The 72,089-nt window shown below is 36.8% G+C and overlaps 1 protein-coding gene and 1 long non-coding RNA gene across 2 annotated transcripts; both read right to left on the reverse strand.

The window, feature by feature from the left end:
* Nucleotides 1-28,816: 28,816 nt before the first annotated feature.
* On the reverse strand, nt 28,817-39,853 carry LOC149188446 (uncharacterized). The gene is made up of 2 exons (XR_016256270.1): nt 39,798-39,853; nt 28,817-28,986 (listed from the first exon to the last, which is right to left on the reverse strand). It is a non-coding gene; the product is annotated as an uncharacterized LOC149188446 (long non-coding RNA).
* Nucleotides 30,218-39,735, reverse strand: LOC149188447 (uncharacterized). The gene is made up of 5 exons (XM_089412383.1): nt 39,610-39,735; nt 31,749-31,920; nt 31,043-31,586; nt 30,765-30,929; nt 30,218-30,586 (listed from the first exon to the last, which is right to left on the reverse strand). Exons 2-5 carry the CDS (start codon nt 31,829-31,831, stop codon nt 30,218-30,220), a joined length of 1,161 nt encoding a protein of 386 aa, XP_089268509.1. The 5' UTR covers nt 31,832-31,920; nt 39,610-39,735.
* Nucleotides 39,854-72,089: the final 32,236 nt, after the last annotated feature.

A 72,089-nucleotide genomic window follows, 5' to 3' on the forward strand; every position in this document is an offset into this window, starting at 1 on the left:
TGCGCTGCATCCCACCTAAATACACACGGGAGGTGATATGCATCTTGAAAAGCCCTTCTATGTGGTGTGATGGGCGAGAGTGGACAAATGGCGGGGTCAATCTACAAGGTGGAGGATCATGGAATCTTCCAGAAACTTCTCCTATGACACTTGCCTCTCTCCATTCGCCCAGGGATGAGTAAGAGATCATCAATCTCCAAGTGGAATCAAGAACTATCAGAGAGAGGACACTAGTCAAATCTCAAAAGCTGACTCACCCCCCTTGCAAACATCTATATATGGATCCCTCATCCCAGAGATCCAGAGGCTGGAATTTTGTATCTTGTAAGGAAGTGCTGCTGGTTTCTTGGTGCAAAATCAGTGTTGGGTGATCTAAGCTTTTCATGAGGTGAAGAAGGGCTTTCTTGCTGAGAGGATGATGCTGGGTCAGAACAATTGGTTGTAATCCTCTTTGCTATTCTTGATTATTAATAAAGCTATTCAAGTTTTCCTCCACATTCTTGTATGATTGATGATATATGCATTTGTGTGGTCAATATATATCTGGTCCTATATTATTTATGATAACAGATCTATGTTCTTGGATAGTGCTATGCTGCTTTGATTCTACAGGTGCTCTTTGAAGCTGGGTAGACAAGGAAGCGAGTGGTAAAGATCTATCAGAAGGGAGAGGAATCAAGCGAGGAACCAAGCGCAAGACAGAGGTTGGTCTCCTTTATTCCCCTCTTATCTATTTCTCATAAAGGAAAACGAAAGTAGTTTTAGTTTGTTTGTTTCTAAGGTAGCTACCAGCCTTAGTGGGATTAGCAGCTCTGCATAGACATTAGATTTCCCGATAACAAAATGGCGACTCCACTAGGGAGCGAATAGATTGTTTGTTTATCTACATTTGTTTACTTTATAAATTTACAGACGGATCCTGAGGTCAAGCCAGCTAGCCTTCGAACTGCATTTTCTATGCAAGTGCAAAGTAGATCAATGTTGCTTCAGTCTATCTCTGGGTTTTGTTTATGAACTGAACAATAGATTTACAAGCTCTCTAATTTCCCTTGCGGTTTCTCTAGTAACCTTTTTAGATCTACCCCTATGATTGATTTACTGATTACCACTTGCTCGGCCTAAATCCCTAAACTAAGCTACAAACTGTGACCCAGAACCCAATTGAAGTCTCGTCCCTGGACCGTCGCACTGTCTCTTCATTAGATTTTGGATGCATCGCACTTCCCAAGTGTAGTAGCTGCGCTGCATCTTTTTTTCCCTGTGTTACAGGTGCGCTGATAAGACAAGGCCTCTTTTGCTCTTAGATTTTGGTTTCTGTGTTCACTCTTTTCAGCTCTATTCAAGAGTTTTGCTGTTTGTAGTCAGTACACCTCTATTGAAACCCTCTTCCTTTCCATTATTCCACCTCCATTGTGCAAAGAACTGTAAATGCTTTTATGTATTTTGAGTCATTTTCATTTCTCTTTTACAAAGAAGTAGCGTAATTGAACTGTCGTTTCTTGATTTGAAAGTGTCACAAGTGTCGTTTTCAGTCATAGAAGAGAATCCGATTGTTCTTGATAGTCGATTACACTGTTACTCTTGTATTTGATTTGAATTAGTAGTTTTTCAAGTGTCGAAAGCAAGTGTTCAATTCCAAATCACAAAGTGTCGTCATTGTCCTCATTTTGTCTTGAAAAAAAACTTGCTAGTAATGTCCCTTTGAAAAATAATTCAGATTTGCGCTTAGCTTTCTTTTTATCATTCCCACATTAAGAAGGCTGAAAACAAATACATGCATTTTCATTTAGACTTTTTGTTGGTTTGATTTAGGACAGTGAATATAGTGTGTGCTCTCTACTCTATGTTGAAAGAATATCATCTCTCTTTCCTTAGTAGCTAGGATTTTCATTGCAAAAAGAAGATTAAACGATTTTTTATCATCTTAGATTTCATTTTAGGAATTGTACATCTACATCATGCGGTGAACCTGAAAGGCAAATTTCTTAAGCAAGATCAACTGTAAAATAAATTTAATGAATCTAAAAACGGTTTGGAACCTAACGCACAACATTTAGAAGTCTAGGCTAGAGACGTATTCCGGCGTCGTAAAGCCTGGTAACTGTTGTTTTCATTGATGGTTGGGTGATTCCTCCACTTTGAGACAATAAGTGCAAGTACGGACTTGTGCTCCCACGTACCGTCGAGTATATATTGGGAGACCACAATAGGCTTTATCCTTTATCCATAGGAAACCGTGTCTGCCGCCCTATTGATTGCAATGCACTGAACACAGCATTCAGGAAGATTGACTGTCGTACCGTAAAAGGTATTCTGCAGTTTTGCAATTGGTTTGGTAATCCCTCTGTCTAGATTTCGAGAGCAGTCTCTTTCGTTCCTTTTCAGACTCCTTAAAGGAAAAGGTCCATCTGAGCACTTGTCACTTCACGCTCATTAAAAATCGAAGGCAACTAGAGTCATCTTTTGTTTTTTCTCGACTCTTAAAAATTGAAAAAACAAGTTGTGTCAAAGTGTCTAAAATTCATCTAATTCGGAAACATACTTCCCCTTGATTTTCAGTTGATAGAGTAATCTGCAATCGTGGAAGAAAGTCAATTGAAACCCCGTCGTTCGCGGAGGCTTACGAGTCAACCATCTTTGTCTCCAGAATCGAAACTGTTACGGACAAAGTGAACTCATTTAACCGGTTCCAAATCCCTTGGTAAAGTTAGAACAAGTGTTCCAACACCATCGGAGACTCCGGTTACTCCAAACATTTCTAGTATCCCTGCCTTTACAAAAGAAGTTCATCAGCCACCAAAGGACAGTAGAACTGATCCTAGTGTGAAGGTAAACACTTGTATTACTAAACCAACTCCATCTACAGTTGATTCGGAAGGTTTTATTCCCCAAACATCTGTCGCTGTAGAGTTTATACCTTCTTCGGCACCAAAAATATTTTACGGACCTGACGGTCTACCTCTTCCACCTGGTCTGATTGCTATAGAAGAGATTGTGGAGGATCCTCCATCTAGTACTCCATTGCGATTTGAAGTCATGATCACTCTATATCCTTCTTCATCAAAAATTAGTCTACCGTCATCAGAAGCTCCTGTAGAATCGCTAGGCAATCTTTTGGATAGACTAGAAATGTCTGAACAACCGTCGAAATCTAGGACTGTGTCATCCGACACAGCGACATCAGAACTTCCTGCTGTCACTCCAACAATGTTCGCCGGCATACCATTTGTCCCAGCTAGCTCTCAATCGCTAGAAGGGACCCACATAGGGGCTCTTTCGACAGTATGGTCTGTTCCTATTTGTTCATCCAGAATAGTATCCGGGAACTCTTATGTTGAGTCTCAGCAAATTGATCCTTCAGGGTGTCAATTTTGGCAGTCTGGTTCTCAAGGACAAACAATTCCTTTGAGTACCAGATTACCGCCATATGGGGGGCAATATACCCTTTCATTATCTCCTGTGGGAGGACAACCATACGAGAGTTCACAACAAAATTTAGGTTATGCTGGAATTACATCTAGCAGTTGGGCGCCAATACTGCCTCAACAACCAAGAGTTGTATATTTGATTCAACAATGTTTACCTATGTCAAATATACCAACTACGCCGGCTATTGTGATGGTGTCATAAGTATAAGTGTTACCTGTTGTATGCCAACCTCAGGTTTCTCAGGTTATAATGCAACAGCCTCTTGTCCCTGCAACTCAACCGTAATTGCCAACTACTGGAATGACAGAGGCCCAGACGGGTACAATTACCCCTCATCTTGGTCAAACGACCAATATTGGACAACAACACATGGCTTCAAAACCATGGCTGGTGCAATACCAACAACCACAATTCCAACAAGTATACCAAGGATCTGAGCAACAAATATTTGCAAATAATGGGCAGCTGTATATTCAAAACGGTCAAAATCAACCATTCTACAATGGTTACGCCCATCAACCTTACCAAAGTTACTAGCATCAAATGCATTATGCTGGTATGCAAAGACCAACTGCTCAGGCAATTCCGTCTTATCCTGGGTATGCTTCGCCAAACCTGAATCAATAGCTACCCTTTGTGGCAACTCTAGAGTTACCAGATCTAAATCGGCTAACAAATGATCCAATTGCTTACGCCCCTTCGTGGCCAGCGATTCCGCATAAACTTTCGTCAAATATTCCTAAATTTAATCGAAATCCGGGTGAAGACCCATTGAATCATGTGATGAAATTTCATCTGTGGTGTTCATCAAACACCCTAAACAATGATTCAATTAGGCTTCACCTTATTCAGAGGACGTTAACTGGTCCGGCAGCAAAGTGGTATATTGAGTTACCAAGAGCTTCATTTGACAACTTCAGTGCCCTAGCCACAACCTTTTTAACCCATTTTCAGTTACCGATAAGGTACGAAATGGGAACAGAACTTCTTATCAATTTCAAGCAAACAACGACCACTCACATATCCGATCATATTCATGAGTGGCGATGTCGTCGTAGAATGGTAAAAACGTATGTTCCTGATCATCTTTTAGCTGAATGGTTTATTAAGTCATTATTACCTTCCATTACAGAAGATGTGGCAAAAGGAGGAGTCATCACTGAAGAGCAAGTTATTGCCCATGCGCAATATTTAGACTTGATTTATACTCAGTCTGGAACGCTCTACAATAAAATCCCTGACGCTCCCAGATCAGAATTTTCCATCCCTCCTCCTCCTAAATCAAACAATGACTCTCATGCCGACGATGGCGTGATTGGTACGACAGACATGAAATCGACAAAGGCTACATCTAAAAAGGTCCGTAATATTTCTAGTCAAAATGCAAAAGAGGAACTTCTTGCCTCGGAAGTAAATGCCGTCTCGACTGATAAAGGCAAAGAAACCAAGCAACCAGGAGGCAAGAAGAAAAACAAAGGGAAGAAGAAGAAACAGGAGGAATCATCACCTGAAAATTCTTCTGCAAACCCTCCTGGACATACGCAACCAAAAATTCCATGCTTCATATGTGATGAGGATCATTGGACAGGACATTGTCCATATAAATCTGAGCCTAGAAAATTCTTCAAGAATTCAAAAACCTCGGCGGCATTGACGGATCTGTTTCCAAATCCAGGAACAAATCTGGTTGCTAGTGAAAATGCTTCCCTATCCCAAGTGCTGATGTTGTCGGTTTCGAAACAGCAAAATGATGCTTTGATATAGAAAAGGAATAAAGATTACGGGAATCCACCACTGTCAAACAACAAGGATAAAGATCAACCTAGTAGTTCGACAACAACTTCGACAGAAATTGCGCCGCCTATCATTCCAAAGGTAACGATAAAACCGCCAAAGGGAGTAGTACACAAGTGGACATTTAATCCTCGTGCTAGAGCAGCACAACATTATAACATAGTGGAAGATCTGGCCCAATCGCCATCTGCTATGTCGACACTTGAGGTACTGCAAAATTGCCCATCCCAAAAGCAGGTTTTATTATCAGCTATAGGTGGGATAGACCCAAAGGATTCTAATCTTGTGTCCTTTAATCACAAAGGATATGATCCTCAGTTACCAGCTCAACTAGCTTTCCTCATTCAGGTGAAAGCCCTCAACAAAACTATTCATCGAAAATTTATTGGTGAAGAGGCAACTACATGTATTATGTCGATGAGTTGCTGGAAAACTTTAGGATCTCCAACCTTGTCACGATCTTCGACAACATTAAAAGCATTTGACGGACGAACATATACCCCATATGGTATTCTAAGTAACTTGCAAGTTGAACTAGGGGGGAAAATAGTAGAAATAGATGTCAAAGTAATCGACGGAAACCTCGATTACAACATCCTACTGGGAAGACCATGGATATATGCTATGGCTGCGGTTGTGTCGACCTACTTTAGGAAGATTGCATTTCCTTTTCAAGGAGGAATTACAATCGTCGACCAACATACATTTCTCCCCAATAGTTCCCAAGTTACGGGAAGCATTCCGATGATCCATGGAAACCCCCATTCTCTTCAAAATATCAAAGTAGGCCTACTAAAAGACCCTATATTAATGGGGACTTTTCCCTCCCGCCTCCAATAAATCTGGTGGAAGCGGCGACGGTAGGAACCTGCAATATGATATATTCGATTCAAAAGATCTCAAAAAATGATATTAACATGGATCATCCGCAACTATTACCTCCAAGCCCAATAGAAATATTGTAGCAATCAATGTTTTCGGCATGGGAGGCGGACCCAAATCAACGCTCATCAAGCATTTGGATAGATAGGTCTAAGGAATATGGCACCCCTTCAGATCCTTGGTCGCAAGTGCATTACACCGACGAAGGAATTGTTCAGTCAATGATAATTGAAGGGGCGCCATGGGAAGATTACCACCATCATTCCCATCTTCCGGATTGTCAAGAAGATAGTCCTCATGACCTTCATCATCCTTCAGTTTTTTATTTCCTATCAAATATTGTAAACACGGTGGATTCCGAGCGAAACTTGTCCAATATTGAAGAGACTATCGCCATAAATATCTCGACCAAAACGGATGTTGTAGAGAATATTTATGTTGGCAAATGTTGTTCTCCTTCAGAACTGGAAATATATAACGCTCTTTTTCGCGAATTCAGAGATGCCTTTGCTTGGTCATATGACGAAATGCCAGGAATTGACTCGAGTATAGTTGAACACGAAATCAACATTTATCCAGATGTCAAACCGGTACAACAATGGCTACGGCAGGTGCACCCCAAGAAAGCCGTTGCCATCAAGGCAGAAGTTGAGAAACTTCTCCATGCTGGTTTTATTTACCCAGTTTCTCTAACCGATTGGGTATCGAACATTGTTCCTGTGATGAAAAAACAAGGAACGATTAGAGTGTGCATCGATTATAGGGATGTAAATCAAGCTTGTCCGAAAGACAACTACCCTACACCCTTTATTGACCAGATAATTGATGAATGCACTAGATGTGAAATCTTTTCATTTATGGATGGATTCTCCGGGTATAATCTAATAAATATCTGCCCACAGGACCAGTGAAAGACTGCATTTATTTGTCTATGGGGCACATTTTCATATCACAAATTACCCTTTGGTTTAAAGAACGCAGGGGCAACATTTCAGAGGGCAATGAATTATGCCTTCCATGATATCAAAAACATCGTTCAACCATATCTCGACGACCTTCCGGCTCATTCGCGAAAGCAGACCGAGCATCCATAGCATTTGAGAGCGATATTTCTACGTTGCAGACACTACAAGATAAGACTCAATCCACACAAATGTGTGTTCTGTGTCAGTTCTAGTCGTTTGCTTGGCTTTGTAGTCTCAAAGGACGGGATTGGTCTCGACCCATGTAAGGTTCAGGCAATCATAAATTTTCCTCAACCTTCAAATTTGCTTCAGATTCAGAAACTCCAAGGGAAAGCAAACTTTCTAAGGAGGTTCATTCCAAATTACGCTGAACTTGATAAAGGTTATACACGTCTATTGAAAAAGGAAGTACCCTTTGTCTGGGATCAAGTCGTGCGAGCTTCCTTTGATGTTTTAAAAGAATCACTAATGAAAGCATCATTAATGTACACTCCTGATTATCAAAAAGACTTTAACCTGTATCTAGCTGCAGCGGATACAACCATCGCAATGGTTTTAGTTCAAGAAGACAACGGAATTGAACATCCTATATATTATTTGAGTAGGAACTTAAATGACACAGAAAGAAAGTATTCCTACGTTGAAAATCTGGCTCTCACAGCTATTCAAGTGATACAGAGATTTCGACACTATGTTCTCTTTCGAAAAACTACCATTTTGTCAGATTGCAACCCCATGACTTATATATTGTCGCGACAGTTGCTGGGGGGAAAATATTCAAAATGGATAGCAATTCTTCAAGAGTTTGATCTGCAATTCGTGAAATCCAAATCAAAGAAATCCCTGGTTTTCAGGGATTTAATATGCGATCTCCCATCATCGTCCAACGATGAAACATTCGAAGAAACCATCATGGATGAATCCTTGTTTCTGATATCTTCAAGCAATCCGTGGTATGGAGATATAATCATCTATCTCCAAACCCAAAAATATAGGTCTAATACCTCTCGCTCGAAACAAAAACGTATTTGATACCAATCAAAAGACTACATGATCGTCGGTGATACACTTTACCGTCGTGGTGTCGATACAGTTCTGAGGAGGTGCCTCACCCACGAGGAGGCCGAAAAAGTCCTGAATGATTTCCATTCAGGCGCGTGTGGGGGGCATCAATCTGGTTACGCTACAGTGCAAAAATTTTTACGAGCAGGATACTTCTGGCCAACAATGTTCAAAGATTGCATAACCACAGTCAGAAGTTGCCATGCATGACAAATTTTCAATAGCAAAACCAGAAAACCACCCGCACCTCTGCAACCGATAGTTGCTGTTGGGTCATTCGCCAAATGGGGCATTGATTTCATGACATGTAACCCGAACTCGACCGGGGGGCATCGGTATATCATATTCACAGTAGGCTATTTTACCAAATGGGCCGAGGCGATGCCTACATTAGATAACACTGGTGAAGTAGTTGCCCTTTTCTTTTTCAATCATGTAGTCACCAGATTCGGCGTTCCACATGATATAGTCACAGATCATGGATCGCATTTTCTTAATCACATGATGGTCAAATTGGCTACCAAATTAGGGTTGTCCCACGATAGCTCTACTCCATATTTCCCGCAGGCCAATGGACAAGTTGAAGCAATCAACAAAGTCCTGAAGTGGATGCTGCAAAGGATGATTGGAGTCCACAAAAGGAGTTGGCACCTAATCCTGTACTGAGCCTTGTGGGCATACCGAACATCGGTAAGAAATGTGATCGGGTTTACACCTTTTCAACTAGTGTATGGCCTAGAAGCAATCATACCAATTCAGTGTGGAATCTCGTCCCTCAAACTCGTAGTCGACCTTCTCCCTGGAAATTCAGAAGAGGATGCTCGTTTCTTGGAACTAATCCAATTGGATGAAACCCGTTGTGATGCCACTTTGGCTAATGAAGCCCATAAGAAATGAGTCAAGGCGCAGTTCAACAAAAATGTCAAACCCCGTGTCTTCTCGAAGGTGACTTGGTCTTACTTTATGACCAGGAATTCGATAAATTGGGAGCAGGGAAGTTCAAGTCTTTGTCGATGGGCCCCTATATTGTTAAGCGTGTATTAGCAAAAGGAGCCTACGAGTTAATGGATTATGACGGGATTCCACTGGCGCAACCCCATAACGGGTTGTACCTTAAGCGTTACTACGCATAATTCAGTGTGGTAACCCATATGCTTTTGTTACATTTTTGTTTTCACTAAGAGTAATTGTTTTGGTCAAATAATCCACTTTTTACATTTGTCACAGATGTCGAACCTATTGGAATCTTTTGTTGGATATGCTGACGGGGCGAGTCGTAGTTCACAGAACCTATCTTCTGTGGCCTAGGCCATTTTTGATCCAAGCGGCGAGTTAGTAAGTTTTATAGGGGTATGTATTCGTCGATCAACAAATAACATCACTAAATATAGCGCGTTAATAGAACTTCTCTCTGATGCCATCACACATGGCATAAGCCGACTTGTCGTCAGGCTAGACTCACAGCTCGTCATACTACAACTCACTGGTATCTACTCCTTCCAAAATCCAACTATCTATCGCATGTTCCTAAGGATCAAGATTTTGGAAAGACAATTTGATTTTATTCAATATCAACGTATTTCCAGAAACTTAAACACATTAACAGACTCATTGGAAAATTATGTGTTAGATAGACACTTGCAACATTTATAAAAAGAAGCATTTCATCAGTATTTGCATCAGGATCATGTAACTTAACCAAAATAAAACTCCGAAAATCAAAAAAAAAAAAAAATATATATATATATATATATATATATATATATAACTGTTTATGGTTTACACATAATGTTCTGTAACCAAGACAAAATTGGTCAAATGACCCAAAACTCAAAACACTAGGGGGCACCCTAGTCTAATGATGTTGGTGATAACAAGTCACCGCCTATGCAATCATGCGTAAAAGCCTAGTCCACTGACTCGGCACACCAACAGTATGTCGATGCAGCCTCAGGGGGATCTCGTCGGTCCTCACGTCCGGGATACCAAGAGTAAGGCCTTCGACCTGATCCTGCAATGCTAAAAGAGTCTCGACCACATCAAGGTCGCGAAGGATAGCCCTTCCCGCACCCTCTCCCGCTGGAGTGGCAGCTGGCACTCTCAGGCGTACTACTGGTCGAACTGGTCCAAAATATGCATGAGCACATGAGTTTTGATTAGTCCTAATAGAATGAAGCATAAGAACTTTATAAAAGAAACGATAAACGAAGATATGGTCAGAGAATTTACCGATGACACCCCACTGCTCGCCAGCAGGCAGTTTCAAATCCGGATCACCCCAGAAATCCAAACCAGCATATGGATACTCGGGAAAAACCATCTCCTGATGGTTGAACCACTCGAAAAAGATATCAAAAAAGGAAACTTGGGACTAACCATCATGTCTGGCCATAAGGTCGACCCGTCTCTGCATCCATGGCTAAGTCAGTGGAGGTAAACCAAGTGAAACATACTGCAGTTGCATCAGCGGGATCTTTTCCAAGGCGAAATCTGTCAAGATAGAACCATATCTGAAGTTCTTCAATCTTCCATTTTTGACCTTGGTCAGTTGTTCTTTCATCACAGAGAGTACTGCATCACACCAGTTGAACACCTTTGGTTCAAGGCATTCCAAGGCTTACTGCATATAAGACCTGTTGGCCACGTGAAGTGTCGCACTACCAGCTAGTCTAGAAAAAGTGAACAGAATGGTCCTCAAGGACCTGTTAGTGACATCTCAGATAATGATATTGCCATCCTTACTCGGCTGAGATCCCTCTCTGCAATACCTGCGAATGTAATCTCTCACAAGTTGACCCCCACAGGCCGAACCTGATAATGAGATAGGGGCACCCCGCCGCGATAAGCCGGTCAAAAAATAGATGTCCATGACAGTCAAGGGGATGGACTTGCCCCTAATCTGGAGCTCCTAGGTGGTAGGATCCCATGCATCGAGAAAATATTGCAACAAGTTGATTTGTTGCCTCATGCAAGAGATGCGGAAAAACTTGAACAGGGCACAGTTCCGCAGTGCATTTACCGTAACAATATCATGTAACGCAAGCATGTCCTCTTCTTCATGCTCACGTTCTCGCCATGTAACAGGCATTTTGCTCCAATGAATCTCTGAAACAAACAAGAGAAGAGTCAAGATCTTGATTTTGTGAAAAATAGGCAAAAATTTCCATGAGAAGCTATGCATAAATTTCCCTCTTTGTGCCCATCGCACCCCCAGCAGTGTTCTAGGTGCGATGCATGCTATCTGGCTAATGGCCAAGCCAGCATGCATCGCACCTTTCGATGTAGAAGAGGTGCGATGGAGGCAAGGCGAGTTTTTCAAACCCCAGAGGCTTAGAAAAACCAGAAAACGTGCTTAGAATTCAAAAAGGAAAGGATGAAATTAAAGAGCTCAGGTTTAGCTCCTACCTGGCCTAGACGGTGTCGAGAATCGTACATAGAATCTCTCGGAATCAGCTGGTGAAAATCAAGGGGGAAAGCACCTCCAAAGCTCCAACAAACCAAAGTTCAAATGAAATGGTAAAATGAGAGGTAAAAAGCACTTTTAAATTACTTTTCACATAATTCAAGTAAAATATTAGTGTTTTAACTCATTTTTCAAACATGTATTGTTCGTTTCTAACTAGTTTGATGAAGAAATTGAGCAGGCAGTACAACCTTTGAAAGAACAAAGTTGTCAATGGTAAAATCAAGATAATCAATGACCATTATATCGAGCAGTTTTAACGCGAAATTCAAGTTGGTTAAAAAATAAACATAAGCAATGAGCAAATGTTCCCCTAGAGTTTAAGCTCATTAAAAAATGAACCATTTTCCGGTAAATAACCATCATGAATGTATTATCATCAGCCTTTGAATCCTTGGTCGTGTTCTCATCATCACCTCCACTCTGTATTGGCCGATCATTCACTCCTGTTTGATTGTTTACCCTTTTTGAAGAACAACTGCGAATAGTGATCTTGTTAGCCATCCTTGTGACACTGTCGTGATTGGAAAATTCCAAACCTTACCTGGAATCAGCTGCTACCCAAATTTATCACTCGTTCCTCAAAAAACGAGTCTCCTTTAAGCTCTTTTCAACTGACTCGTAAAATATGAAAAGATTGCCGAGTCATTGGCCTCTCCAGCTCGTTAAGGGGACCGGAAGTGCTATCCCTCCTTTAGATTTTAATCCTTTTGGGCTTGAGGGATCATTACACAAAAAGATCGAGCGCTTGTTTTGTTCGGCTCATTAAAAGTACCGAAAATTAATCCCTTTTGTATTGTTTTATGCTTTTTCCGACTCAAGGGATTATATGACGAAAAAGGATTATTGGAGTTTTCTTTACATCCCTTTTTCAAACTCTCTAAAATTGAAAAGGACCGAGTTATCCTTGTCGTTAAACTCGTTAAAACCGAATAGTGACAAACTTGTCCATACAGACAAGAATGAGTTTCACTATCGCTAGGCTCGTTAAAACATAGCGATGGGTTTGCCCGAAGGGAAAATTATAGAACAAGCATATGTTATCCTCCTCAAGCTTGACAAAAATAAAGAGGTATTGGTCAGTAATGACTGAGGAAAAATTGGGAAGAAAACTTGAAGAAACTTTATTGGTAGCAAGTCGCTCTTGAACATGACACTTTCACTTCGCATCCGAGTCGGGTTGGGTTGTTCCGTTCACTGGTCATATCACCATGGGTCCATCACACCATCCATATTTGGGGTTAACGCGACCAATCCATCATGTCAGTTTCGCCGATATGTTCAAGAGAAGTCGCTCAGAGAATTCACCTGTGTCTCACCCACTGTAATACATTTACACTCCATTATTTCATGACCGCCACCCTCAACCTTATATCACCAGATCGTTTTCACCTCCATCAAAATCATTTGCTCCGTTCCATGTCATTGATGTGGGATTCACTAGGGCCCTCCTATGACGGATCGCTTCTTGTCGACATCAGCTCGTTATCCAAGAAGTCGATCTAGGAACAACCCTTTCAGTACTTTGAAGCTTGCATGCCTCAATGCCAAGTTTCTCACCTCCTGCGACAGGTTTACATCAATGGCCTTTGACCGAAAGATTTTGCGTGGTGTTCAACGCCAAGTCCCTTATTCACACCACGTGAATTGTACTGTAGTACCTCGAGGGTCATCATCATTATCGGTGATTCCTCTCGTGCCTGTTAACAGCTTACATAATTGGCTGGTAATCAGGCAATGTCTTTCCATGTTCGAATCCAGAACATCTCTCACATGGATCGACTTGTACTCTGAGTGAAGATCAAACGAGATTGAAGACCCCGGATCTAGTTTCATCCATCCAGGCTGCGATATATATTCAAGAAAATAAATACATAAAATGTACATCATTACTGCACAGATAATCATCCAACCTAATGGATGATGGCTCTACCAAAATCATTAGTCTACACTCAGATGATTGTTTTTCTTATGTACATGAAAATGAATTTATAAACTTGAGCATGGGAATGCTCGCCTCAGCTAGATCATGAAGATATTATGAAGATAATGTATTGTATTGTATCTTATTACAAGTCGCCTTCCAACTTGAAAAAACTTCAGATCCTCATGATAAAGCATTTCACCCGACATCAAAAGATTAACAACCTCATGCTTTAGGGGGCAACTGTTACAGACATTTTTGGGCACTGCAACCCAAATCATAAATATCCATAAACCAAGGGCTCTTAAGTCCCTAAAAGTGTTGTTCCAACCTCTATTAGAACAAGGTCAACTGATTATATCTTCTCCTAGAAGTTCTCCATGAAAAACTGCTCAGAACTGGTAAAAACTGGACCATCTCACCTACTCCATGGTCAAAGTGCACTGCATCCCACCCAAATACACATGGGAGGTGTGATGCATCTTGAAAAGCCCTTCTATGGGGTGCGATGGGTGAGAGTGGACAAATGGCAGGGTCAATCTGCAAGGTGGAGGATCATGGAATCTTCCAGAAACTTCTCCTGTGACACTTGCCTCTCTACATTCGCACAGGGATGAGTAAGAGATCATCAATCTCCAAGTGGAATCAAGAACTATCAGAGAGAGGACACTAGTCAAATCTCAAAAGCTGACTCACCCCCCTTGCAAATATCTATATATGGATCCCTAATCCCAGAGATCCAGAGGCTAGAATTTTGTATCTTGTAAGGAAGTGCTGCTGGTTTCTTGGTGCAACATCATAGTGTTGGGTAATCTAAGCTTTTCATGAGGTGAAGAAGGGATTTCTTGCTGGGAGGATGATGCTGGGTCAAAACAATTGGTTGTAATCCTCTTTGCTATTCTTGATTATTAATAAAGCTATTCAATTTTTCCTCCACATTCTTGTATGATTGATGATATATGCATTTGTGTGGTCAATATATATCTGGTCCTATATTGTTTATGATAATATATCTATGTTCTTGGATAGTGTTATGCTGCTTTGATTCTACAGGTGCTCTTTGAAGCTGGGTAGACAAGGAAGCGAGTGGCAAAGATCTATCAGAAGGGAGAGGAATCAAGCAAGGAACCAAGCGCAAGACAGAGGTTGGTCTCCTTTATTCCCCTCTTATCTATTTCTCATAAAGGAAAACGAAAGTAGTTTTAGTTTTTTTGTATCTAAGGTAGCTACCAGCCTTAGTGGGACTAGTAGCTCTGCATAGACACTAGATTTCCCGATAACACATTGAATGATGTAAATTTTTACGTCATGCAAGGTAGAAATATATCAAAATAACATAATAGGGAAACACATAAATGGACATTGATGCACCCTAGAAATCCTGAGGGAAAAATTAACAAACATTTATTTTATTAAACATTTTGTTAGGGAGTTCACTCCTCACTTAATGGAGTGAACTGTCTAACTGTATGGTAGTTAAAAATTTCCTTTTTGTTATTTTTCTAGTGAATTCATGGACTCACCAAGTTTCCTTTGAAACAAAATAATTAAATAACTTTGAGACTTTGCAAAGTTCACTTAGGCTTTACACTAAACCCATAAGTTTTTAGGTCTCGAGTAGTAAAAGTAAATAACAATAATAAATAGAAATTTTATAGTAACTGAAGGTGTTACATCTTCCCACTAGAAAAACATTGTCCTCAGTGTTTCTTAGCCCTTAAAATAGACTACAATATGCCTTCATGCATATAATATTTATTCTCATCTCCTGAAGTAACTTCTCCAGGCTGAAGTGTTTCCACTGCACTTAACATGGGTAACCACTTTCTTTTGTAGCATCAATTTTCTCTGATTGAGAATGTATGGATGTTCGACCATGATCCTTCTGTCCAGTTCGACCTATATCCATAATCATTATGGTCATTAGCATTCCATTATTTAAGAAAATATATATTTAATCTTTATGACAAAATCCATGGTTATTGTTTATATACCCAAAATAGGTCATCAACATTCATGACAACCCCACAAGAGTTAGTAACTTGTGCTCACTAAGAGTTAGCAACATTATGATAAGCTCATGATTGTAAATTATTTTTCTTATCCAATGGCTATATCAATGGGTGAAGACCCCACCATGTGGTTACAATATAACTTTCATATTACAAAAGTAATATGCTCATAAATCATTTATAGTTCTTGTCCTCTATAAGATATGGCAACCACTTTATTTTGTACTAAGTAGCATTATTACACCTTTATCTTCGTTCAGTCGTTATATTCATATTAACCATGCATAACTAGAGTTTGAGCTAATTCCCCTTTCTCTTTCCATATTATAGATGGCCATATTTTTGTCTTACTGATGCCTACTGTGGGATTCTTTTGCAATTCTATTTAGTGCCAACAAAGGGTCCATTTTGTAGTATTCTCAATTTTGGTCCTCTTGTCATCATATATTAGAAGTTATTGATGTAAAATCATTCACAATTTTGCTTCCATGTACAGTCATATGGTTTCTCCTTCTGGTGCTCCTATGCATATGGACTCTTCATATTCACCTAATTACCCTTGTTTTATAAATCGAAACACGCACTACTATCCACTGCTATCCAAACCTTATATTATATATAAGATGTGGTGGTATATTAATAGATAATAGCTCCATCCCAATTTGGTAATAATTTTTTATCTTATTATACTCTCACACAAGAATTCATATTTGTTGTCATCTCAAGAAAGGGTTTCTTACCTTGTTCCAATGATAGCTTGCAATTAATGGTTTATTCTTTAGGTATCACCATACTTCTATGACATCACACATGTCACAACGAAACATTACCAAATTCCAGAGCAATCACTTCAAGTCACTACTTTCATGGTAAATATTATCTCGTCCTTGTGCAAGGGAAACTAATTATGTCCATGTTATTTTTGTGCGTTGTTTCATACAAATATTAGGGTTTTTATCCAAACATGGGAATTAGCTAATTATCATATCAAACTACTCCCATAGTAATGATATTTATTATCATCATTATTCTTATTTAAATTTGAGGAATAATTTTTTATTATTTAATTCCTTTCCTCCTTTTTGTTCTGTAAGTCTTCCAATAGACCATCAAAACTTAAAGTTCAAGGTAATATTAAAATAAACAACTATGACAATTCAAGGGCACAACAAAGAGTATTACTTGCATGCTTACATTCTTGACAAATAAAAAATTACATTATCAAATCTATCTCTGCACTACTCCGGCACACTTTACTTACAGGTTTTCACAACCCACAACTTGAGTTTACACCACTTCCAGTACTACAATTCACTGGTTAAGATATCTAGGGTCAGATATGCCACGACTACAGGGCCTTTCCCCTTACATAGTCCATGCCTGCCAACTCCCTCAATACATCATGTTAGTGTGTTTGTCTAGACATATTTATTTTTTCTTTGTAAACATAGGTTCATTATGATCAATCACTCGACTAACTCCACTTATGTCTATAAAATTCATAGTAAAGTTCCTAAAGATACTTATTTCGGTAACATGGGCGGGTGGCATGCTGCACCTTTCATGTCAGCACATCACATGACAACAAGCATAGGCTACGGTTGCCTAATGTGCTACCAAAATCCTAGCTTAATTTTCGCATGATTAGGTGTCATGCATCCATTTTATTTACCTTACATGGCTGCCTGCCAATTACTGTCCACACCGTGTCTGTACCTACTTTAAGACAACATATTCTTAGAATTATTTAATATCCATGTTCGTTGTCATGGGTATCATTTCATTTTAAAGAATCATATGATTAAGAATTTTCTTATTACAGTTTGTAACTGTATCATTTGGCGTTATCATATATATATATATATATATATATATATATATATATATTTGGCAATTCTACTAAATTGTTAATAGAATTTAGCACGGATCTGTTCTTGTTCATCATATTGTAACCATTTATATCAAATATTTATATATTGGACTTACAATTAATAGTCATTTCAATCAACCACAATTCACTTGTTGTCTTGTGTTTATCCTATTTAACTTTCCATTAGCGAGGTGATTATACAATAAACCATTTAGCGAATCATTGTGTGATTAAACATTGTGAGTGTGTAACTCACAAATTCTCGAGCCCCTTGCATCCGCAACTTGCAGGAATTTCAAAAACTACCCACATCTATATTTCAAGGTCATGGTAATCCTCTAGAAGTTCCATAGTTCGGAAAATGGCTCTAATCTTGCTCTCTTTATACTTACTAATTTTTATGTAAAGTAGATATCCTTGTGGTTCCCACAACACTCTTCTGATATGCCCTATATTTATTTGTTATCTTGGAGTAGATCATGTTACTCTCAACTCAAAAACCTCAATTATGTTCCTTTATTGTCTCAGTCAAATCTTCTTGTCATCACAAATTATCATAGATGTCTTATCGCAACTTACCTCCACTTCGCTGGTTTTTTTAGACAAGAATGTTATCAAAGAATCTTGCTACATGAATATTTTTTTTTGGTGATTGTTTGAAAAGAACTTATTGACCTTGTTCTGGGCCACATTTTTCATCCCTTTCTAATTCAATTCTTATTATTTTTTTTGACTTGAAAAAGTGAGGAATATTTCTCTTTGAAAATATAATAACCATAATACCTTACTTACACGAGAAACATTGAAACATTATAAATGATATAAATTTATTTAGAATCCACCATGTTGATGGTGTGTGCGAAACATTCTACCGTTGTAACCAAGCCTTCAATGGCTCCCTTTAAAAAAAAATTCATGTGAAATCGCATTAAATCCCTTATTAGTTTAGACTTTATTTTCATCCCTCATGAATCCTATAAAAGACAGTTATTATTGCGTATCCTTTATTTATACTTTATTTATACTTTAATTATATTGTTGGCATATAGATTTGTATTTTTTTTATCATTATTATCTATAATTACCATTTTACTTTCTAATATTTAACTTGGTAAAAGGAATCCTCCCCTTCCTATAAATCACCCAAAATCCCTCAACCGCTCATAATTATATTTATGCTTTATATATATATGAATCATAAGATTCCTTAGTGAACATCCAACATGGGTACCAAGAGTTGGTTATACCAATCAAATGATTATTTTTACTATTGTATCTAATGTAACAATTAGGCATTGCTAACTTTAGAACCAATAGAACCCTTCACCTCTTTTGTACCACCCTTCACCTCTTTTGTCCCAGTCTCCAATCGGTTATACCAATCAAATGATTATTTTTACTATTGTATCTAATGTAACAATTAGGCATTGCTAACTTTGGAACCAATAGAACCCTTCACCTCTTTTGTACCACCCTTCACCTCTTTTGTACCAGTCTCCAATATTATATCAAAAATTTAATTCTAAAATATCTTTAGTATTGATCCTATAATTTGTAATAAACAAAAAGGTCTTGCAAATAAAAAAACAGATAATCATTATATAAATATCCCTGAACCTTTTAGGGTGCAAAACCCTACCGTCCCAGTTAAAATAACCATTCGATATTTTTGATTTATTGTTTAACAATATAGGACTTGATACTTTATTTTATTTATGAACATATATGTCTCATTGTTTCACCTGTATACTTCTTTATGGTGAACCATGACTTAAGTCATTTTTTTCTTCTTCTTTTTCTTTTTTTTTCTTCAGGTATGTTCAAGACAATATTGTTCACTCTTCATTGTCATAAATTTTGACACAAAATTTATTTGGTTTCTTATTATGGTTCATTTTTAGCTCTTAATCATTAATTTTTAGCTCCAATTCTCTATTTCTTTAAATAGTAAGGGTTTAAAGGTTTTTCATATCTTACATTATTTATCTTTATGAAAACAAATTAGTATGTTAACATTTTCCCTTAATCAGACCACAGTGTTACAACCCTTTAGCTCGTATACCACTTGTAACTTTTACACCTACACTACTCATAAAAATTTGGAAAAGTAATTTACTCTGTGGCTAAATAAATCTATAAACATTAATCAACCCTTTAATTTAAAATTACTTAAACTGTCACGCATATAAATTTGAAGTACAACTAGATACATTTATTGTTAAATGCCATACTATGGTTTTAATCGCATACAAAGAATTGACAATAGTCATTGATAGTTTCATTGTTTTGATATTGATGATGTACATGCAGTACGAAACTTGTCCCTTAGACATTTATATAGGTTTACATTGCATATTCAATTTCTTAATTAAATTTATGTGGATTTCTCGCATCTCCACCGTACATGTGTTTCTTAATCCGATGGTCAAAATAGGGTGCATTTCCATTGTGCTAACTACCCTCGCCTAAATGTGTGAAGCTTCTCATCATTCTCTCGCTTCAAGCTAGGGTTTTCGGTCTACAAGAAGTTCGTACATGTGCGGGTTTTCCCTCTAGTGGGCTACCATGATATTCTATAGGATTCCTTCCCTTACTTACATAGCCAGTTTTACGGGACGATGGGTTCTAGAGGGTTTTATACTTAATCCTTTTCTCACTTATGAGAGTAAGGCTCGTAGTCCAAAGACGACACTAGCGTTTCTAGCAGGATACACGACCATGGACCCTTCGTTAGTTGTAGGTATCGTCCCTCTACTCGAGAACTAGAATTATCCAGGTGTGTTTTTATATAGTCTATAGAAACAAATTGCTCTTTCCACTGTTTACGCTACAACAACAGAGAGTCTGCATGCCGATTTCAGGTAACTGTCTCGCTTTTTTTTCATTCTGAAAGAAATACTGCCTAGTTATGTTTTCATCATGAAAGATATATTGTACTTTTATATAAATTCACATTTCTCTTCCACCACAACCACATATGTGAAAAATCATTATTCATTTCTATAATAACATAATACATCACACATTTCTACAGAATATTTTTCCTTTATGTAACAACAAGATACATTACCCTACTTTGGAAAGTCAGAACATAATCATTTACTTATCTTTCACAAAAATGTGTGGTGGACATTCACTAGGAAAATAGACTGAACATCCCAACAGTGAGAATGAAAATTACGTCCAATCCTCTCTCCTGAGCTTCCAATTCCCAAATAGTTTTTTTTACAGTGGCCTAGAATAATCAGTTCATGGACATCGAGACCTGTCCTGTCAAGCTAAGAACTCTTAAACTCACATGCATATACCTAAGGAATTCCACTCGCTCCCTACCCAGCTAAAAAATCTCCTTTGTTGGTAGCACTCTACCACCCTTCACAACATCCTACCACCCTTCACAACATCCTATATAAGGCTTCCACACTTCTTTCTCTCCTCTCGTCAAATGCCTCTGCCTATTCATATTCTCTTTTATTTCTTTTTGGCTTTTCCCATGCAAATGTTTTATCTCTAGAGTGAGAGTAGAGAGAGTAATTGTCTAACTCTCTACTATTTAAAAATTTCATTTTTGGTATTTTTGCCCTTAATTCTCGGACTAACCAAGTTTCCTTTAAAACAAAATAATTAAAACAAGGGAAGCTGCGAGGCAGCGAGTCCCTGCATGAAGTTAATATTTAAGGTCTAAGCCAGTTCAAATACCAGTCGTAACAGTTTAGCTTGTTTACTCCGAAGGATTCTAGTTAGCATTCAAGCAAGCAGCACTAGGAACAGAGGCCATATATATATGCTTCGATTGCAGTTGCAAATATCCCTTATCATGCAAATCATCTAGTCTACCGAGATCTAGCAGTAGCAGTTACGGAAGGCAGAGGAATTAGTTGGGTCGAGTGCTCCCAGGGTTGACCTGGGCAACTCACATACTATGGTGAATTTCTATAGAACACAACTGCAATAGAAATAGTGACATGAGCACTATATACCAAAGATCTGAATATTATTGAATAACTAACTTGCAGAGAATCATCATCAATTCAAGACACGAGTAACATGAAAACCGCCGTGAAGCTTACATTTGACCTTGAAAATAAGCATTTCTTATGACAGACTGTAACATGTGAAGAATACAAGACAAGCACGAATGCTAACAATTAGGACATTAGTGCCGCAGTCGAGCAGAGACGATAGAAGCATAAAAAATGCGAGTTGCAACACCATGGCGGACCCAAATGCATATTTGAAGCATCCGCTCGTCAAATGCCTCCGCCTATTCATATTCTCTTTTATTTCTTTTTGGCTTTTCCCATGCAAATGTTTTATCTCTAGAGTGAGAGTAGAGAGAGTAATTGTCTAACTCTCTACTATTTAAAAATTTCATTTTTGGTATTTTTCCCCTTAATTCTCGGACTAACCAAGTTTCCTTTAAAACAAAATAATTAAAACAAGGGAAGCTGCGAGGCAGCGAGTCCCTGCATGAAGTTAATATTTAAGGTCTAAGCCAGTTCGAATACCAGTCGCAGCAGTTTAGCTTGTTTACTCCGAAGGATTCTAGTTAGCATTCAAGCAAGCAGCACTAGGAACAGAGGCCATATATATATGCTTCGATTGCAGTTGCAAATATCCCTTATCATGCAGATCATCTAGTTTACCGAGATCCAGCAGTAGCAGTTACGGAAGGCAGAGGAATTAGTTGGGTCGAGTGCTCCCAGGGTTGACCTGGGCAACTCACATACTATGGTGAATTTCTATAGAACACAATTGCAATAGAAATAGTGACATGAGCACTATATACCAAAGATCTGAATATTATTGAATAAATAACTTGCAGAGAATCATCATCAATTCAAGACACAAGTAACATGAAAACCGCCGTGAAGCTTACATTTGACCTTGAAAATAAGCATTTCTTATGACAGACTGTAACATGTGAAGAATACAAGACAAGCACGAATGCTAACAATTAAGACATTAGTGCCGCAGTCGAGCAGAGATGATAGAAGCATAAAAAATGTGAGTTGCAGCACCATGGCGGACCCAAATGCATATTTGAAGCATCCGTCGTACACCTGTAACAGAGAAGGAAGCGGGGAAATAAGACAATGCGTAAGATAATGCAAAAGAGATGTTATTGTTTTTTTGGTTTCTTTTTTCTTTGTCTTTCGACTTTTACGATGTCAATAATCAGAAGAGTCATGAGAATCAGTGCTAAGAGAAACAATGCCACGAGTTCAGTAAGTTGGCTTATGCTAATGGATTCCATGTTATGCGAAGCGGGGAGATGTATGTGAATATCTAGGTGCAAAAGAGGTCAATATATACAAAAGTTCAACGTGTTTGTAAGGTGGTTTTAAGTGTGAATGGAGCTAAAATACTTGAAGCTCGGATGGAGCAGGGCAGTATTTAATGGTCGGCATAAAACGAAAAGCTTACATTAAGTGAGCAATCGGTGCAATTAAGTGGTTGTTGGCATTTTGGCACAGGTGTGACGCTATGATACAGGTGTTGTCCTTGATGGCAACTCTCTTTGATGACAGATCTCTGTTCAGATTACAGAATGAAGAAAAATCTCATATACGCAGGTTAATTAAGTCGAAGTTGCGTATACACGCAAGTGATATGCATACTAAGTCGTGTATACGCAGGTGAACTACATACTAAGGCACGTATACACGCATATGCATGAACAGAAAAGGGCGTATATGTTGGGAAGCTTCCCTTTGGTCTGTGGTAGTTAGTCCTCGGTACTTGAGCCTATGTATTTGGACCAAAGTATCTCGACAGACGTGTTGATCCCTAGTTTCTAAGTTGATGGTATTGGATTTCTATGGTTTGACCCTTGGTATTGAGCAAGGCCTAAGGCTATATAAGGAGAAGAAGATCATTAGGCAAATACATCTTTTGAAAGGGCTTGAATATCTGAAAAAGAAAGAGATCTGGTATGCAGGTTCTGGGTTGCTTGATCTAAGTTAAGGAGAGATCACTTCGGTTGATGGAAGACTAGATCTAAGGATAGATCGGGATCTAATGATTTGAAATACACTATTATGATATGGTTGATTATGCGTATTTCTAGATCTGCATACTGACGCAATGTTATGTTCTGGGTCTAACTGATGTCTGGTACAGCTGCAAGTTGAGAGAATTTATTTTTAGATCTGTATGCAGGTTGGCTTCGGTAAAAGCGCGTGTATACGCGGGTTTCTCTCATTGAAGTAGCGTATATCTTTTGGAGCTTGATTTTTGGGTTACAGTTGGGTCTGACTGTTATTGCAGAGTTCTGTAGTCTGCTCTGTGTTCTGGTATCTGGTGTTTGACAGGGTTTCAGTGGTTCAGTGACTGATGATGCTAGTATTGGATGTTTTGTGTTTCAATGATCTGTTGTGAAAGTTGAATGAATTGTGGTCTTCAGATTGTAATGTTGTGCTTCAGGAATATCCAGTCTGAAAATGTATGAAAGGTGGTACCTGAAAGAAAGAAGATTGTAGGCCAGCACCTACGTACTAGTATCTTGGCTAGTACAAGAGCAAAGGGGGGTTGGAGCTCCCTTCCAAGGAAGTTTGGAGAACGAGAGAAGGTTGTAGCCTTCCGCAGGTTGTAGCCTGCGTACTGGTATAAGGCTGCACCAGTACAAAAAGATTGTAAACTGAAGTTTCATATTAAAGAAAGATAGAGACGACTTGCAGCAGGTGGTTTTCACCCACATTGGGTTTCCACCTTATATCATGGTGTTCATGTGTGTGGTTTTTGTGTGATCTGTTCTACTGCATCTGTTTACTCTTAATATGGTGAATAATGACCTTATGCACTTAACTGAAGATAAACTGACTGAATTATAAGATTTCTAGTTATACGCTGTTTTCCTTAGACACAGTTGCGTATACACGCTGGTTCACTTAACTAAAGTAGCGTATATGTTTCTGAGCATTGAAAAAGTTTTATAGTTCTTATAATACTGATTCACCCCCCCCCCCCCCCCCTCTCAGTATTATTTCCAACAGTGGTCGATATGACATGGGGAGCAAATGGCATATGGAATGATGTATGTGGCGGCAGAAGTAAATGCGAAATTAGGTGATGTATCTGACATCGGGCAATCTTGGTGGTAGATTGGGTCCGACAGGAGATCTATGTCAATATCTAGGTGCAGAAATCTTGAAGATCAGATTGGAGCAGGCCAGTATTTAATGATGGGCATAAAACGAAGACCTTACGTTAAGTGAGCGATCGGTGCAATTAGGTGATCGATCTGACATGGGGAGCAAATGGCATATGGAATGATGGATGTGGCGGCAGTAGTATATGCGAAATTAGGTGGCTGTGGCCAGTGTGCCCACAAGAAGAGCATCTTAACCTTCTAACCTGCGAGGACACACATGCCTGCAAAGAAGACATTTAAGCCAGTCAGTCCGGTCACCATTTTGTTTGTTAATTAACTTGCCTTGCTCAAGACCATGAAGCTAGCTGTATTCTCTAACATCAAGACAAGAGCCAAGATTACAAAACGAAGGCAGAGTAACCGCCAAAACAGTACGAGTTATACTTTTGTCCCACATCAGCTGAACTTAGGGATACAAACTGTCAGAAACCTAGACTTTATCATACCTGTATAGCTCATATGTTAAGTATGCGTATTTACCTATATTAAGCAGGATCTGTAAGCATAAGTAAGTCATTCCATATTAGAGATAATGTAAACTTATTCATTAGGTAGAATACGGTACCCTATTCAAAGCTATTAGTAGCTTATGACCCTGTATTAGTCTAATGGGTTTGGTTCATATACCTTTACCATTAGTACACAACATAGCTGGAATAATGAAGTTGAATCAATTAGGCAAGTAAGCTTAACCTTGTTGAAACTTATGACTAGAGATTGGTGTATTCAATGGGTTTAGTTCAATATGCTTATACCTAGTATACTCATTAAGCAACAGGTTTCATGTCCTTGTTGCTTACTCTATACTGGAAGCTATTACTCTTATTACTTATGTTTATAGCTGTATCTTCCTAATAAATACATGATATGAGTTCTATTCGCATTCAGTAAGCTTGATACGGATAGATAAGCATGATACAGAAGCTTAACCCTACTACAGCTAGTTACATGTCACTATGAATGCCATTGATTAACTTATACGACATACAGGATAAGGTCACAGTAATGTAAATGAATATGATAGCTTAACCAAGTGACTTGATTCACGTAATTAGATATGGTTACATGAGAAGAGATGATACAGGAGCTATATCCATTGATTTAATTAGACAATAATCGTGACAAGATAGGATAGCACTGGTTATAAGCTCATATTGGACATTCATTACTTATGATGCATTATGATTATGGATTCCTTATAGGTGATAGGTAGAAACAGGCAGCAAGCAGCACATACCTTAATGACACATACATTATGGATTCACTTGATATAGTAGTGTAATAAATCACATAGCTATGAACAGGGAGGTATAACAAGAGATTTTCTAGCTTACCTCACCTCCGTGGGCTATGGCTGGTTCAAGATACTAGTATGTTTCAACCAAACTGATTTCTCATATAAAACGTGTATTCTCCATATAGAGATGATATCATGACATAACAGCTACTATTCCACCTTTCTCTGGCTCCAACCTAGACAAGTAAGCCAGTTGAGCATCTGCTTCATAAGGTGCAACAACAAACTAAACTCCTTCTATCTTAAGGATTTGAATCAGGGAAGAGTTCAAAATGTCAATCAGCACAAAGCTTCAAAGTGGCAACATCTCAAACAGAAACGTAGCGGGCAGAAAAACCTGTGAACCTTTCTGGCAATATCAAAAGCACTACCTGAATCAGTTCATTTGCCATGGATGGTGTAATATGCACTGCCCTCTGTGAAAATAGAGGGAGCGAAACATCACTAACTGTGGGGAAGTATAACTTCAGCACAAGAAAGATATAGTTTTAATTTAACTGAGTTTCAGCATTTCATTCCAGTAAAATTAGTTACCCGATCTAAGTTTTTATACTTTAACACCAATGAATGTGGCCGTTTGATCCCGATACCAGGGACTGATGAAAGAAAGTCACAACCTGCGAGGACACACATGCCTGCAAAGAAGACATTTAAGCCAGTCAGTCCGATCACCATTTTGTTTGTTAATTAACTTGCCTTGCTCAAGACCATGAAGCTAGTTGTATTCTCTAGCATCAAGACAAGAGCCAAGATTACAAAACGAAGGCAGAGTAACCGCCAAAACAGTACGAGTTATACTTTTGTCCCACATCAGCTGAACTTAGGGATACAAACTGTCAGAAACCTAGACTTTAAAGAAAGTGCATTGGGTTTTAGCACGGCTAAATAAAGGACAACGAGGTTATGCAGTTCAAAACATTTAATACCAGTCCTTACTAAAATAATGAATCTTGAGCAAATGCCAACTGAGCTTATGAAGCTTGAAGTATAACCTGTGAATAGTTCTTGCCATTAAATCACTGTCTTCATTGATAACAGCTACTATTCCACCTTTCTCTGGCTCCAACCTAGACAAGTAAGCCAGTTGAGCATCTGCTTCATAAGGTGCAACAACAAACTCAACTCCTTCTGTCTTAAGGATCTGAATCAGGGAAATAATGAATCTTGAGCAAATGCCAACTGAGCCTATGAAGCTTCAAGTATAACCTGTGAATAATTCTTGCCATTAAATCACTGTCTTCATTGATAACAACTACTATTCCACCTTTCTCTGGCTCCAACCTAGACAAGTAAGCCAGTTGAGCATCTGCTTCATAAGGTGCAACAACAAACTCAACTCCTTCTGTCTTAAGGATCTGAATCAGGGAAGAGTTCAAAATGTCAATCAGCACAAAGCTTCAAAGTGGCAACATCTTAAACAGAAACGTAGCTGGCAGAAAAACCTGTGAACCTTTCTGGCAATATCAAAAGCACTACCTGAATCAGTTCATTTGCCATGGATGGTGTAATATGCACTGCCCTCTGTGAAAATAGAGGAAGCAGAACATCACTAACTGTGGGGAAGTATAACTTCAGCACAAGAAAGATATAGTTTTCATAAACAGTGACAATAAAACGAATGTGGTTCACAGGCACTTCAAATCTAGATTTTTTGTTTCTGATAAGAAAAAATACCTAGCTTGTTCCAGGCAAGCATCTTTCCTCCTAAGAAAGAGAAAACAGTAACTAATTACAATGGCCTTATATAGTAAGGCAATACCATCAGTTCAATCCACCAATAACAAAATGAGATTAGAAAAATGGCTAAGCATGTACTAAGGTCCATAAGTTGAAAATCTTTGATCCCTTAAAAACATTATGTGCTTCATAGAGTGCAGGCATTATCAGCATGTTAACCCTCCGGTGATACCTTGTAAAAGCCCTCACAGGTTCCGGCTTCTGTAGCTGACGTGAGGCAGAACAGTGATGAAAAGGAAGGGAATTGTGGCTCCTATGTCAGCAGATCCTGAGCAAAGAAGGAGCTAAAGGATAGTTCCAGATCTGTAGTAATTTCTGTAGCAACTTTGGTTACAAACTTCTGGTTAGGGCTTCTGGATTGATTTCAGTTCTGTAGAATTCATTTTATGATTAAAATCTGCCCTGAAGTTAACTCTGAACAAGCTTACACTCTTGAATTTTGGTTAATCTATACATACATTGTTCTGTCAAGCTCAGGTTTTGAAGATTGGATTGTATGAATTGATGTATATTGAATTGGACTATTCATTCTGCTCACTACAGTGTTACAATTATTGACACAGTGTACCAAAAAATACATAGAGCAAAGGAACTACAACAATATGTGAGCTGTTTGTATCAAGAAGACAAGAATTAATTGGCCAATGCTTTCATGGCATACCTTTATGTTCAGTACTGCTGCCCATGATAGGCATTAACCAGTGTTTGGATTGGGTCAAAACTGTGTAATGAGCGGGTTGATCAACAGACCCGCTTGACCAACATAGTCCCTCTCATGTGTGTTGAGTAGATGTAATAAATAGGCGTTGAATACGAATAAGAGAGGGGTGTAACCATTAGTACTTGATACTGTACTTCAATGATTGAACTAAAGGATACATAAGAGGTATATGACAGAAAATGCAGCTGGTATTAAGTACCCAACCTTGAACCTTAAGGTCAAAACTCTTTGCTAATCTAATTGAAATTCATAGCCTTCATTCAGGCCTCTCCAAAATATTTGATAGAAAGCAGTCAGCATAGTCATTCAGATCAAACAGTAGTAAAAAAAATGTTTCAAGTGGATATTAAGTCAATTCAACTGATACAAGAGTTCAAAATATTAGTAGCCCGCTTCATTTTCATTGAGTTGCCAATAGTTACAACAACATTTTCCAGTTGCAGGATCAGATCAATCTCTATTTTTACCTAGAACAAAATGAACTATAGAGAGATGACTGATCGCTGATCAATGCATTGACATCTAATGAGTCCAAAGAGCAAGGAGATCTGCCTCCTAGATAGGAGGTCCACTTGAGAGTTCTGTTCCTTGAAGATGTGGCAGAAAGAAATCGAATTGAATCATTCTTCATAGCTTGGATTTGCAAGAGCCAGTGGGATAGTGAGGGGACAGTTTCACTGCAAAGAAAAGCAAGAGAGTTTTGTGTAAGATTCAAATTCACATGTTATTAAAATAATTGAAAATTTGCAGTTCCTTACTGAAATTATTCACTCAATTGTCAATTAAGAGGAAAGTGTAGTAATACAAAGAGAATTAATTGCTTTACATGCTACTTCTCAAGGGCGGAATGACCTTTTGTGCTTTTCAGGCATGCAGATATAAATTAGAACATCAAATTATGTACAACACAAAGGCAATCTATGTATCGATCAGCTAATAAGGAAAATTAATGCACTGACAGAAGTGAAGAGCAAACAGAACATATACAAAATCTAGACGCATATACAGAGGAACCCACAAGTCCATACCCAGACCGATGTAGAGAGATCTGAACGTATTTCTATTTGCAGAACACAATATTTTGCGATATTTTAAAGAAAGTTCAGACACTGGTTTCAATTTCCAGTTAACAAGAATCGGAGTGTTGAGAACAAGCTTATGCATACATGGACAATAGAAACACAAAAAAGAATAAATGCTCTTTGCTCACCTGCTGAGAAGCATCGCTTGGCTGATGTTCTAGATCCTGTAATTTTTTTCTCCTTTTCCAAAAAAGCCTTGTCTTCCTCAACAAAAAGAGGCTATACTCTTCCCCAATCCATTTTTCAGATGCAGAAACACGCCCACCAACACTCAGTTGCATAAAAGACTTTTGTTCTCTAATATTCTTTGCCGAGGAGAGGAAACCAGCATGGCATCCACCAAGTAGGAACAAAGAATGTGGAAGATGAACTGGACAGTCGAACAGAACATACACAAAATCTAGACGCATATACAGAGGAACCCACTCAGCATACCCAGACCGATGTAGAGAGATCTGAACGTATTTCTATTTGCAGAACACAATATTCTGCATTCTCACCAGTATATGAAAATGGCATGACAAACTCCTGCCGTTAAACAATAAGGAGCTTTCTTTCTTTTCATTCCAGTAGAAAATAAATGCCCAAAGGAAGAGTAACTACAGGTATAACAGTAGCATGAAGATGGTAATCCGAACCATCAAAACATTCATCAGAGTTGTTTATTTTCAGCCCAACAGAAACTAAAATGCCCAGAAGAAGAGTTCTTATGTTCAAATAATAATAAAGACAGATATAACAATACCATGAAGATGGTATTCCAAGCTTCCAGCAGATATGAACTCGTAGACCAGAGAAAGTCAAATCCTACAGAGGATAAAATGTGTCAATCTGTACGGACAATGACATCCGAACTATCCAACAGGAAGCTGCTGTGTACATGGAAATCTCGCAAACTGTATGTAACGTCGGCAACGTCTTCGAGATATTTTTCATACGTCAGTCCTGTTAAGGATGGACACAGTTCGAGCAGCAAACTGTCCTTTAGGATGCATTTGTATTGAACATTTGCCTCTGTTTGGATTATGCAATTCAATTGCAAACTGCGTCGATATGTGGTTAGCTGTTTGCATGTGGAACAATTAAGTTGGTCCATGATAACTGTTCCAAATGTATCGGCGGGCAGAGAGCAATTGTTACAGATTATAACAAAGGGTTCTGCATGTATGTTTGCTATAGTCAGCATTCCTTTAACCTGGTCCATGTTTCAGTACAAGCCTAGCGTTAGATATTGTAATAAAAATGCTAAGAGGATGTTAAATGAACGTGCGTAATTTAGGAGAACAGGAAATAAAGATTTATAATATATATTTTGTGGAGTATGAGAGGACCTTTGTTGTTGAGGCAGGTAGTTTTCTCAGGTCTGCAAGTACCCTGTCTGAAGTAACGGCTGTAATGAATGTGGATCTGCAAGTGCGTAATGACCCACGTTCTTTGCCTCGGGCAAGATTTCGAAACAGCACCATTGGTGCTTCTTGTTTCGAAATTTGTTGTTGGATGGATTTGAAAATTGGCTTAAATGTACTAAAAAGATGCACCTGCGTTGCAAAATGTACTAGTGTTAAATGTAATTGCTTTTAAGTAAATGGTTACTTAAAATGTATAGATGATTTAAATGTTAAAAAGAATAAATGGTTGAATTTGTATATACCGTGGCTTTGTCTTTTTGAGCTGGGCCATCCTTGATAGTTAGGACATATTGACCAGCTATTTCTTTCGCTGCTGTTACAAGGCCGACAACTGTGCCGATTGCAAACGCAGCTGTTGTGCTGGTGAGCTGGTTAATAGTCGTCGTGGGAACAAATCTGTATTCCGTACAGATAGGTGAAATTGGTTCCAAGATGCTCTTCCCATGCAAAACAAGTATACACGGACAGTCTCCATGGTCGTAAACTGTCTTGGCAGAGACCTTGAAATCTGTAATACAGATTCCCTGGCCCACTACAAGTTTCGCTTCAGTAGCAGCAATCAGGCTGTGTGGCACATTTAGCGTAATTGTCATATTCCCTCTGCTGTCCACTAGGTCAGCACGTAACAATTCAATTCCGTGGACTTCGTCGACCAGTGTTTTGTATATTACTAGAACCTGGCCGTGAAAAGTTGTTCCCATTTTCAGCCCTTTTAACTCCTGTATTGTGATTGTTCTGCATAGTTGATGCTTGGCTGCTATCTCAGATGTACTTTCCTGTTTCTGCCTGTAGAACAATATTAAAGAATCTGAATTAACATTATGTTTGTACTACAAAACTTGATGTACTTTCCTGTTTCTGCCTGTAGAACAATATTGAAGAATCTGAATTAACATTGTGTTTGTACTACAAAACTTGTAAGAATAGATTTGAAGGTTTTTTAGTTACTTTTTAGCAGTTTCTGAGACGTCACAAGTCTCTGAGAGGGAGCATGTCTCTGGAGCAGGTACTTCTTCGTGCTGTCTTTTCATATTAATTATCTGTTTACCAGTCTCTGATCTGAAAGGCAGCAAGGCTCTGGAGGAGTTACTTCTTCGTGCTGTGTTTTCTTATTAGTTATCTGTACAACACGAGTACAAGCTATTAGGTCTACAAGCAAAACTTGTTCCATGTAATAATAAATATGTATTCTATTAGGTCTACAAGCAAAATGTGTTCCATGTAATAATAAATCTGTGCATAACGTTATTCTATGTGTCGTTACATACCTAGATCAGTTAACGCAGAGTGTTGCAAGGGAGCTACAAGAAATAGACTTTCAGTATGGCCATTGGGGATTGATATTGCTCGGATAACACAGCATTTGTTTGAACAGAGTGTTGCAAGCGAGCTACAAGAAATAGACTTTTAGTATGGCCATTGGAGATTGATATTGCTCGGATAACACAGCATTTGTTTGAACAGGGAAATATGAAGTTTCCTTGAATATGAAGTTTAGCAAATTGTAGAGAAACTTGTGTATCAATGCTACTTTGATTTTGCTACACGCTAAAATTGATTTGTTCCAAGGGTCATTAGAGCTGTAATAGCGCATAGAATATGCTGTGATCAGACCAATAAGCCCATGTTACATTTATCTCACACTGTTTCATAGGCAAAGTTGTCCAGATATGGTCTATTACTGTGTTTCGGTGCGGAGATAGTTTGCTTGTTATTTCATGTAAGTTTTCCATTTCCATAAATTGTACAAAGAGTTTGCTACGAGTTGTTTCTTGTTGTATGTCAATGTTCAAATCACCAACAACTAAAAAAACACAGTCAGTATATGTAGTTTGCGACTTTGCTTCCTGAATTATTTGCATTATTGTGGATACTTGTTCAAATGGTGCTGCATAAATGTTCATTAAACAAATTGGTCGTTGGAAGTACATGTCAATTAGGGTAAGCTCTGTTTTGTTCTTGCAAAATGTCTTTCTTGCTCTAATAGGTATTTTTTTGTTTATGCAAGTAAGAACTCCATGTGTAGAATGTGCAGCCGCAAAATTGAATGATAAGAATTCTTTGACTACTGGTGGAGTGTACAAATGAGTTTCTTGAAAACATAGAATCATGTTGTCCATTAAGTCATTGTGATGAATCACGTCACTAAGATGTGCACGTAGACTACGTGTGTTCAGGCTTGCAATCGATAAAACATCCTTGTTAACAGATTTCTTCTTTGCGAATTCTAGTTTCCATGCACCAATTGTTTCTAGCCGTGCCATCTCATTGATTATTTTGTTTTTGACATGGAAGTTTTGTTGTGTCAATTTGTTAATCAAGTATAGTGAGTCAATAGTTCGAACACGTGATAATGCAGTGTAGACTAGACCATGTTTTGTGACACCAGTTGGGTCAAATGCAAGTTGATCCAATGTCAACCCTTGTGTCCGATGTATTGTCCGGGCACAGGCTAATTGGATTGGAAATTGTTTTCGAATTGTAATTTGTAATTTGTTCCGAGACATTGCTAGCGATTTTGCTATTCGAAAGATTGGTGTCCAATTTGGCATTATATTTATGTCGTATAGTTGTTTGAAGTTGCTTCTTTGTTGTTTCCCAATTTCTGGGTCTGAAAATTCTATCCAGACAATGTCAGGCCTGTTGTTATTAGATGAATAGGATTTGAAAATCCCTTCAGCACCATTTACTAATCCATCGTTTGTATTGTAATTTCCTGCATATAGTTCAACTAACATGTTCTGTTTAACTGTAATTGTTGATGGCAGTGAGATTGTTTTATCAAAAGCAAAATAACTCGACCCAGGAAGCTCGTAGTTGTCAATTGCAACGAGCATTATTTGTTCCCCCTTTGTTAGGGAAAGCATTTTCACATTGTGAATATGGACATCTTTGTTGCGATAGAAAATGTGTGGGAAAACTGGGCTTGAAGGTGGGACCCTATAGCAGTTGTTGTTTACATAAGCAATATCTTCATCTGTTTGCATGTTTAATCTCATCCTATTTAGTACATCAATGAACAATGGGTCTTTTTGGCGCATGGCTGTGTGCAGTTGATAACATTTTATTTTCTCTGGCCAGAAGTCATATGGAATTGTGTTTTTGTTGATTTTTGGGTTTTCAAAGATCAGGGAGTCTCTGACTGGGTTTGCCTGGTAAAGATCGCCGGAGAATATCGTGTCAACATTGCCAAAGTATGAAGTTGGTGTGTGTAAGATTTGTCGCAGGCGCTTATCAATTTGATATAGTGTTGTTGCACCAACGAGCGATGCCTCATCTATGAGGAGGACACACAATTGTTGGAAATGCTTTGATAATGTGTCCAATTTTTCATTGTTTAGTGAGGGGCAATCTGCTTTGTTAAAGGGCAAATAGAATGCAGAATGCAATGTGACACCACCAGCATTGAAGGCAGCTTTGCCCGTGTATGCAGCGATTATTCCTATTAGTTGTGATGGGTTATAAGGCAATGCCACATTGTGTATGCGTACTAAGGATTGGAAGATTGCCTTGGCTGTGTGTGTCTTGCCTGTTCCTGCACCTCCTGTTAATAACAGGTAGATTAGCTCGTCTGGTCTGTACAATTTCCTTGTTATAACATCAGTAACTATGCTTGCTTGTTCGGTGTTTAATTGTCGCATTAATTCATAGTACTCTACGTCTTCAAGTATACGTGGTTGTTTCACGATTTCATATGGCCTTGTAGATGGTAGAGCAAACTTCTTGCTATCTTGCAAATGTCCCAAGTCATTTTGGAAGTCGTAGTTTTCATATTTGTCATCTATCGATTTGTTAAATGTTATAGTTTCTGTTTCATTTGATTTCAAACTATCTATGTCAAATATTTCTCCAGTTTCTGTTTCTACTGTGTGCATTGCGTCATCTATGTCACCCCATGTAGTTGTTGTAGCAAATTTGAACTTTTGTTCATTTTGCTTGACTATTTCTTCGACCGCAACATATGCAGCTTGCCAACTTGTGTGATGTTGCTTAATTGCAGTTTCACTTCCTCGATAAGGATAGTATAACATCAATTGCTCTCTACAGTGATTTTCAATGTCCTTGTATTTGTTATATCTAACAGATCGAATGACACATGGTCTACTTGATTTTCTGCGTTCTTGTCCTTTCTTTGTATAGCTAGATGCAAATTCTGCTAAGCAGACATGTTCAATAGCAGTAGGTCGGAGAGCATAGTAGTCAGTAATTGATGGGCACATTATGTCTTCTGAGTCATCTGCTTCCTTCTGCAGATCTTTTTGTCTTTTAAGAACAAATGCACGATCATCGACAGGAGATGTGTTAATAAATACACATTTCCGTGAACTGGAGTTTAGTGGGAGCGATAACACAATATGCACTGCTTGTTGTGCAGACATTTGTTGCAAGTTGACCAAAGCTTTCCCTAAAGAACTAATGGTATCTAGGATATCAGATTTTGTTTTCACATGATTGTCGCGTATGTTTTTAAATGTTCTTGTGAGTGTTTTATCTTCTTTTGTCATATAAGAACTGCAATACATTGCAGCTGCATATGAATCAAGTACAAATTGGGAATCAGTGTTTGCAATCCAAATTCCTGGAATATGTTTAGCGAAGTTGTTTGTCCAGGTGTCAACTGGGTTCCTTTGCAATAAGAGTGTTGTTCGATTTAGTGTACATTGGATAGCATGTATGTATTCATTGTGTACTAGTCCAAGGTTGGCTAAAAAGCTATCAAATGTATCATTCTCACTGTATCTTGTGTTGTTTATTGCTTCGAAGATTAGCTTTGCATGTGCTTTTGTTTTATCACTATCGAATTCAAGAGGCTCAAGTATTTTTGTTACTTTCATTGGTGGTACTGGGAAATTAAATCTGCAATTAGAATTTGCACGCTTCCTACAACTTTTTGTGTGACAATGGTGTTGTAGAACTCTAAGTTCACTTGCAAGTAACAGTGAATTAGTTGACAAGTAATTGTCAACGAATTCTTCGACTTCAATATTTGTATTTTGACCATAGATTGGTGCAGATTTTATCCATAGTAAGCCATGTTCATGTTCACTGCCCCGGTTTTGGAATTCAGTTACATAGAAGTGGTCAGTGAGCTCTCCATAATACTTGTGATCATGAGATATCAATTGATGTAATGCATCCCTCCTAGATCTATAGTAACGTACACAAGTAACAGGGTCGTTTCTTATTAATGAGCTAGGTTCATTTTCATCAAGTTCACCTGTGTTTGGTCTTCTAGTGTTTTGTTTTATGTGTCTCAATGCATGCATTAAAGGATCCCAAAGATGCTCCGCACTGCTAAAGGAAACAAAGAAAGTGGGCGGCCCTAGTTGTCGTATCATTGCATAGAGTTTGTTCCGTATTTGCTGGTGGTAGTCAGGTGAGGTACGAATTGTTTTTAGGTCCATGTACCCAATGTCAGAATTTAAAATACGATCTAGGTTTGGTTTTGACTTAACGTCTTTTGCAACTAGTTTTCTACCTTTCAACTGCCCTTTTCTAATTCTAATCCACATTGTATTCAACACCTGATTTATGATAATGCGAATTGCTTTATAGAACAGGTTTGTAGTATGATAAGCAAAATCGTGGCTTTTATGCAGCACTTCCCAGTGGCAAATCTTTTGATATGTAAAGTTTTTGGAGATGTCAGCTGGGCGTTTGTTGCCATAGAAAAGCGATGGGAAACTCATTTCTTCTGAGTACTTATCTTTGAAGATTCCTAATGGCATGTATCCAGCAGCAGGTGCAATGTTAATTTGTTTATTTACAAGGTCATGGACGGTGTGTGCATCAATGAATCCATGGACCAATGTTTTTGTCGTTGGTTCATCGTTGTCTTGGTTATCGTGTTCGCTATCTTCAGCGTCACTTGAACTTTCATAAGCTTCTTGGTTTTGTAGGAATGCCTCTTTCCAATTGTCATTTATGGTAGCGTTCTCGAGCTTGTAAAGCATCCTTTTGCATAATTGTTTTAATGCTTTCATCACTTTGTGAACTCGAACTCGACCAAATGCATAAGCACTTTTGAATCTTAAACTCTTTTTGAGAACAACGGCAACCGTGTCAGTGTCTTTTATAGTTCGAGGCAATGCAGATTGGATTCTGGAAATGTTAGTGGGGACATTGATGACTCCTCCAGTTAAGCCCAGTTGCGACTTCTTATGTCGATGGCCCATTTCTTTTATTTGCAAGAAGGGCAATCTTAATGCGACTAGTCTTTCCTCTAGTTCAGTGAGGTCTCTCAGTGTTCTAGTGCCATTGTTTCTTCTTATGTGTTCAGGGACTGCATATTTAGCAATTGTTTCATGTTCAATTGCTTTTTTGCAATGTTTACAAATGTAGCAATTTTCAACACGAGATTTAACATTCTCGAAACTAGTTGATAGTTTCCTAATCTTATTTTGTTTTGCTTGACATTCTTGTTTCACAAAGCAGATGTCTCTTTTGAAAAAAGTTGTTTCACATGATGAACAATTGAAAATAGGTGTGTCACTTACTTGTCTTTGATATATTTGATCAAACTCTGATAATTCTGGTAATTTGTTCATTGATCTTGATTGAATCGAGAGGTCGGATTCTCCTGATTTCTTTGATTGTGCTGAACGATCCTTTGATGTTGTTGCAAATCGATTGTAGTCCATGTTTTCTATGACTATTTCTTGTTTCATTGTTGCTGTGTTGAATGCAAGTCTTATTTTCTCCGTTTTCGATTTTGTCCGGATAATGCCTTTAAGCAAATGCAAAGATAAGCTTTTTGTCTCTTTGCCTAATGAACAAGGGATTACAATTCCTGTTTGTGCGTTGTTTCTAATTTGTTTTTTCAAGTTTCTAAGTGATCGAAATCTCAGTGTCTCGAATTTTACTTGGTTCGTTGATCGCGCTGATAGATCCGTTGATCTTCCTGCAGATGGGCTGTAGTCCATGTTTTCTATGACTATTTCTTGTTTCATTATTGTTGTGTTGAAGGCAAGTCTTATTTTCTGTGTTTTCAATTTTTCCCGAATGATGCCTTTAAGCAAACGCAAAGATAGACTTTTTGATTGTTTGTCTAATCGACAAGAAGTTACAATTTCTGTTTGTCTGTTGGTTCTAATATGTTCTTTCAAGTTTCTAAGTGATCGGAACCTCCGTGTGTCACTAACATCTTTTGTGTGCGGTGTGTCACAAATATCTTCTGTGTTGTTTAGAATTACTTGTTGTTCCATTGTACTTCTGTTATATTGAATGCCTATGTTTTGCCTTTTCGGATTTTCCTGAGCAATGTCCTTAAGCACATGCTTGTTTAAGTGACAAGGTGGTTTTAATTTAGCTTCAATTGGTTGACATTTTGTCTCAGGTTGTGGTTCAATATTGTTCTTTGAGGTATCGGCTTGTTGTTGGAAGGTACAACCAATTGTAGGCTGCCTATGAACCAAAGGCTCGAAGTGCCCATTCAAAGGATCATCGTCATGGAACAGTATGTCACGAGTATTTGTTGTAATACCTGAATTGAAGTGCAAATACAGTCTCATCTTTGTTTTGGACCAAACCCTAATTGGAATTTTCAACCAGTTTGACAGCCAATGGATGCAGAAAATATCTCCCCATAGACCTCTAGATGCTGGGGGTATATTGTTTGAGGCAGATTTAGCCATTTTGTCTAAATAGATTTCACGGTTGCTAATGTTATGCATTTCTTTCAGTGAGGCTTCATGCAGTTCATGTTCATAAGACCAAATTGCCTCACTATCTTGTTTTTTGAGACAGTTTCTAAAATATTCTATTGTTCCTTTCCTTAGCTCCACTGATGTGTATCGGAAATCTAGCAAAAGTTCTAAACTATCGAATAAACAGTCTCCAATTAGATATGAGAAATTGTCCACACGAAATAAGTCATGCTTTTGCAATACCAATTGCAACTTGTGTTTATCAGACATAGGTGTGTCACAAACATCTTCTGTGTTGTCTAGAACTACTTGTTGTTCCATTGTACTTCTGTTGTATTGAATGCCTATGTTTTGCCTTTTCTGATTTTTCTGAGCAATGTCCTTAAGCACATGCTTGTTTAAGTGACAAGGTGGGTGTAATTTAGCTTCGATTGATTGACATTTTGTCTCAGGTTGTGGTTCGATATTGTTCTTTGAGGTATCGGCTTGTTGTTGGAAGGTACAACCAATTGTAGGCTGCCTATGAACCAAAGGCTCGAAGTGCCCATTCAAAGGGTCCTCGTCATGGAACAGTATGTCACGAGTATTTGTTGTAATACCTGAATTGAAGTGCAAATACACTCGCATCTTTGTTTTGGACCAAACCCTAATTGGAATTTTCAACCAGTTTGACAGCCAATGGATGCAGAAAATATCTCCCCATAGACCTCTAGATGCTAGGGGTATATTGTTTGAGGCAGATCTAGCCATTTTGTCTAAATAGACTTCACGGTTGCTAATGTTATGCATTTCTTTAAGTGAGGCTTCATGCAGTTCATGTTCATAAGACAAAATTGCCTCACTATCTTGTTTTTTGAGACAGTCTCTAAAATATTCTATTGTTCCTTTCCTTAGCTCCACTGATGTGTATCGGAAATCTAGCAAAAGTTCTAAACTATCGAATAGGCAGTCTCCAATTAGATATGAGAAATTGTCCACACGAAATAAGTGATGCTTTTGCAATACTAATTGCAACTTGTGTTTATCAGACATAGAAGACATGATGACGACTAAGTGTTCGATGCAATATTATGTTTACTGATGCAATGCAGTTACAACCAGAGAATCATAATAACAAGTTGAACAATGAAAATGATTATAGAACACGAAGTGATTGTGTGCACCTTTGGGACCGCAAATGTCTGCTAAGCTGCGGAGACTCCTTATGTCAGGTAGCATCCACTGCGCAGGTCTGATACTGAAGTTCGAAATATGACTGCCAAGATAAAGAAGAACGTAAACCCATTGATGTAATGCAATTACAACCACAGAATCATAATAGCAAGTTGAACAATGAAGTGATTGTGTGCACCTTTGGGATGAAGTTCAAAATATGACTGCCAAGATAAAAAAAGAACCTGCAGTCCCTGCTGTAGGTTAGGATCAGTCAGTGTAAATCCATTGATCAATCTATATCAACCCAATGCCCTTGTTTTTGCTAATTATGCAAGTAAATGCAATGTCACATAACTTGGAAAGGCAAATCAAACAAACTAAAAGCAATGTAATGTCAGTAGTACCAGTCCCTGCTGTAGGTTAGGATCAGTCAGTGTAAATCCATTGATCAATCTATATCAACCCAATGCCCTTGTTTTTGCTAATTATGCAAGTAAATGCAATGTCACATAACTTGGAAAGGCAAATCAAACAAACTAAAAGCAATGTAATGTCAGTAGTACCATCAAATTTGACACTGGTTGGAAGCTTTTGATGCAATGGAGCAAGCCACACCAAATTGTTACAGGTATATTGTTTCTCTTTCTTATGCTGGCATTTAAGACAAAAGAAAATGACTTATTTCGCTAAGCTACTGCATCAGCAAAGTAATCCCTCTGGAAGCACAACTGACAATAATGGCTTTAAATTACAACCCAAGACATTGAGATTTTTTAGCAAAGAACTGGGAGGTGGCCATGATGAAAGTGGCATTCAGGAATATGATAACACACTGCTTGAAGAACTGCCAATGAATGAAACTTTGAATGTTTTGTCTACTGGTAATCAAAGGGGGAGTTAGACAGATTCCTATAACTATTGTTGCTTGCAATCCATTGAGGAATCTATATCAACCCAATGCCCTTGTTTTTGCTAATTATGCAAGTAAATGCAATGTCACATAACTTGGAAAGGCAAATCAAACAAACTAAAAGCAATGTAATGTCAGTAGTACCATCAAATTTGACACTGGTTGGAAGCTTTTGATGCAATGGAGCAAGCCACACCAAATTGTTACAGGTATATTGTTTCTCTTTCTTATGCTGGCATTTAAGACAAAAGAAAATGACTTATTTCGCTAAGCTACTGCATCAGCAAAGTAATCCCTCTGCAAGCACAACTGACAATAATGGCTTTAAATTACAACCCAAGACATTGAAATTTTTTAGCAAAGAACTGGGAGGTGGCCATGATGAAAGTGGCATTCAGGAATATGATAACACACTGCTTGAAGAACTGCCAATGAATGAAACTTTGAATGTTTTGTCTACTGGTAATCAAAGAAGGAGTTGGACAGATTCCTATAACTATTGTTGCCTGCAATCCATTGATCAATCTATATCAACCCAATGCCCTTGTTTTTGCTAATTATGCAAGTAAATGCAATGTCACATAACTTGGAAAGGAAAATCAAACAAACTAAAAGCAATGTAATGTCAGTAGTACCATCAAATTTGACACTGGTTGGAAGCTTTTGATGCAATGGAGCAAGCCACACCAAATTGTTACAGGTATATTGTTTCTCTTTCTTATGCTGGCATTTAAGACAAAAGAAAATGACTTATTTCGCTAAGCTACTGCATCAGCAAAGTAATTCCTCTGGAAGCACAACTGACAATAATGGCTTTAAATTACAACCAACAACTGTCTGAGACATTGTTATCATACAATTAACTTGAATGTTGACTCTCACCATAGAAAGTCTGTGAGCTAGACATAGCGAATAAGAGATAGCATAAGACAAGCTACGATACAATAAGGGATAAGCAATGGTACTACTAAGATGAAACCGGACCCTGGATGTGACTGGAAATGCTGAGATTAAACATTAAAGCCAAACAAATAGAGCAGATCTTGTAGCAATACAGAGAGCACCTTCAGATCAGGTTTTGATCATGCAAGTTGAAAGTATGAGTATGGCATGCCCTTAACAGGATTGGGAAAGCTGCAACTACACATTGCAAGAGCACCTGAAGATGGAGATGGGCCTTACAATTGGGAAAAGAAGTGTGTCATGAGAAGAGGCATCGATCTAATGACCCTTCTTACAAAAGTTTTTCAAGCCACTGTGTCAAATTCAACTCAACACAGAAAGCAACCTGAACTGATTCATTCACACGTGAAACTCCTACCAGTCAGTAAGTTTGAATACCCAACAAGTTTGACTTGCCACTACTCATTGGCAGTACAACACATGTAATAGAGATTCACAATATGGATAAAGGATAATGTTAATGTTTACAGTTCAACAGCCTAAACGATTTTATAGGGTGACTTAAAATCAGTTTATATTGAGAATTAAATGAAAATTTAATTATATAACCAGTGGGGTAGTGGTTCAATATGGTGGGAGGTGTGCCTTCTCAAGCTTCCCACCATGGATCCAATCTGCCTACAGGCATGTGCTTTGTGTCAACCCCCATGCATGTAAGGCCATGGAAACTCTTCCACAATCTAACTTGTTGAAGGATCATTCTCAAGCGAAAAATGCAAGTATGTTGTTGCCTCTTGGTCCAATTGACTGTTTTTGTTCATGTGAGGAGATTAATAAAGTTTTGATTTCAATTTCAAAGGATTACAACAATCCCTGTACAACAGAGCTTACAAAAATTCTATGATAAAGTGTTAAAAGAAGATTTCTGAAGGAGAGGGCATTGAACTCCAATGACAAGTTGAAGGGAAGGAAACTGGACCCTGGATGTGACTGGAAATGCAAGTACATTGTTGCCTCTGAAATTCATCATCACAACAGCAACATGGAGAAAATCCTCATTCAGTACAGATAGAATGGTGCAGCCATTTCTCCTTATCATGAACAATGAATCAAGAACTCCCATATTGTTGTACTTGCATCCTAATTTGTCTCTTGGTCCAATTGACTGTTTTTGTTCATGTGAGGAGATTAATAAAGTTTTGATTTCAATTTCAAAGGATTACAACAATCCCTGTACAACAGAGCTTACAAAAATTCTATGATAAAGTGTTAAAAGAAGATTTCTGAAGGAGAGGGCATTGAACTCCAATGACAAGTTGAAGGGAAGGAAACCGGACCCTGGATGTGACTGGAAATGCTGAGATTAAACATTAAAGCCAAACAAATAGAGCAGATCTTGTAGCAATACAGAGAGCACCTTCAGATCAGGTTTTGATCATGCAAGTTAAAAGTATGAGTATAGCATGCCCTTAACAGGATTGGGAAAGCTGCAACTACACATTGCAAGAGCACCTGAAGATGGAGATGGGCCTTACAATTGGGAAAAGAAGTGTGTCATGAGAAGAGGCATCGATCTAATGACCCTTCTTACAAAAGTTTGTCAAGCCACTGTGTCAAATTCAACTCAACACAGAAAGCAAGCTGAACTGATTCATTCACACGTGAAACTCCTACCAGTCAGTGAGTTTGAATACCCAACAAGTTTGACTTGCCACTACTCATTGGCAGTACAACACATGTAATAGATATTCGCAATATGGATAAAGGATAATGTTAATGTTTACAGTTCAACAGCCTAAACGATTTTATAGGGTGACTTAAAATCAGTTTATATTGAGAATTAAATGAAAATTTAATTATATAACCAATGGGGTAGTGGTTCAATATGGTGGGAGGTGTGCCTTCTCAAGCTTCCCACCATGGATCCAATCTGCCTACAGGCATGTGCTTTGTGTCAACCCCCATGCATGTAAGGCCATGGAAACTCTTCCACAATCTAACTTGTTGAAGGATCATTCTCAAGCGAAAAATGCAAGTATGTTGTTGCCTCTGATATTCATCATCACAACAGCTACATGGAGAACTCCCATATTGTTGTACTTGCATCCTAATTTGTCTCTTGGTCCAATTGATTGTTTTTGTTCATGTGAGGAGATTAATAAAGTTTTGATTTCAATTCCAAAGGATTACAACAATCCCTGTACAACAGAGCTTACAAAAATTCTATGATAAAGTGTTAAAAGAAGATTTCTGAAGGAGAGGGCATTGAACTCCAATGACAAGTTGAAGGGAAGGAAACCAGACCCTGGATGTGACTGGAAATGATGAGATTAAACATTAAAGCCAAACAAATAGAGCAGATCTTGTAGCAATACAGAGAGCACCTTCAGATCTAATGACCCTTCTTACAAAAGTTTGTCAAGCCACTGTGTCAAATTCAACTCAACACAAAAAGCAACCTGAACTGATTCATTCACACGTGAAACTCCTACCGGTCAGTGAGTTTGAATACCCAACAAGTTTGACTTGCCACTACTCATTGGCAGTACAACACGTGTAATAGAGATTCACAATATGGATAAAGGATAATGTTAATGTTTACAGTTCAACAGCCTAAACGATTTTATAGGGTGACTTAAAATCAGTTTATATTGAGAATTAAATGAAAATTTAATTATATAACCAGTGGGGTAGTGGTTCAATATGGTGGGAGGTGTGCCTTCTCAAGCTTCCCACCATGGATCCAATCTGCCTACAGGCATTTGCTTTGTGTCAACGCCCATGCATGTAACGCCATGGAAACTCTTCCACAATCTAACTTGTTGAAGGATCATTCTCAAGCGAAAAATGCAAGTATGTTGTTGCCTCTGATATTCATCATCACAACAGCAACATGGAGAACTCCCATATTGTTGTACTTGCATCCTAATTTGTCTCTTGGTCCAATTGACTGTTTTTGTTCATGTGAGGAGATTAATAAAGTTTTGATTTCAATTTCAAAGGATTACAACAATCCCTGTACAACAGAGCTGAGTAGTCGCAAATTTTTACACGCGTCAGCAAGTTTGACCCGCAAGTGAAATGGCATTTTTAGTTGCATTGCAAGAGCACCTGAAGATGGAGATGGGTCTTACAATTGGGAAAAGAAGTGTGTCATGAAAAATTGTGCCTTCAACTAAGGCATTGATCCTAGAATGGCAGCTAAGACGGACAGGAAACAAATACAGCCTTCCTCCATCAAATTGAAAACTGAAAACACACCAAAATGGAGCATCACAACAAGGCTTAATAAAAATTTCACTTGCCACTACTCATTGGCAATTAAAAATTTAGAACTAGCTTCCAGTAAGTTGAGCTTAGGAGCAACCAGTTAACTCGCAAGTACTGCTATGTCAAACTATGACATGTGAGTAGTCGCAAATTTTTACACGCGTCAGCAAGTTTGACCCGCAAGTGCAATGGCATTTTTGCCCAAATCTTAGTGGTCCATATTGCCAACAAGACATTGATCTTAGCATAACAGGTCTAGCGAAGGGAATTTTGTCTTTTATCTCTCGATTTTGTCTAGAGTGATTAATCAACATATTATAGCTTCAACCAGAGTCATGAAATCCATTCCAGGTGCTGCTGGTCATCCGTTGATTTTTGACTGCTCTGCTAATTTTATAGTAAAAGCATGGGAGGCAGCAAACTATGTAAAGGAGTGCCCTAGCCTCACATAAAAGCAGCAAAAACATTCCATAATGGATTGTTAAGCAAGCTAATGCTTAAAATTAAATTCAATGAAGAAAAGCATAATGGCTAACCCTGGTAAAGATAGGGGAGTTGCTGCTGCTCATGGAGAGCCACAGGCCTTCAAGGATGAGTACAGATGGGCAAGTCTGTTCTAGAAGGAAAAGCATGGGAGGCAGCAAACTATGTAAAGGAGTGCCCTAGCCTCACATAAAAGCAGCAAAAACATTCCATAATGGATTGTTAAGCAAGCTAATGCTTAAAATTAAATTCAAAGTTACATAACCAGATACATGCAAACTTAAGCAAAATTCTTATCTAACTTATGAAGTTATTAAGACACGGACATTCTACAAGCAGGCTAGACGGATGCAGAGATTAGGGATGTGAATCTACACTGTAGGCTGAGAGATACATGCTGTCTAATCAGCAAAGAAATCCAACAATTAAGAACCAGAATCTACATTAGAAACAAAGGGAAACATGATGGCTAACGCATTGATAAACATGCTGCCTAACCACTAAATAAATCGCAATTTAGCGTTCCAATAGCAATACAGTGTGCTGTTGGTATTATCAACGGATTATCTGAAAGAAGAAATGCATGCAGTTACATAACCAGATACATGCAAACTTAAGCAAAATTCTTATCTAACTTATGAAGTTATTAAGACACGGACATTCTACAAGCAGGCTAGACGGATGCAGAGATTAGGGATGTGAATCTACACTGTAGGCTGAGAGATACATGCTGTCTAATCAGCAAAGAAATCCAACAATTAAGAACCCTCCCTGACCCAACGAAAAAAGAATACGAAAGAATTCAAACTCTTATACAAGAGAGGCACTGTAGAAGCTCAGGAATGAAAACATAAAGAGTACCTGAAATAAACCAGTGTAGTGGACCCGAAGCGAAATAACAAGCCGCGAAGTAACCACGAAATCATGTATAAGCTTATTATATAACAAGAAAATTACGTTACACGTAGCGGACGCTACATGCATAATGTCACCTGGAATGAAATGTGTACACAAGACAGGTACAAATGGCCTAAATTACCTTAACCCCCATCAAATCAGCTTAGGTGAGGGCGCAACAGATGTTGAGGATATCGCCTGAATCACCTTAACCCCCATCAAATCAGCCTAGGTGATGGCCCAACAGATGGTGAGGATATGGCCTGAATTACCTTAACCCCCGTCAAATCAGCTTAGCTGATGGCCCAATGAAAATACCTTCCGAATTTCTTATAACGCCAAGCTAGAGCTCCTCCCACGGAAGACGAAGTTAAGCAGATCAATTTGGGCACGGACGATGAACTAAGCCCGATATTCATCAATGCCCACCTTGCTCCTGAGGAAGTAATGTAGTATACCCAACTCCTCCAGAGGAAAGGCCTTCTATCCGTCCCCTCTAAGTCTTCCTTCTCAACCCGGCCTCTAAGGATGAGCGGCGACCGTCAGTCCGCATTTTCCACCCAGCTCTCAGTCCCGGCTGCTCCCGCCCCCTCACAGAGCCGTAGTTGCAGGTCGAACAACGCATTTCGCAGGTGCATTTCGCTGATCCTTAGCGGGGTATGATAGGAGCCGGGGTATGATCCTCTGTCTCTTCGAGTTCAAGAAAAAATGTTAGGGTCCCCCCCATCCTTCCCCCCCTTCCCCCCCTTCCTTCACAGTTATAAGGCTCGATGGACCCTTACGGAGCCGGCCCCCGGAGGGTACAGAATGGATCCCTTGTCTCCAAGAATAAAGCTTTATCTGGCTCGAAGGGGCCATACCGAAAAAGGAAGGCGAGCCTCTGTCTGGCTCGAAGAGCCCTTTATCTAGCTCGAAGCTTTATCTTGCTCGAACTTTATCTGGCTTTATCTCGCTCTTAACAGAACGTGCGAACCCCCATCAAATCATATCCACTGCTGCGAAGCCCTTGGAGCATCCTTCACCTTCCACCCTTGCTCCTGAGGAAGTAATGGCCTGAATCGTTTCCACGCTCATATCTGAGGAGCCTGGGTTTCTTACCTTGAGCCAAAGAACTACTTGCTACCTTGATTGCTACCTTGAAGAGGCCCTGAAACCTTGAGCCTGGGAACGCATTAATCGTTACCCTGGCAATCTAACCCACTTACAAAAGAATAGAGCTTCGACCCTTGAGCTGAGATAGATACTACTGCCTGACTCCTTAGCCGCTTGGCTGCATGGGACATTACAGGTAGGTGTTTCAGTGATGCATAGTTTGAATATATCCAGGTGACTATAGCGGAATCGTCATTTCACATCATCATTGTGATAGAGACGAGTGGTTTCAACCAACAAACCGAGCCATGCTACCATAAGCCCACCAAAAGAAAAGCAGCCATGCCGAATAGTTGAAATAGTGGAACAGCGATGCACCTGTTAATACCCTGCAACAACACCTGCACAACACCTGTTAATACCCTGCAACCTTAGCATATACATATACCTGTTTACGAAATAACGAAACCTGTTTACCAAATAACGAATTAATGCTAGCATTAACACTAGACCGTTGACGGTCAGGCATAATGAAACTGGGCATAATTTTCAACTTAACCTATGTTCGGGCCTCTTCCGCCTCGGGAAGAGGCCAAATAAGATGGGAAAGCTTCAGCGGGGAAGCAGACATAGGAAAACACCGCACAGACCTTATTCTAACCGCCGTATAACAGACAAGGAAAACGCTAAACTAATGCTAAGTCGGGTCATAACGATTACTATAGTCCCTGCCGGATGCCAGATGGCAGGGACTAATAATAAGTTTCAGACTTTTCAAAATTCGTTTACGATTTACACTATAGCACTAAAAGTAAATAGAAGTAATAAATAGATATGTTATACTAACTGAAGGTGTTACAAGTTTCTTTATTTCACTTTTCCAAATTATTCCAGCGAAGTTTGTGGTAATTAAAGTTTTTTATTCTCAGGATAACACCGATAATAAAAGTAATAAATAGATATGTTATACTAACTGAAGGTGTTACAAGTTTCTTTATTTCACTTTTCCAAATTATTCCAGCGAAGTTTGTGGTAATTAATGTTTTTTACTCTAAGGATAATACTGATTTCTAAACCGGCATTGCTGGCATTACATCCTACCCACTCGATATAGCATTACATCCCACCCACTCACTTGATATAGACTACGACCTGGTAACCCGGGACCTACTCATTATCATCCTACCCACTCGATATAGCATTACATCCCACCCACTCACTCGATATAGACTACGACCTGGTAACCCGGGACCTACTCATTATCCTAGTGGTGGTTACCAATGATTAAAAATATGTCGGGACTTCCTGAACAGTTGATGAACCTGCAGGTTACATGTAAACCACTCATTATCCTAGTGGTAGTTACCAATGATTAAAAATATCTCCGGACTTCCTGAACAGTTGATGAACCTGCAAGTTACAGGTAAACCAGATAAGCCTGTCACCGAGCAAGAAAATCAGTTCCCTAAAACTATTATCCACTTAAGCGAAATTAACGATATAAAGTTATATTTACATTCATAATATTTATTGCCTATTTTTTAATCAAAAAAATATATATATTTGCATCTTTTAACATAATTATATTTTTACAGAGTTATCATAGATCATACTCCTATTTGTGTCACTATTTTCAACAGTACGCGCCAATTTAAACACAATCCCTTTTCCCTTTCTTTGAAAAGAAGAAAGAAATATGTACTAAAGCTTTTGTAAAAATACTTATCTTTTTCATTATTAGAAAGAAGTATTTCCTTTTCCTCTCCAAACAGTGGCGGAAGAAATATCTGAATCTCAGGATCACAACAGTCTAGTCTAGTACGTAATCTATATAAGGGTTCCATTGACTTCCAGATTCAACTCAAGAACACCTCTATAAGTAAAACATTGCTTTTTCACGTAACTGTGACAAGTTTGGTTTTTTCCTTCTTTCTCCGTATTCTCCAGCTTCTCATTTTTTCCATCCCTAGATTTCCACTGAGATGGGGTTTTTGTCCCTCTCTAGGAAAGGAGAAGAAAAATAGATAACTGATTTTAACTGTGTGAAAAAATAAAAAGAATACAATTTGATAAATTCTTTTTTATATTTTTTAATATTCTAGGTTCACAAGGGTGACTTTCCAAGTCATAATATTATTTTCTTTATACTTGTTTTTTTATACATTTATCTTAAAGCAAAGTTTTTCCTTACCACAACTTTAGCAACAAACAATAAATTACTAAGTTATGCAAAGTAAAAGTATTAGTCAGTGAAACAACTATTCCAGCATTGGGGTGTTACATAGGGGATGCAGTGGTGTGACCCTCTGAAATTTTAGGAGCTAACATTTACAAGTGCGTTAAATTTCTATGTTTTTTCAAAAAAATTTATTTAGCACTTTTAATTTTTTCCAAAAATGATTCTCTCAAAATTTATGGTATAAAATTATTTTACCTTAAGAATCACCAAAATTTTATATAAAAACTATATAAAATTATTAAAAATTTCAATATTTTTAGAAAAATATTGCCAAACATTTAATAGATTGCATATTAAAAACTAGTGAGATTAGCCAAGGTTTCTTTAACTTTAAGGTCAGTTTCCATCCTTAAATTTTTTTAAAGGTGTTCCAAATGCAATGCTCATATTTCCACTTCTATGTAGAGTTGTGATAAATCCAATGGAGCATTTCACTATTGCATTTCAATTGTGATTTCTCAACTACTAAATATGATTTTCCATTTTTTTCCAAAATGTTTAAAGATGTAATTTTTAAAAATGCAGATATGAGTAGAGATATATTTATGTTAGTAGGTTTGTCTTTCTATTTTGCAATGAGATTTTTAGAATTTTATTTTTATTATTAATAATTATTTGGGGATACGAGAATTTAACTTCTATAAATATTTTAGAATATTTTTAGTTATAGTCACATACTATAGGTTGGGATTTACCTTAAAAGTAGTTATCTCTGCTTTGATCTTTTAATTAAATTGGTTAATTAAAAAATGTCATATAAACACATTTGATTTGAAATGACTTATGATTTTTGGGGAATGTGGTATTAGTAATCCATACTATTAACCCATGGTATTGTAACAATGTTTATTTATAAGTTAAAAATATCCATAATAAAATGGAGGTATACTTTTTTTTCTAATAATAATAATAAAGAAATTACAATTTAGTTAATTTTTATGAGTTTTTTTAATTTAAGAAATGTGAGATGTCCAATGAAACAAGTGTTCTTATGTTTTTCATAAATTGACATCTATTGATATTTACTAGCCACTTATTTCTATAATTGTACTAATTTATTTATACTTGTATTATTTTATGATTTAAATGTGGTTAGAAATATTAAATTATTTTAGTTAAATAATTATGGAATAATTAAGTAAATTCAAATATGATTAATTGAATATTTTAGGTTTAGTGTTGTGTCATTTCTTTTACGTATTTGAAGTAAAAATTTACAACAGTTATAAATAAATAAATTAATTGTGCATTATTTGTTAATAAATGTTTAAGAGAGATAAAACATTATTTATCAGAAATATGTAATCAATGTACTAATATATTAAATATATTTGAAAGTTACAAAAATATTAATGTTATATAAATAAAAAACTGTAAATATAGTAATATGTTAAATATATTTGAAAGTTACAAAAATATTAATGTGATATAAATAAAAAACTGTAAATATGAAAATAAATTTAAGATTTTATTTAAAAATAAATAAACTAAGTAAGAAATATTTTGATATAAAGAAAGAAAAGCCATTTTAAAAAAGAAGATGTGAAAACATCATTTACAAGAGATTCAGATAAAGATAAAAACGTAAAAAAAACAGATTAAAATGAAATGACAATATTAAACCAAATTAATAGATAAGTGAAGATAAAATTATAAAACTAGTTGTAACTTAACCTTTCAGGGAAAGAAAAAAAATATACAACTCATAACGATCTCATACCGGTTGCAATCTTCAATGGGAAGATGAACAAAAGTAAGTTTAGGAAGAAAAGTCAATTAAAACAGAGGAAAATGGGGTAGAATTTAACTAAAAATAGTGACTTTTGATGCAAAATAAAGAGAATTGAAAATTAATTGAATATGTTAAATTCTTGATTTAGATATTTACTTTATGTCACTATTTCTATTTATTATAATATTTTATTTTACATCAAAATAATAAAAATAAAACACATAAGTTAACTTATATTTTATATAATTATTTAACTTTATGGTTGGCTTAATAAAATTTAGAGAGATTTTGAGAAATAAAAATAAATCAATTACATTTATGAAATTAAAATAAAATTAAAGTCAAAAAAATAATAAATTGTTTTTTAAATAATTAATATTGATAAAAAAACTTATATATATTATTTATGTAGCTTTTATGTATATAAGATATTGCGGTAGACAGATTTACACAAAAGGATTTTTTCTTGTTAGCTTAACTATGAAGTAGTGTGGAGAGAATTGAACATGTAACTCTCATAGTAGTATGGAAATAATTGCAAAAGTTTTATATATATATATATATACTTTCAAAATAATTGCCAAAAGATTTTGTACAACAATTTGGCTAACCCATTAACATTTATATGTTGGGTGTATGATAGATAATAATGTGATTGGACAGGGTTTATTCCTATTCATGATTTTTGGTTAAAATGAGAATAGAAATTGTTCAATTCACTATTTCACTATGGTGCTTATGAAATTTTGTTTTTAATTTAGAAATGTTGAGTCTCTTTTTTATGTTAGTCAAAATAGAGAGACACTTTTGACCTTTTGGATTGTGGTTGATTACCTCCTTATCATTTCTTAATTTTTTCATCATAATTATTAATTGCACCATATTTTCTCTTAAATTTAGATATTATAACAATTTCGTGTTACAATTATTTTGTAAACTAGCACATTCCTTTGCTCCCAAATGATTTAACTAAGACTTGAATTATTTATGTCAACTCTACTTGAGTCACCAGGGGTTTTATCATATTTTGACTCAATCATAGGAAGCATATTGTCTTCTACATTTTATATGTCTTTTTATACATACCTAGCAATAATGATGCTTTCAATGGGGGTGGTTCTATGAGTATGATAACATAGATTTTATTGCCTTTAATTTTTATATTATAAGTTATAAACAACTTTTATATTTGTTGTATCCTTCTTTACAATTCTTGAGAGATGTTGTACCCACAACATTCACAAATGTATAAGATAACAAGAGTGATAAGAGTCTCAATGAGGAGTTTCTTCTTATCTCCCAACTAGAGGTACAATTAGTTAAAATTGTTTTCAAGTCCATAATAAAGTTTTCCACCCTTAGTTTATCACTTAGTCAATGGCATAGTTCCAACTAAGATTGTCACAAAGATTGGTTATGAAATATTTGTATGAAGTCACTTCCTCCAACTTGATATTGTCACAAAAAAATTACCTTAGGCGATCTTTATGGATATAAGTACAATGACCTTTAATTTATTAGTATTAATAGTCATATCTATACTAGAATGAAAATAGTTTTTATTTTTTAGTTTCCTGTCAACATCACAAGGAATCCTCATTATAAGAATAATATTAACATTGTAAAGAAGAAAGATGACAAATATACTAGTTAGAATTAGGATGACACAACTTACTTCTTCCAAACAACTCTTTAATTTGTTAATATATATGCCAAAAATTATAAGAGAAAAATAAAACTTTATTGAAATTTTATACTACAATCAATTTCTTCAAACCAAACCCAAATATTTAAAAGTCTACAAATAATATTCTTATAAATTTCCAAACCCAATTGTTTGTAAATTGGAAAATAATGTTCTCATAAAAACTTATTGCAATCTAATATATTCAAAATATCAATAAAAATTAGGAAAAAATGATTTTATTATTATAAGACTCTCAAAAAACCTCATACATAATAGAGTGGTTCATAGTTAAATAATAAATTTTAAAGCTAACTTAGCTTTTTAACCTTTTTATCCTCAATTGTACAATTAAATATAATGAAGTTTTTACCTTAAGATTAGGAAAACCCTACTAAATAACTAAATTCAATAAGTCATCAATGTTTTAGTTAAGGATAATTCCTCAACATTTAAGACTTTATCTTGGTAACCTTAACTTTAAATATCCTTTATTTGTTTTTCGAGAACAATTTAACTTTATTATTTTTATTAAAAAAAATTCCCTTATAAAATATATCTTATTTTATTAACTTGAATAGATTTAAATAATAAATTATTTAGATTAGTTTTTAAAAACCATTGTTTGTTGTAAAATTTTCAATGGAAAAAATTGACATATTTAATTAAATTTTGTTAAAAATATTATATTTAAAAAATAAGGGTTTAGCATCTAATTTAATTATTATTTATGATAAGATCAAAATGTTTATTTTATGTTGTTTTTATTTGGAGTAGTTAAATTGGTAATGGTTGTATATTGGTTTCAATTGTTGTGGTATTTTCGGATTATGGTGAGAAATTGGACATGATGAAACACTTTTTTTATATTACATTTGATAATACTAAGATTAAAAAAACACATAAAAATTAACTAAATTATATCTTTATTTTATATGCATTTAAAGAAGCAGGTAACAAGATGCTTATTTTATATTGCATTTCATAATATTAAGATTAAAAAAAATCATAAAAATTAACTAAACTATATCTTTATTTTAAATGCATTTAAAGAAACAAGTAACAAGATACTTAATGATGGAAATTCACCCCAACTTAACTCTAGAGTTTTTTAACTTGTAAATAAACTTTATTATAATATTATGTGACAATACAATGTCTTATCATTACCACGTATCCAAATACCTGTAACTTATTTCATATGGCACCTATTCATATATCATTTTTTCCTGATTAATTAATTTAATTAAAAATATAATAATAACATCATCTTAATCTTTAATCTATACTTACTGACAAAAATATTCCAAAATATTGAATATCTATCGCCCACTTAATAATTATTACGGATCACAATAAAATTATATAAATCTAGAATCTAGATTATCAATCACATACCTATACGCCTAATTAAAATTTAAAATTAATTTATATAACCATAATTAAAATTTAAAATTTAAAATTAATTTAAATTACCAAAAATGTAGAGTGGAAAAAAAGTAAACCAGCTTCATTTTGTTGTTAAGAAATCCAAATATATTTGGTCGACATAATAATTCACGCCCAACTTTTACCTTTTAAAATAAATAGAAAAATAGCCTGTCAACTTCATAAATTACGCCATGGACATCATAAGACATCAGGCAAGGATAACATTTACATGTGAATAGAGCAGTCAGCGATATGGCCATCCAGTCTTTTTTAGTGATACACCATGCCCCATGTTAATCCAGCAGCCAAGATTCCAACACAGATAGTCGGATGGGCAGTCCGTGGTCTTTGGTTTGGCCTTCCACTATGACACTCTATACATTAAATTCATATAATCTGCCAATTCTATCATAGACTTGGGCAATCCGTGGTCTTCAGATTCGTCCTCCACTATGACACTGTATAATTTAAATTAATATAATCTGCGGATTCTTTCGGACTGACCGTAGCAGGACGCAGTCCATTCACACTTTAATTGAGTTTTTCCCCGCTATAAATTCAATCCCATGTCGACTTACTCATCAATACCATGCTTTCCAATAACTCTACATGTTTTGACTTACTCTTTATTGTCAAATAAATAATGTACTTCCTCAAAGTAAATGGCATTTAACTGAATAACTTTCAGCTAGCATTAGTGTGCCAGAGCGACAATATTTGAAAGTCAGAGTAGTCATTCTAGTTGTCAACGACAACATTACCCAGGAAATTCAGCAATGAATAAATACATGGAAACATTCTTACACGTACCTTGGAGACGCCAACAAATGACGAAACTTGCAGTGAACAAACGTTTCTTCTAGAGACATGTTTACTAGTACCACTCCATATATGCGCTTCCCCATTGTGTCATATCGATTTCCTGTATTCTCCATTCTTCTCTAAGCACAAGATGATACAAGATGTCTCTCGCTTTCGGTCTCTCCTCTCGCCATTTCTTAACTTCTCTAAGCACAAGATGATACAAGATGTCTCTGACGCAACTATGCTTCCTTGAGTTCTTGCAATTGCACTGTTTTGATTTTTTTGGAATGCATTCCTTACGTCAAATACTGGTGCTGACCTTGGTTCCCTTGGCGATTCTGGTGACCTTGACTGAAATTAATTTTCCAGGATTCACGTGGAACATCCAGGACTTTATATCCTCCATCTTATTGGCCATGACGCCTCTGAAATCAACTGAGCCAGCTTCATCCCTATTTCTTCAGCACATGTCTGCCATCAGGCTACCGAGGTCCAATGGTTATTAATATAAAAAAAGGCGACCCGCCGGGCGCCTGAATCAGAGGCAGCGATCATCTAAAATTGGAAAGTGACTGGGTTTGACTTTCATGGCAAGGTTGCAAGTATACCCAAATCCAGTTGTCATGATAGTGAAATTATTCGACAGAGGCGACGACCATGAGAACTTGGAAAGTGACCAGGTTTGAATTTCATAGCAGGGTTACAAGTATACCCAAAGCCAGATGCCATGAGAGTGAAATTCTTCGGCAAACAGACAGTGGTACTTGATGTCCCACAACTGCCAACGCTGAGCTGAAAAGCAGACACTGCTCTGGAAGGGTGCAACGCATAAGAGGATATCAGCCCCCTTTGCAGCAATTGGCATTCTGTTGGTTGTAAGGAATTGTAAGGAACTCCCGGTAACAAGTCGACTAAGGGTTCGACCTTCCAGACTTGGCTCATTTCATGCTATTCACCAGCGTGCTTCGAAGGTGAGATTATCTCGATGACTATCGCAAATTCAAGTCTATCACATGGACTCTGTCGTGCCTTTCAAAGGCTTCGAGAATGAAATAAGGGCAAACCTCGTAACTCACTAAAAAACGGTCTTCAGTAAACCTCGCAACTGACTAATAAACGGTCTCTAAAAAACGGTCTTCAGTAAACCTCGCAACTGACTAATAAACGGTCTTCAATCCATGGTAGACATCCAAAAGTCGTGGACTCAGCAATGTACTTAAGAATGTGATGGAGACTTGTCTTCTAAGTCCCTAAGGATTTAACAGTTTGTCTCAGCCGCATTAATCCATGCAGAATAATGTTCTGCTCAGAAGAAAGAATGTACACCTTTTCATATCCACTGTTTATCTCAAATGCTTCCACACAAACCTCCACAGTTTGTCTCAGCCGCATTAATCCATGCAGATTAATGTTCTGCTCAGAAGAAAGAATGTACACCTTTTCATATCCCCTGTTTATCTCAAATGCTTCCACACAAACCTCCAATTAGTCTGGCATTTTTATTGGCAAACAACAATTTCAGTGTAGCAAACCTCACATTAATCTTTCATTGAGAAACTAGTGTGCCTATTGTGATGTCCCCAAATTATGTAAATAAATATTTAATTTAGGGCAAACTAAACAGTTTTCTGTTATTTTAATTATAAAATTATTTCTTGGATTAATTATGCAGAAGTGAATTAGTAGTTATTTGTAAATACTATTTTTACTTGTTATAGGGAAACAATTATATGCCCTAACTAATTTTTTGAGTATTTAGTTAAGAAAGATCAAGAAGATAGGGGTATCTCAGATCACGAGGAAAGAATGGAAAGGAAGTCTATGCTGTAGCTACGTCTGGTTTGGACCAGATGTGAGAGATATTAAGATCTCATCATGAAAAGAAGAAAAAGGTCGTTTGGACCAGATGTGAGAGATATTAAGATCTCATCATGAAAAAGAAGAAAAAGGTCGTTTGGACCAGATGTGAGAGATATTAAGATCTCGTCATGAAAAAGAAGAACAACAAGGGGGGGTGAAAAAGAAGAAAAAGGTTCCCTGATACAAGAACAACAAGGGGGAGAGAGTACAGAGGTAGTAGTCTCAAAGTAATGTAGAAACCTATTATGTATCTTTATAAATGTATATATCTACATGTCAAATGCTATTAGACTACAGGAATTGACGGATTAGCCTGAGAATTAGTAAAGGTAGTCTGCAATTATATTTCATGAAAAGAGATGAAGAGAATATTATCTAATTACTGGTAAAGGCACCATTAAAATGAAAAGTCTTTAAAAAAAAAATGACATAGTTTGAACAAGTAAATCCCAGTATTGAAAAACAAGTTAAAGAAGTATATTCTAGTATTGGAAAACAAGTTAACAGAGTATACTCTAGTATTAAAAATCAAGTTAAAGAAGTGTAATTTCCGTATTGAAAACGATGTGGTACGAAGATCAATGACTTACTACCTAGAACCTCTTTTCTTGCAAATATTAAATGATGAAACCTGGCTAGGGAAACCAAACCATGAGTAGCACGGTCAAAGTAAAGCAATCATATATATATAAAACTAGCTGATATCATTCACAGTGTGATAATAGATATACATGAAACGCACATGTGAACCTTTCATTAGATAGTGGTAAAACCCTGAGACCAGGTGTAAACGAACTAAGGCGATTATTCTTGCAGGAATTCAAATTAGTTTATTCAATCACGGAAATGCAAAAAACCAGAAGGAAAATATTGAACAAAACCGCCTAAAATAAACTCAGAATGCTGGAAAAACTATAGCACGACAATTGCCAAAACTCTCAGAGTCTCTAATAGGAATTCCATAAGAGTTATCCTTCATTCATGCATTATAAAGACCCATACACTCGCAGGCAGGGTCAGAAAATAAACATCTTTACAATACTCAGAAGAAGAGAGTTTACAGTCGCGACATAGAGCTCAACATTACAGATTCACTTGAAAAATCCCCGATGGGGTTACCAAAATATATTACTGAGAAATCACTATGATAACTCAAAATAACTACTGAGAGTCATGATGACACAGAGTCTAAAGACTACGCATTAGGGGATTCTCACAAAATCAGAGCGAGGTTGCCCTAACTCCATTAAAAATGAATAAGAGGAGAGAGTCGACCAGGCCTTGGCCTTACAATGTCTTCCTTAACTCAAATGCATACCGCTGTTAGGGTTGGCGATCTTTACAACCAAAAGAAGAATAAAATGACAATATTTAATAGTATTTACAGTCCAAGTCTTCCCTTGGAGTCGAATTTCATAACAACCATAAAAACCCTGATAAAAAACTCTAGACTAGTTCAAGTACCCGATAATGGGCTGGAAATTGGTCACTCTACATGAAGAGCCGAGTAAGGGTTTCCTCCAACTCCTCAATAAAAAATATGCAACGCCTGCAAAACCTCCATCCCAACTGGGAGGAGTAACACTAATTAGAAGCCTGCATTTCAGTTATTTAAACAAGTATAAACTAGAGATGGAACCTAGCAAAGAAAAGATAAACATTCAAATTACCTGTAGCCAGTCATAAATAAAAGTCCCCATCGCTGTCGAACTGCTGAAGCTTGATATTTGGATTCACTCTGAGGGAAGCCATAGACAAACAGTAAGGCCTATCATGGCATAGGAAGGTAGACTCGTTTCCTAACAACCCCAGTAGCATGCGGGAGACCGAAGATGCCTGTGCATGGAAAACCATCTTGCAGAGCGAACTAAAGACCTCTCTCCGAGAGGAGAAACAATGAACAGAAACTGAAACAACATTCAAGGCAAAGGAACTTAATGTTTGTATCCACCGTCGGATCAATGCCATAACTGGAGGCCATAGATGTGGAGCAGAAACCAAGGATGATCGTGGCACTATCCAGCATTGAAGTCTCGAGAGGGATGGTTCTACTACCTAGGCCACCACAACAACGGACAATAAATCAACATTAATGGAGGCCGAGTGGAGCTAACAGCACAGTAGTGAACTGAGGGTGAATAAACTTAGGGTCATGATGTAAATTCTGAGGTTAAGCCAAGTAAGATAGGTCATAAATAAAGTGACATCGATGTGGTGAGTGGGCCTTTTAGTACTTTCAGAGTCCCGACCATTATTAATCCATTAAATTCCAACACGAGAACTTTTAAAAAAAAGTATGATGGAAATATATGCTAAGGGCCATGTTGTAATTCATTAGTGTATCAAACAAATAGCAAGGAATTAATTATTACAGTTCTGTCAAAATATATATGTACCATGTTTATCTATGCAGTAAATTGCTATAAAAAAAATTAGCTTATTTAAACATGTGAATTCATGACATATGGTATCAGAGCGCTCAGGTTGCAAAAATTGAGATTTCTAGAATAAAGAAAATAACAATATCCATAATGTGCACAAAGGAAGCAGGGAAGCAGTAAGCATGAGGAGAACTGGAAATCCACCACATAGGTCTCTAATGGGAGTAGGATCAACACCATTTCAAGAAGGCAATCCTGAGGTATGGGTGCAGCTGGGCGATGAGCCGTGAAACACGAATACATATATCATGGAGACTGTACAAGAATTGAAGGGTGAGATGGCTCGATTATGGGCAGATAACAAAATATTGATGCACGAGAAGGAAAATATTTTGAAGAGCCTTCCTGATAAATGGAATCATCGGCCACTAGTCCCCAGTCCTGAACATAAAAATATGACACGACAACAAGAGTTTCGAACTGAGAATGTGGAAACAGAAGGTGATGAAGAAAATCATGCAGAAGAATCAAATAATGTGTCAGATCACAAGACCCTGAAAAGGTAGAAAATGGAGCTTCAAGGGAAGTTTCAGAAAATAAATCCTCCTCTCTTTGATGGTGAACAGGAAGAGGAAGCAGAAGCATGGCTCATCAACATGAATAAATATTTCCAGCTTTACGAATATGACCATAATCTAAAGGATCGTTTGGCCACTTTTTAGCTACAAGGGAAAGCCACCCTGTGGTGGGAGGAAGTAAAAATATTTTGAGGAGTAAATGAACAAAGCATCACCTCAGAAAAATATTAAGATATTTTAAGGAAAAATATCTCACGAAAATATTTTATGATGAAAAAGCAAAATAGTTTCATGATCTCCGACTGGGGCAAATGTCTATAGATTAATTCATAACAAAGTTTACATCATTACTTCGGTATGTCCCTTACATACATGAAGAAAAAGATAAAGTGTAGTGGTTGATCAGTAGTCTCTCGTTATTCATGAAAGAATGGATAGAGTTTAACAACCCAAAAACCATGGATGAAGTTATTCGTAAGGCACAAATCTACTACCAGCAAAACAAACCAAAGGGAGATATGGGAAAGAGGTGGGCTCACAAAAAGGGAAGTAAATTTGTTCCCAGCCACAAGGGGAATAAGGCCATAGGCAAGAAAGTATTGTTTAAAGGTCAAGTTAATTGAAACATGAATAGAAATCAACCCAGATTTAAAGCACCATGCGAGACCAGGATGAATGAGCAATATGGTAGAATTGAAGCAGAATTGACTAAGATACCACCTGTATAGTGTTGGAGATGTGGAACCCCACATTATGTCAAAAATTGCCCACACCACAAAGGAGTCGATCAAATCTGACAAATACAAGAAGCATCTACTGTGGCAGAGGTGGCTAGAAGCATTCCTAAAATTAGTGCTGCTCTTGAAGATCACCACGCAAAATTTCAGCCAACCATGGTCCAATTTGAAGGAAAAGTTTTTTACTGAGCCATATCTATTTTAATTGATCTTGGAGCTACCTTGAGTTATATTGGCCCCAAGATAGTGGAACAATGTAAATTACAATTTGTTGAGTTTAAAAATCCTTGGTTAGTACAACTAGCCACATGAGCAAAAACAAGGGTTTTAGCCAAAGTTAGTAATTGCACTCTAATATTAGCTAATCAGTCTATCATGGCAGATCTGAATGTCCTACCCTTGGGGTCATACGACATCCTTATAGGTATGGACTGATTGGAGAAACATTGGTCCCATATTAACCGTAAAACCAAAACTATTAATTACCGGGATGAGAAAGGGGAAAGGCAAGAAATTCAAGGTATTCAAAAACCTCTACAATTAAGAGTTGTAACCGCCTCCCAATTAGAAAAATGCATCAGGAAAGGATGCCAAGTTTATGCAATACAAGTAGGGTATGCTGAGTCTAAAGATAAAATTGTTTTATTATAGAATATACCTATGGTACAAAATTTTCAAGATGTATTTCCTAAGGAAATTTTGGGTCTACCCCCAAAAAGGGACGTAGATTTCACCATTGAGTTAATTCCGGGAGCTGCCCCAGTTTCTCGAGCCCCTTACCGAATGAGCATACCAAAGCTAACAGAATTAAAGATGCAGCTTCAAGAGTTGCTTGATAAAAAGTATATCCATCCTAGTGTGTCCCCTTGGGGAGCTCCGGTATTATTTGTTAAAAAGAAGGATGGAACCCTGCGAATGTGCATGGATTACCGTCAATTAAATAAGCTGACCATTAAGAACAAATACCCCCTTCCCCGTATAGATGAGTTATTTGATCAGGTGAAAGGTGCAACCGTTTTCTCAAAGACCGATCTCCATTCGGGCTCTCATCAGATCAGAATAAAAGAGGAAGATATAGCAAAAATTGCATTAAAGACTCGTTATGGGCATTATGAGTTCGTAGTTTTGCCGTTTGGGCTAACTAATTCCACTGCAACCTTCATGTGCCTCATGAACAATATATTCCATTAGTTCTTAGACAAGTTCGTGTTAATCTTTATTGATGACATACTGATCTACTCCCAGAACGTAGAAGAACATAAGGACCATCTTTGTATTGTTCTACAAATCCTAAGAGAACACCAGTTGTACGCTAAGTACAACAAATGTGATTTCTTTAAGGAGAAAATCTAGTACTTGGGACATGTCATCACCAAGAATGGAATCGTCGTGGATCTAGAGAAAATAAGGACTATCATGGAGTGGCTAGTACCAAAAGATGTAGCTGACATAAGATCATTCATGGGTCTAGCAGGATATTATAGACAATTTGTAGAAGGTTTTTCTAGGGTGGCATATCCTATTACCTCTCTGCAAAAGAAAGGAAAATCATTTAGATGGACCCCCAACTGCCAAAGGAGATTTGATCAACTCAAACATCTACTCACCACTACACCTATTTTGAGCATTGTTGATCCCAATAAAGAATACGTGGTTTGTACGAATGCTAGCAAGGAAGGTGTAGGTGGCGTATTAATACAAGAAGGAAGGGTTGTTTCCTATGAGTCAAGAAAGCTTAAACAATACGAGAAAAAATATTCAACATATGACTTGGAATTGATAGCATTGATTCATGCCTTGAAGATGCGGTGACATTACTTGATGGGTAAGAAATTTCTGTTAATGACAAATCATCATAGTTTCACAAACTATTTCAAACAACCCACTTTAAATGTTAGGCAAGCCCGTTGGGCTGATTTCCTAAGTGAATTTGATTTCGAGATCAGACATTTGAAGGGAAAAGAGAACCAGGTTGTGGATGCCTTAAGTCGGAAGGTAAATTTCTTGTATGAAATTTCTTTTAGTGAATCATGAACTACTTTCTATGAGCAGATTCATCAAACAACCATGCAAGATCTAGTATATAAACATTTATGGCAGCAAGCAAAAATTTTGAACAGCTAGGAACAACAATTGGGATATGAGGTAGATTCAAATGTATTGTTGATTTATAGGAAGAGGTTATATGTGCCCAACTAGAAACTTCTTAAAAATTTAATTTTAGACGAATATCATGCGAGTCCTTATGCAGGGCACCCAGGATACCAGAAAATGATTTCTTCCCTTAGAAAAGAATTTTTTTTGTCCGGTATGAAGAAGGAGGTAGTAGAATATTTAGGTCGTTGTCTGGAATGCCAGCAAGTAAAGGCGGAGCACCAACACCTAGCAGGACTACTCCACCCACTGCCTATTCCTGAATGGAAATGGGAAACCATATCCATCGATTTCATTACCGGATTGCCTAAGTCTAAAAGACAAAATGACTCTAGGACAAATTGAACAAATCTACTCATTTCATACCAGTCCAGTCAACTTATAAAGCGGTACAGATTGCTAACATTTTTATGCAAAACATTTTTAAATTACATGCAATACCCATGATGATCATTTCTGACCGGGATGTGAAATTTACATTATCCTTCTGGAAGGGCCTTTTTGAAGGATTGGGCACACAACTACACTTCAGTGTTGCATATCACGCTTGAATGGATGGACAAACACAGCGAGTAAATCAAGCAGTCGAAGACATGTTGCGAACTTAAGTAATGCAACAACCATCTAAGTGGGAGGACTACCTGCACTTGGTAGAGTTTGCCTATAACAATGGATACCATACATCCTTAGAGATGAGTCCCTTTGACGTGTTATATGGGCGTAAGTGCAGAGCACCTTTGAGTTGAAGTGGCTCAGAGGACAAGTTGATGCTACGACCAGATATGTTAGAATAAGTGGAGATGGTAAAAAGGGTACGAGTCAATTTGAAAGTTGCTTAGGACTGGCAAAAGAACTTTAATGATCGGAAGAGGAGCTTCCATGAATTCCAAGTGGGAGATCATGTTTACATTCATGTACGAGCCAAGAAAAGCAACTTGCAGTGGAGCGGATGTGCTAAACTAGCACCCCGATTCTACAGCTTTTCCAAATTTTAACTCGAATCGGATCAGTGGCTTACCATCTTGCCTTACCCAGCCATATTCGTGAGCACAATGTCTTTCATGTTTCTCTACTTAAGAAATACATTTATGATGCTAACCACATAATCAATTGGCAAAACATTTAGGTAAAGTATATAATAAGCATATTATTTGAGTTCAGATTTATTAAACAAGTTGGTTGGCAATTTAAAGTGTTTTATTGCTTTGTATATGTCAAACTGGAAGGCGGGTTCCTGGTCGAGCCCTTGGTTATACTCGATAAGAGAGAATTAACGTTGCGGAAACGAGTTATCACCCAAGTTAAAATGCAATGGCATCACTATGGGGCGGAGGACGCTACCCGAGAAGATGAGCAGACTATGAAGGAAACCTTTATGGATTTATTTTTAGAAGGAAAACATCGGGACAATGTTACATCTTAGGGGGAGAAGATGTGATATCTCCAAATTATGTAAATATTTAATTTAGTGCAAACCAAACAATTTGTTGTTACTTTAATTATAAAATTATTTCTTGGATTAATTATGCAGAAATGAATTAGGATTTACTTGTAAATACTGTTTTTACTTGTTAAAGTAGTTAGGGAAACAATTATCTGCCCTAACTAATTTCTTGAGTATTTACTCAAGAAAGATCAAGAGGATAGGGGTATCTGAGATCAAGAGGAAGGAATTGAAAGAAAGTATGTGCTGAGATGTCAAGCAGAGTTCAGTAGCTACATCTAGTTTGGACCAGATAGCTGTGAGAGATATTAAGATCTCGTCATAAAAAAGAAGAAAAAGGTGCTTGGGTAAAGGAATAGCTCGATGGGAGACTACAGAGGTAGTCGTCTCAAGGTAGGGAGGTAAAGTATCAAGCAACAAGGCTTAGTTGCAGGCTAAACTTGGAAAGCATTGTGAGCCAGATAAGTGAAATTATTTTACAAAGTAATTTAGAAGTCTCTTATGTATCTTTATAAATGTATATATATACATGTCAAATGCTATTAGACTGTAGGCATTGACGGATTAGCTTGAGAATTAGTAAAGCTAGTCTGCAATTATCTTTCATGAAAACAGATGAAGAGAAGATTATCTAGTTACTGGTAATGGTAACATTAAAATGATATGTCTTTAAAAAAAAAAAGACAGAGTTTGAACAAGTAAATCCCAGTATTGAAAAACAAGTCAAAGAAGTGTAATTTCAGTATTGAAAACAATGTCAGGGTATGAAGATCAGTGAATTACTACCGAGAACCTCTTTTCTTGCAAATATTAAATTCTAAAACCTAGCTAGGGAAACCAAACCCTGACTAGCAGGGTCAGAGTAAAAAAATCATATATATATATATATATATATATATATATATATATATATATATATATATATATATATATATATAGCTGATAGCATTCATAGTGTGATAATAGATATACAAGAAACCGCACACTAGAACCTTTCATTAAATAGAGGTAAAACCTTGAGACCACGGGTAAACCAACTAAGACGAGTATTCCTACAGGAATTCAAGTTAGTTTAATCAATCACAGAAATGCAAAACACTAAAAGGAAAATATTGAACAAACCCGCCTAAAATTAACTCAGAATGCCAGAAAAAATAAAGCATGACAATTGCCAAAAATCTCAGTGTCTCCAATAGGCATTCCACAAGAGTTGTCCTTCACTCATGCATTATAAAGGCCCATACCCTCGGAGGCAGGGTCAGAAAATGAACACATTTACAATACTCAGAAGAAGAGAGTTTATAGTCGCGACATAGAGCTAAACATTGCAGATTCACTTGAAAAATCCCTCACGGGGGTACCAAAATAAATTACTGATAAATCACTATGATAACTCGAAATAACTACTGAGAGTCGTAGTGACACAGCGTCTAACGACTACCCATTAGGGGATTCTCACAAAAGCCGAGCGAGGTTGCCCTAAGTCCATTAAAAAAAAAGGAAAATAGAGTTGGCTAGGCCTTGGCCTTACAATGTCTTTCTTAACTCAAATGAATATCGTTGTTAGGGTTAGTGATCTTTAAAACCAAAAGAAGAATAAAATGAAAATAGTTAACAGTATTTACAGTCTAAGTCTTCCCTTGGAGTCGAATTTCATAATAGCCATAAAAACCCTGATAGAAAACTCTAGACTAGTTCAAGTACCCGATAATGGGCTGGACATTTGTCACTCTGCACGACGGACCGAGTAAGGGTTTCCTCCAACTCCTCAATCATAAATCTCGAATGCCTGCAAAACCTCCATCCCAACTGGGAGGAGTAACACTAATTAGAAGCTTTCATTTCAATTATTTAAACAATTATAAACAGGAGATGGAAGCTAGCAACGAAAAGATAAATGTTCAAATTACCTGTAGCGAGCCGTAAATAAAAGTCCCCATTGTTGTCGAACTTTTGACGCTTGGAATATGGTTTGACTGCCAGAGAAGCCATAAACAAATAGTAAGGCCTATCATGGCATAGGAAGGTATACTCGTCTCCTAACAACCCCAGTAGCAGGCATGAGACTGAAGATGCATGTGCATGGAAAACCGTCTTGCAGAGCAGACTGAAGACCTCTCTCTGATAGGAGAAACAATGAACAGAAACCAAAACGAGATTCGAGGCAAAGGAACCTAAATTTCGTATCCACCGTCGGATCAACGCCATAGCTGGAGGCCACAGATGTGGAGAAAAACCCAAGGATGATGGCGGCGCTGTCCAACATTGAAGTCTCTAGAGGGACGGTCCTATTATTTAGGCCACCACAACAGCCGACAATAAATCAACATTAATAGAGGCCTAGTGGAGTTAACAGCACAACAATGAACTTAGGGTGAATAAACTCAGGGTCAGGATGTAAATGCCGGACTTAAGCTGAGTAAGACAGGTCATAAATAAAGTGACATCAATGTGGCCAGTGGGCCTATTAGTACTTTCAAAATCCCAACCATTATTAATCCATTAAATTCCGACACGAGAACTTTATAAGAAATTATGATGGAAATATATGCTAAGGGCCCTGTTGTAATTCATTAGTGTATGAAACAAATAGAAAGGAATTAATTATTACAGTTTTGTCGAAATATATGTGTACCATGTTTATCTGTATAGTAAATTGTCATTAGAAAAAAAAAAAAAAAAAAAACTTATTTAAATATGTGGATTCATGACAACTATATTTCCAACCAAGCCCTCTCCTTGCGAATAACAACCCCTTCTGTGTGGATAAATTTACTCAACTTCAAAGATGATTTTGAAAAATAGTTATGGCAAATTTAATATATATACTGCAAAGGAATCCTCGGAAATGGATGAACTTTGCTTCACTATTGCCACTCTCTAGTCTCCAACATGGAAATGGATGAACTTTGCTTGACTATTGCCACTCTCTAGTCTCCAATGGTTAACTTTGCCAGATTATTGCCACTCTCTGGAATCCAATGTTGTCACTTAAATGGCTCACTACAACTTTAGAAGCCTTGTTTCCAAAACCTATAGACATCAACTTGAACCACATCTGCATTGTGTACACAGTATAAGTGGTTTGCTTAATGCATAACATTTAGTTATCTCTTGATTTGCCAGTAAATGTTGGTTGGATAAGAAGGTTTTTTAATTTCTTAATCTTATGTTTGTACCTTCATGACAACCCCACCAGTAACTTGCGCTCAGTAAGATTTAGAAACATTATGATAAGCTCATCATTGTAAATTCTTTTTCTTACCCAATGCTCATGTCAATGTGTGAAGACCTCACCATGTGGTTGCAGTATAAGTTTCATATTGCAAAAGTAATATGTTAGGAAACCTTTTATAGTTCTTGTCCTTTATAAGATATTGCAACTACTGTATTTTGCACTAAATAGAATTATTACACCTTTATCTTAGTTCGTGAGTTATATATATATTAGCCATGCATAAGTAGAGTTTTGAGCAAACTCCCCTTTTTCCTGCCATATTATAGATGACCATATTGTTGTCTTATTGATGCCTGTTGTGGGCTTTTTTTTCAATTTTATTTAATGCCAACCAAGTGTCCATTTTGTAGTATTTTCAATTTTGGTCCTCTTGTCATCATATATTGTCATCATATATTACAAGTTATTGATGTAAAATCATACACAATTTTTCTTCGATGTATGGTCATGGGGTTTCTCCTTTTGGTGCTCATATGCATATGGATTCTTCATACTCACTTAGTTACCCTTGTTTTATAAATTGAAACACGCACTGTTATCTGAACATTATATTTTATATATAAGGTCTGATGGTATATTAATAGATAATAGCTCTATCCCAATTTGGTAATAATCCGTTATCTTATTATACTCTTATAGAAGAATTCATACTTGTTGTCATCTCAAAGGAAGGGTTTCTTACCTTGTTCCAATGATGGCTTGCAATTAATGGTCTATTCTTTGGGTACAACCATACTTCTATGATATCACACATGTCACAAAAAACATTACCAATTTCCAAAGTAATCACTTCAAGTCACTACTTTCATGGTAAATATTATCTCGTCCCTGTGCAAGGGAACCTAGAACTAGCTAATTATCTTATCAAACTGCTCCCATAGTAATCATATTTATTATCATCATTATTTTTATTTAAATTCAAGAAATATTTTTTTACTATTTAATTCCTTTCCTCCTTTTTGTTATGTAAGTCGTCCAATAGCCCATAAAAACTTTAATTTCAAACTAATACTCAAATAAACCACTATGACAATTCAAGAGCACAACTTAGAGTATTACTTGCATGCTTACAATCTTGATAGATAACAAATTACATTATCAAATTTATCTCGGCACTACTCCGACGCACATTACTTACAGGTTTTCACAACCCACAACTTGGGTTTACACCCCTTCCAGTATTGCAATTCACTGGTTAAGATATATGGGGTCAGATATCCCACGACTGCATGCCTTTCCCCTTGCATAGTCCATGCCTGACAACTCCCTCAATACATCATGTTAGTGTGGTTGTCTTGACATATTCGTTTTTTCTTTGTAAACATAGGTTCATTACGTTCAATCACTCGACTAACTCCACTTATGCCTATAAAAGTCATACTAATGTTCCTGAACATACTTATATGGGTAACATGGACATGTGGCACATTGCACATTTCATGTCAACACATCACATGACAACAAGAATAGGCTACGCTTTCCTAATGTGCTACTAACATCCTTGCTTAATTTTCACATGATTAGGTGGCATGCCTCCATTTTAGTTACCTTACTTAGCTACCTACCAATTACTGGCCACACCCTGTCTGTACCTACTTTAAGACAACGTATCCTTAGAAGTATTTAATATCCTTGTTCGTTGTTGTGGGTATCATTTAATTTCAAATGATAAGACCAACAAGGATCTCATTACAAATTTTCTTATTATAGTTTGTAGATGTATCATATGGTGTTATCATATATAAAAAAAATGTGATTCTACTAAATTGTCAATAGAATTTAGCACACATATATTCTTGTTCATCAGTAACCACTTATATCAAATCTATATATATATATATATATATATATATATATATATATATATATATATATATATATATAGATATATATATATTGGATTTACAATTAACGATCATTTCAATCAACCACAATTCACTTGTCATCTTGGGTTTATCCTATTTAACTTTCTGTTAGCGAGGCGATTATATAATAAACCATTTAGCAAATCATTTTGTGATTCAACATTGTGAGTGTGTAACTCATAAATTATTGAGCCCCCTACATCTGCAAGTTGCAGGAATTTCAAAATTTACCCGCATATATATATATTTCAAGGTCATGGTAATCCTCTAGAAGATTCCATATTCTAGAAAATGGCTCTAATATTGCTCTCTTTATACTTACTAATTTTGATGTAAAGTGGATATCCTTTTGGTTCCAACAACACTTTTTTGATATGCCCTATATTTATTTGTTATCTTGGAGTAGATCATGTTACTCTCAACCCAAAAACCTCAATTATGTTCCTTATGTCTGAATCAAATCTTCTTGTCATCACAAATTATCATAGATGTCTTATCGCAACTTACCTCCACTTGGCTAGTTTTTTTAGACAAGGATGCTATCAAGGAATCTTGCTACAATTCTCTACTGCTTGAATATTTTATTTATTTATGTTTTTTGTGATTGTTTGAAGAGAAACTATTAACCTTGTTTTGGGACACATTTCTCATCCCTTTCCAATTCAATTCTTGTTATTTTTTTTTACTTTAAGAAATCGAGAATATTTCTCTTTGAAGATATAATAACCATAATACCTTACTTACAAGAGAAACATTGAAACATTATCAATGATATAAATTTATGTAGAATCCACCATGTTGATGGTGTGTGCCAAACATTCTACCATTATAACCCATCCTTCAATGGCTCCCTTTAAAATATTTTTTCATGTGAAATCGCATCAATTCCCTTATTAGTTTAGACTATTTTTTCATCCCTCATGAATCCTATACAAGACAATTATTATTCCATAGGATTTATTTATACTTTAATTATATTGTTTCCATATAGATTTGTATTTTTGTTATCATTATTATCTATGATTACCATTTTACTTTCTAAAGTTTAAGATGCCTCAATCGCTCATAATTATATTTATACTTTATATACAATATCGATTATAAGAGTCTTTAATCCACATCCAACATGGTTTCCAAAAGGTACTTATACTAATCAGATGATTATTTTTATTATTGCATCTAACCTAAAAATTAGGCATTACTAAGTTTGGAACCAATAGAACTATTCACATCTTTTGTACCAGTGCCCTTTCTCAATAATCTTATATCGAAATTTTATTTCTAAAACATATTTAGTACTGATCTTATAATTTGTAATAAACAAAAAGCTCTTGCAAATAAAAAAATAGGTAATCATCATACAAATATCCCTGAACCTTTTAGGGTGCAACACCCTACCCTTCCCATTTAACATAACCATTTAATAATTTTCTTTATTTATGCATGTATCTGTCTACTGCTTTGTTTCACTTGTATACTTCCTGATGGTGACTAACCATGACTTAACTTTTGTAATTATTGTTTTTTCTTTTTTCTGGTATGTTCGAGACACGATTGTTTCCTCCTCATTGTCATGAATTTTGACACAAAATTTATTTGGTTTCTTATTATGCTTCATTTTCAGCTCTTAATCATTAATTTCTTCCTCCGATTCTATATTTTTTTAAACCGTAAGGTGTAAAGGTTTTTTTTTATCTTACGTTATTTACCTTTGTGAGAATAAATTAGTTTGTTAACATTTTTCCTTAATCAAGCCATAGTGCTGAACCCCTCAACTCTTATACCACTTGTAACAATCACCCCTATACTACTCATAAAAATTTTGAAAAGTAATTTACTCCGTGGCTAAATAAATCTATAAGCATTAATCAACCCTTTACTTTAAAGTTACTTAAATTAAGGCATATAAATTTGAGTACAACGCTCTTATACCACTTGTTACACTGACACCTACACTAATAAAAAATTGGAAAAGTAATTTACCAAGTGGCTAAATAAATCTATAAGCATTAATCAACCCTTTACTTCAAAGTTACTTAAATTTTCATGCATATGATACATTTATTTTTAAATGTCTTACTATGGTTTTGATCACAACATACAAAGAATTGACAATCTTCATTTATAGTTTCATTATTTTGATATTTATGATGTACATGCAATACAAAGCTTGTCCCTTAGACACTTATACAGGGTTACATTGCATATTCAATTTCTTAATTAAATTTATGTGACCTTCTCGCATCTTCATCATCCATGTGCTTCTTAACATGACAGTCAAAAGAGGGCGCATTTCCATTGCTCTAACTAACCTTGCCTAAATTTGTGAAGCTTCTCATCATTGTCTCACTTTGAGCTAGGGTCTCCAGTCTACAACAAGTTCGTACAGGTGCAGGTCTTCTCTTTGGTGCGCTGCCATGATATTCTATAGGATTCCTTCCCTTACCGACATAGCCAGTTTTACGAGATGATGGGTTTTGGAGGGTTTTATATTGACTCATTTTCTCGCTTCTCAAAGTAAGGCTCACATTCCAAAGATGACACTAGTGTTTCTAGCGGGATACATGACCATGGCCCCTTCTTTAGGTGTAGGTACTGTCCCTTTACTCTAGAACTAGAATTATCCAGGTGTTTTTTATAAAGAGTCTAGGGAAACTAATTGCTCTTTCCACTGTTTGCGAAATTGATAGAGAGTCTGCATGCCGATTTCAGGTAACGGTCTAGATTTGTTTTCATTCCTAAAGAAACACTGCTTAGTTATGTTTTCATTATGAAATACATATTGT

Source organism: Pinus tabuliformis, chromosome 3_1 (assembly GCF_031772625.1).
Source record: "Pinus tabuliformis cultivar Carrire ecotype Pingquan chromosome 3_1, CPIR1, whole genome shotgun sequence".
Taxonomy (NCBI): Eukaryota; Viridiplantae; Streptophyta; class Pinopsida; order Pinales; family Pinaceae; genus Pinus; species Pinus tabuliformis.

Coding starts and splice junctions, on each gene's coding strand:
- LOC149188447 (XM_089412383.1), bottom strand. CDS start 31,831: ATGAAAAGACAGCACGAAGAAGTACCTGCTCCAGAGACATGCTCCCTC. Junction 30,930..31,042: donor CTCAAAAAGACAAAGCCACG/GTATATACAAAT, acceptor TTTGCAACGCAG/GTGCATCTTTTTAGTACATT. Junction 30,587..30,764: donor CAGCCGTTACTTCAGACAGG/GTACTTGCAGAC, acceptor AACATGGACCAG/GTTAAAGGAATGCTGACTAT.